This window comes from Mastigoproctus giganteus, chromosome 10 (genome assembly GCF_048544385.1).
Source record: "Mastigoproctus giganteus isolate SK-2022 chromosome 10, ASM4854438v1, whole genome shotgun sequence".
NCBI classification, from domain to species: domain Eukaryota; kingdom Metazoa; phylum Arthropoda; class Arachnida; order Uropygi; family Thelyphonidae; genus Mastigoproctus; species Mastigoproctus giganteus.
In genome coordinates, this window is record NC_143584.1 from 185,346,468 (window position 1) to 185,407,415 (window position 60,948).

The window sequence follows — 60,948 nt, forward strand, 5'->3', positions numbered from 1 at the left end:
TCTTCTTAAAGAGGATTGCATTTCCAATGGTGGTGGCCATTTAATGGACATCATTTTCAAATACGTACTAAAAAATTCGTACTAAGAACACTGTAACATAAATACTCTAATGTATATTATTAAACTGTAATAATAAATGTAATTAATTTGCACAGTACAGTACTATATTTCAGAATATTCTGATAATCTCGATAGCAGACACCTTTGGCATACGAGAGATAATTCGAAGTCTATTATACGAACATTATAAGTTTAGGGAAGTATTACAAAAAAAAAGTTAAGTTTTATGCCTTTATATTAAATAAATATATTTCTCTCATTATAAATACTATATAGCAAAAAATGGGTGGAAAAAACGAGAGCTAAGCTTACTTTATCAATAAAACTGTTTAAGAAATATTAAATGTGACGTCACTGCACGCGTTGTGGCATCGCGTGTCAGGTGAAATTGAACAGTGTGAATGATGTCGTCTGCTTGAATATACCAAAAAGATTTTAGTACTAATTTTCTGATAAATCTTAATCTACATAGATTTTAAAATTTTTCCTTAGTTTAGTAAGCATTAACGCAAATATGCAATTACTTTTTTACTTTTTTTTTTTGGGTTAAGAAGATGAAATTATCTCGTTAGAAGTGAAGCGTCTTTTTGAACCTAAAGTTTAATTAGTATGCGTGAAGTAGGTGTGAGGGGAAAAATGTTATAGAAAAAGTTTTAAATTGTTGTAGATTAATGATTGGTGTTTGACATCCAGATGGCGCTGATTGTACAGCAATTTCAAAAGTTTGCAGCTAAAAAGATTAAATTTCCGCAAATTATAGTATTATTTTTGAACCATTTTTGATTAATCTGCTTATAGTAGATAAAGAATTCTTCGGTGGTATTCACAAAGGATTGTACACAACGGGGTAAGTTTTCAGTAAAGAGCAAATGCAATATGTTCGGCAATATTTTACACTGGTTCTTGATATAAAAAAAAAAAACAAAATGTGGTTTCATGAATGTTTTTCTTATCTCTGTAAGAGGGAAGACGTTCGTGGAAAATGGGATCATAGTCACGCCGACAGCAAAGAAATACAATGTAGACCGAATGAAAAGATAGCTAGTGTGAGCTGGAAATGATATGACAAACACGACAGGCTAATAATAATACAAGAGAAGTGCTGGCACCCAAAATTCCAATTCTTTTGATGTAATATGAAACGTCCACACTTTACAGAAAATATCGAATTTTGATAAATGCAGTTACAACTCCATATTTTTTTTATTTATATTTTCTTCGGAAGTGTTCGTACGGGTCCCCCCCCCCCACCGCCCGCCTTCAGGAATAATTTAAAATAAGTACCCTTCCCTACTACAGAAATAGTAGATTACTTGAGCAACAATTCGCCTTAAAAATTGGACCCCTAGCGGAATTCTGGTGAACTACTATTTTACGATCGCAACTTGGGCTTGAAATTATAGACAAGCAAAGTAGTGTGGTCGTCTAAGCGTCATTTTCTTCGACAGGGTCTTTGAAAAAAAAAAAAAAAAACAGCAAAATGTATTCCTCCCCCCACTTTCATTTTTGTTCCCCATCTACCCCAATCGATTTTTGCTTCAACCCTATGTCTTATCTCAGCTCATCAGTAGCTGCGTCAGATGGGATGGGCCTACAGACATCACTACCTTCGTAATTGGCAAAGGACAAGTGTAGCGCATAATTGAAGGGAAAAACTGGAGTGAAGGTTGGATGCTCTTTACTGGAGCAGATAGCTGGAGGTCGTTAAGCAACAGCATTCTTCCGGTTTCTGTACCAGGAAAGACTGGTTAATCTGCTTATATCTGTAGAGCTTGTGCTTGAAAAATACATTTTAATTAATTGAATAACATTGTTGCAATTTTTTTTTATAAATAGCCAATTTCTTTTAACGCGATGAGTCTAAAGAGTCTCGACAAGGCGTTCACAGCAATTTCCATAAAGCGAATTTTTATGTATTTTTTTTAAAGTTTACGTCAATTTAAGTTTTTCCTTTACCTTTTCATTTTTAATAATGAAAACTGCCTTGTAATTGAATAAAAATATAATAGGAGGTTTTTAGGTTGGTTTGGCATACAGTTTTTACTTACCGATGTACGCATTTTTGAAGTATTTTTAAATGCACATTTATTTCGTGCATTTATTCTACCCAGATCTATTTTGAAATATACAATTTGTAGCTTCTTTTTTTACAACAACAATTTGTAACTTTTAAGTTTATTGTTGTATATTTTAAATTTACTTAGTGTATTGTTCAAATGCACAATTACTTTCATTCTGACCGATTGTTGGAAAGAGAACATTATATAGTAATTTTACTTAGATCCTGCATTGTTGAAATACACATTTATTTGTACTTTTATTCTACCCAGATCCATCTTGAAATTTACAATCGTTTGTAATTGTTAATTTTTACTAGTGTATTGTTGAGGTGTACAATACACTAGTATATTGTTGAAATGTACACTAGTATATTGTAGAAACGTACAATTTTCATTTTTTTGATCGATTTTTGGAAAAATGCCATTATTTCATAATTTCACTCAGATATTGCATTATTGAAATGCACATGTTTCTTTTATTGTCATTCGAGACTAACAATATTTAAATTTATTTAAAAGAAACTTACTTCACTATTAGAATAACAACCGTGTGAAATAACATGGCCATCTTTATGTTAAATTTCATGCTCGACTGTATGTAGATAGTAAATTCACCAATAAGAAAACCGAATCAACAAACACACATAAACGGTGTCTGGATATGACAAGAACTCAGCCAACGGCTTTTGTTCCTCCATCGATGTGCACTGATTTTAATTCTCAATATTTCATTTTTGAGAGAGCGCGTTGCGTTTATCTTTCTTTCTACAGAATTCATGGGTTTCAGCACAAGATTTAATTTACAGCAAAGTCACATGCCTCGAGATTTCGCGCTGGGTCAGCACATCAGAAAATCATTGAAATGAAAGTAGCAGAAGATAAAAGCGAAGTGGACGACAGTAGACGGGTCTGAAGATGGTCTTCTATTCGATTAAGCGCTGCTTGTTCTGATGTTTGATTCCGTACTGAATGAATACAAAGACCTCTTCCGCTATTTAACTTCCAGTCGCGTATGGCGTATTTTTAAGAAAAACCTGGTTACTATGGCAACTCCACAACCAAAGGTCATTTATCGTAAACATAATTAACAGAATAACGTTACTTTTACATCAGTGCTCAACATACTTGTGCTGTCCTCTGGCGTGAAAACAATAAACTACGTTAAATAATACCGTTTTTTTGTCGTCCGATAAATAACCAAACTTAAAAAATAAAGCAAGGTTCTGTTTTCTGATAAATCTTGTCCTGGTTACGCACGTATAATAGCATCAACAGGTTCCTCCACGTAAACAAATCATCCCCCTTGAGTTATGTTATGTGGGTTGAATTCCAGTCACTGCTCTTTTCTTATAAAAATTATTTTTAAAAAAAATTTCAAACTTTTTAAAATTAATTTAAAAATTTTGAAATCAAATAACATATGACGCTTTAATTTCTAATAACTATTCAGTTTGATGTTTTAAATTAAACTTAAGTAAAAAAAAAAAAAAAACTGAGCAACACCCAAAAGATTCAATCACTATCGGGAAGCGCTTCAACTATTATTATTATTATTAGCATATGGTCTAAGAAAGCCTAAGGCTTATGCTGCACCAGCTAAAAAAAAAATTCTGAATTACCCTGAGTAAGTGAATGGGGAGAGAGAGAGAAAAGAAGAAGAATCAAAAGGGAATAACCAAGAAAGAGGCGCCTCCGTAGCCAGGTGGGAAGGAGCAGCAGTGCGTAGCGCATGCTTCTTGATTAGACCGGGGTCCGAGCCCGTCACCATCAAATACGGGGGATGCGGAAAGGTCAAGGGAATGACCACCGCACATTCCAGGCGCAATATGGCCTTAGTTGCTAATGCTCCTAAAATCCAAATAACAAACAACCAAGAAAGAAGAATGATGATATCCAGCTCACTACCCTGGGTGTGTCAAGCCCATAGTCACCAGATGTGATCCAGACAGCAAAAAAATGTCCATTGCAACTAATAAATAAATAAATAATGAAAACAAAGGAATACTGAAATGTACATTTCTAAGACCATTGTTACGTAATGCAGATTTCGAAGTTGGGGCATGTTAATGTATGAGACAAAAATAATGCTTTTCATTTTATTTAAAGTTTCTAAATCGGATAGTTATGAATATATTGAAAAATAACTGCGCATTTATATAAGTTTATACTGCTTCTTCAACTCATTCTTATATAGAAATACAATCACTGTAGAACTCGTCCTAAATATACTAGTGGTGTCCGTCTGTCATATGGCAGAGTTAAACGGAACCCAATTGACACACTTGGCGATATTTCTATTCATAATCCCTCCCCCGAATCAGAAAATAATTACCAAACTAGTTTTTAATCACTTCAGAGTGATGTATCCAATTAGTATCTGTCACAAGTACCGCTTCGCTGCTCATGTCCTGTGATATTAATGATTTCCCTAAGCACAGAACTGCAACCGTAATTAATTAAGAGAAATTTGAATGCAGGGAAGTGAGGCGATCCTTTTCAAGGCAAGGATGTACGCTAAGCAGTTATGTGTGTCTGTTGCAGACGTCGAGTGTGGGTGTAATTGGAGCCCTCTCTTCAATTCGCACATCAAATGCAATACTTTTTACATACTTCTATGAATAGCAAAGAAAATTCCCCCTGGTACTTGCAACAAAAGTGGAAATGAAAAGTCCTTAACGAGTTAGGTACCTGGTAAATTCGACAATCCATCATCTTAGATGCTCTCTCTCACATACACAGACAGATAGACAGACAAATTTCTTTTGATATCAAATTCTTCCATCAGATGGCGATCAGATTCCACCATACTAATATCCGTTATTTTTGATTTCTTTAAACAGCTTTAAATGCCTTTCCCAATAAACATTGTCTGCCACTATCATTTGAGATATATATATATATATATTTTTTTTTTTTTATGATATACAAATTGTAAATTTTACCAAATAAAACAAATCCTTTCTATGCTATAAAAACTGTTTTATACAACCCCAGGGGCTCACATCTGGCGAGTATGGGCTTGACACACCCGGCGTCCTGAGCTCGATATCAGCATCCTTCTCTTTCATGGTGATTCCCTTCTACTTTTGACTCTCTCTCAGGGTAACTCGGGATTTTTTTTTTTTTTTTTGCTGGTGCAACATAAACCTCAGGCTTCATTGCACTATGTAGCTAATAATAATACAGTAAAATATTTAATCTTTTTTTTATGATACAGACTTTTCATTTTTTTATTCTGAAATTTAAAAAAAAAACTCAATGTGACGTAACTATAAGCGCTTGAAATCAAAAAAAGGTGGAATTTTTTCTAAAACGTACTGAATATGTTGCCTTACATATTGTTATAATGTTGCCATGGCAATTAACGTAGTTAATATTCATTAACTCATTCTGTTACTAAGATTGTAATAACGTAGATTAATTACTATTATTAGGATACAGCGTAATTTTATGGCATAATGATACAATAGTATGCACAATCAGAAAGAATGAATAAAAAAATAACTATGGAATTACAATAGCAAGTCTACCCTAAAGGTATTTAAGCCTAACTGCGAAGCTATGGGAAACATAAGTTAAAGGACAAAACAGACTAGTTTTTATTCATTCGAATATGGAGTAAGAAGAACAAAGGGTCCGGGAGGGAATCGATCGTTGATTGTAGGTTAGGTTACCATAAATCATCGTCGCATCAGGATGCTAGCTGTGAAATGACCCAGTCGACACTGCAGGAAGACCATACTAAGTGACAAATGACTTCTGTGTGTGTGTGTGTGACTCATTCTTGGCCGCAATTGAGAAACACGTATTTCTACTACGATAACAGTTACATAAGGAATCATCAACAGAGGGCGCTTCTGACTGAAATATAATTTGTCGGCAAGTAGCAATTGAAGGGAGAAGTTTTGGATAAGATTTGGTGCATTTCTCGTGCCGTCTTATTTATTTTAGGAATATATGAAGTAACGACTATCAGCATGGTGAACAGGTAAGGAGCAGTTATCTTTTGCATTACATGGATGCTCACCAGGGGGCATAATGACGATGCTTCTACAAAAATAAGTACACATATTTTTTTATGGTAAACACAAACACGAAAATTTATTGAAACCTATAATGCTGCAATTCTGTAGACGAGTTGAGGGATGGGAAAATAGAATCGTATTGATATCAATCATAAATTTCTATTGACGATAATTTTCATGAAATGCACATGGAAGAGGACTGTCCAAAGTATGGAACACAGGGATGGATGGGGGCGGGGAAGAAATAACGACAAGGAGAAACGTTGGTTCAGTGAATATTAAACTGAACACTGAATTTTTAAATCCTAAACAGGAAACATTACTGGAACCTCTTTAGTACTTTTTTTAAAGTGTATGGATTGAGAAGGTACTCTGTATATTTCATGCATACTATTAGTTGATTTTTTCTTGTTTTTCCCGAATGAAAAATCTACGTTTCCGGGGGAACCATGCAACCCTACAAGGTTTTAACTCGGAAACCTGGATTTTTTTTCTAGATGGTGTGGGACGATGGCGATTGTAATCACTTTGCTTCCAGTGAGGGTGAATGTAGTGAGCTATAATCATCAAAAAAAGATGGGCAAGGCTTGCAGTCAGCGACAGAGGTTCAATAACGTACAACAGGAAAAGAGTGGTAGACAGAGAAATCATAAAATGGAGCACTATCTATCATTACACGCAGGGAGTGATCAGAGAAGAAAAAACTGATACCCAAATACAACAAATTAGTTAATATATGCAAGGAATTACATTTCAGGCGCGTTAAGAAATAGTAATAATTCATGATTTATAATTAAAAAAAAAAAAAAACATGTGTAAACTGAGAACATTTCATTTCTGCGCATCCACCATACTGCCTATTCATTTCTCCAATCAGTATACAGTAACAAACAATGATATCCAGTGCTTTCTCTGCAATATACAGTATATGGACATGTATTATTATAACCACTAGATTAACAGCCTGATGGACCCGGATTCGAGTCCCGCTTTGGTGGAAAGGAGCGAAGGTGGCTCCTTTACACTAGGAGACCGGTATAATAATAAAAGTAATAAATTAGAGAATAATAATGATAATAAAATAAATAAAAAATAATTGATAATAATAAAACATCGTGAAAGTTGCTCCAGCCGACCAACCCCTCCCCCCCACAAGGACAGTGAAGGCTAGGGCAGATAGTGGCGCCGTCTGGTGTCCCCCAAAGAACTAACTACCACTGGACGTAAGCCAAAGCTAAACAGATCCACCTCCATAGATGGATGATGTCAAAGAGAAAAAATATATTCATACTGAATCGAGTGTGGCGCAGAATAAAGTCACTTTGTATACTGTACCGTCATAGCACAGTATTAATGGAACAGAAACGAGAGACCAGCAGCAGAAGAACCGAAAAAAGAAGGAAACACCGGCATGGGAAAGAAGACTTCAGCAGAAGACAGAAGAATTGAGTCAAAATAGGGCAATTGACCCGGAGAGTAGAAACTAATTGAAAAAGTGAAGAGCATACTCAAGAGAGACAGCGTCCACGAGACCAAAAATCAGAAAATAGGAGAATACTTGGATACACTGAAGCACAACCACATCGCACTCAGCAAGAGACTACGCCGATATAAAGAGAGCTCCCAGAGGAAAATAAACAACCGAATCTTCGATGAGAACCAAAGAGCCTTTTATAGGAGTCTCGGAGAAGATGGGAAAGATGGAAACGGACCACCCGAGCAGAAGATGATCGAGTTCTGGGGCAACATATGGAGCAGTGAAGTAAGACATAACAACCGAGCCCCCTGGATAGAACCAGAAGGGAAGAAAACCAAGAACGTACAAGATATGAGAGGGTGGAAGGTTCGGGAAGAAGTAAAACAGTCGATTAGAAATTCTCACAACTGGCGAACCCCAGGAATAGATAACGCCTACAATTACTGGTACAAGAAACTCACTTGCACACAGAAGCACCTAGCAGAGCAGTTCACCCGAATGATAAGCCACTCAGAGACAATCTTGAAGTTTCTCACTCAAGAAATCACATATCTGAAGCCTAAAGATCAAGATACAAGAAATCCAGCGAAACACAGGCCAGTCATCTGTCTCCCAACGATGTATATGATCCTCACTAGCTGCATAGCAAAGAAGATGTCAAACCACTTGGAAAGCGAGAACATAATGGTCGAACAGCAGAAAGGATGCAAGCGGATGAGCAAAGGATGCAAATTCAAAAAAATATTATAATTTCTTACATATACCTTTGTATGTATTATGTCTGCAAAGGATGCAAATTCAAAAAAATATTATAATTTCTTACATATACCCGTGTATGTATTACGTCTGTAAATTGCGTGTGTTCTATAGTCGATTTTCCTGTTTTGCTGGACGAAAAAATCAGAGTTTCTGGGGGAAAAAAAACCCTTGCTATATACGCCTGAGACCGAATAACTCAGTCACGGAGTGAAAAAATCCATTACAGTTCCTCGCGTCATCGATAGGATTCGAACCCGAGCCTTTTCCTGTCCGGTGTGAGAGGACGGTGACGATACCACTGTGCTACCCGCGCAGACAGCAAAGGATGCGAGGAGCAATTAACCATAGATGCCGCATTTATAGAGCAAACTTACAACAAGCGCCGCAACCTGTACACGGCCTACATCGGTTACCGCAAGGCCTAGAGTCCGTGCCTCATAACTAGCTAATAGCGACGCTGAAGATCTACAGTCAATCCGACAGTGACAAACTTCCTAGAAGCAACGAGGGCGAAATGGAGTACCACCATTAAGGTCAACAAAATCACAACCAGACCGATCCCTATCAGGAGAGGAATATTTCAGGGAGATGCCCTGAACCCACTGTGGTCCTGTCTAGCACTCACCCCGTTATCCACCATGCTCAACAGCAGCAAGTATGGAAAAAGAAGGAAAAACCTGTACACCCTTACCCATCTGATGTACATGGATGACACCAAGCTCTACGCGGCAACCAAGAAGCAACTCCAACAACTACGTTGGATCACGGAAGAATTCAGCAATGATATCAGGATGGAATTTGGTCTAGACAAATGCAAGACCCAGGGATTGCATCATGGAAAATTAGTCAGCCAAAACTACTAGCTGCAGACTGGTAAAGATATCAAAGCCATGACAAAGGGAAAGACCTACAAATACCTGGGGATGATGCAGACACATCAGTTACAGCACAAGGAACTCAAGGCCTGACTGACCGAAAAATATCACCAGAGACACAGAAGCCTGCAGAAAGCAAAGCTGAACGGAGGGAACACAATTAAGGCCATAAATACCTATGCAGTCCAATCGCGAACCTTCGGAATCATAGATGGGACTAACATGGAGCTGGAGAATATCATGAGAAAGACAAGGATGACCAAGAGCCGCCAACAGCAACCAAAGTCAGCTGTGGAGAGTGACAATAGCTCAGAAAGAGGAAGGAAGGGGCCTGACAGACCTCATCGAACAACAGAAAACAGCGATAGCTAACCTGAAGGATTACTTCCAGAAAAACGGAGCAACACTCTACCAGGCCATAAGGAAGATAAACAAACAGCATACCCCACTCAACCTAAGCGAGGAGTCCCCTCCCGCCCAGATGGCACAAACGAAGCTAGAAAGATGGGCAAAGAAGACACTCAATAATCAATAACCGAGCGGGACGCGCTTCCTCAAGACTGAAGGATTTATGCTCGCCATCCAAGACCAGGTAATCAACACCAGAAACTATAGAAAATACATCGCCAAGGAGCCAGGAGTGTCAGATGACACATGTAGACGATGCCACCTGGCCTCAGAAACGATCCAGCATATCACCGCTGATGCAAGGTGATCACCCAGACTTGAGTAAACTCATAGACACGATCAGGTAGCTAGCCTAATACATCAGAAGCTAGCAACGAAATACCAGTTTATCAAAGAAAGTGTACCGTATTACAAGCACGGATTCGAGGCAGTACTGGACCCCAACCCACAAGCTGTACTGGGACTGCGCCATAATAACGGACAAGACAATCCCACACAACAGACCGGATAACCCTTGTCGACAAGAAGGAAAAGCTCCTATCTGATTGACATAGCGGTGCCCAACACTTGCAACCTCCAGAAAACCCACGAGGAGAAAATCATGAAGTATAGGAACCTAAGACTGGAGATCAAAGAGATGTGGTATATGCAACAAGTAACGATCATCCCGATCATCGTGTCAACCACCGGTGTGGTGCTAAAGACCCTACACAACAGCCTAGCTGCAATAGGTCTCCCAGAGTACACCTACAAGGAACTCCAGAAAGTTGCAATCCTGAACACTTGTAGAGCGAGAGAGTTCCTCGACCAACAGTAACACCAGACATAACAACAACCACCCTGTGTACTTGGTAGCAATACTCGTCACGGGATGAAACCCCTAATCAGGGAGAAATAATATAAAAGAAACAACAATAATAATGATGATTGCCGGATTTCTATTGGTCCGATTTTAATGAAATTTTGAATGGCTCGAAAAATCCTGTCAAATACAAAACTTTATGAAATGCCGTCCACTATGTTTCGAATTCTTACGTGCGGGTGGACGGTCATGATGAAGAAAATAAATACTCTACGTATATATACTAATACGCCTAAAAATCGGAATCCCTTTATGCCAACCACAATCTTTAATTAATTGATTAAATTAATTAATTGTTATTGCAACATAAATAATAAATTTGTTGTAATAATAAACAATAAATTTGAATACGTGATGTAAAGAAATTTGGTGAAATTTGGACAATAGCTCGGAAAGGGAAGGAAGGGGCCTGACAGACTTCATCGAGCAACAGAAAACAGCGATAGCTAACCTGAAGGATTACTTCCAGAAAAACGCAGCAACACTCTACCGGGCCATAAGGTTCGAACCCTATTTTTTAACTTTTCACTCTTTTTAATTGCACATCCTACCAATAAATTATACCACCAATGCATCACAAACCAATAGTTCCCAGTGCTGTAACAAGCGTGGGGCCATCAAAATACTCTGCATAGAACTAAAAATGCACATCGTGAGGACGCTAGCGTGCATTGCATGCCAAAGTTTCGATAGATGACATTCAGGATCATTAAGGAAATAAAAGTGGGATCTCCTGTGAAATTAAAAAAAAAAAAAAAAAAAAAAATTCAATAAATAAATTTCACCGCTATAAGTATAACGAAAATACACCATCGAATGGAGCACTTAACTATAATGACCTAAGCGATTCAATGACTGAACCTACAATAAAAATTCACCACAACAATCGTAATATTATTCTTTCTGTGATTTGTAGAAGAATTAATCGCTTCATCGTATCGTTTAGTACACTTGGAGTTAAAAAAACTGAGCAAAAGAATGCTGTACATCATGGTACACAGCAACCACAGTAACATAATCAGGGACATAATTGGACTGTAAATTGACTAAAACACGTTAGTAACTCAGGCGTGTTCCATTTTTCCCCCCTTAAATTACTTGAATTTTTTTTGCACCGAATATCTAAAGCTAACAATCCTGTATTAAAACTGCATTTAATCTATGAATTTTTTTCCATACAAATTGTATGGAAAAAAAGAAATATAAATTGACGGATTTCTATTGGTCCGATTTTTATAAAATTTGAAATGACTATGCAGATATTTTTAAAAAGCTCATATATACAATTTCACGAAAATACGTCCACTGGAAGCACCTTTACATGTGGAGTTTACAAGATAATAAGCGCATATGCATGTACGAGAGGGTATCAAAAAGTTCGTAGCGTTACCTAGAAATAATAGCCCTAGAAAGGTGAACCTTCACAGGAACTCGAATCTTCTTTTGTGTACTCTCCATGTACAGTAACATATTTCTCCCATCTATGGATCAGTTGTTTAATGCCTTGATCATAGAAGTCCGCACTTTTTGCCTGAAACCACGATTCCACTTCATTGATGACTTCCTGAGACGAATCAAAGCAGCATCCACACAATGGTTTCTTCATTTTTCGAAACAATAAGTCTGACGGTGCTAGGTCAGGAGAACGTTGAGAAAAGTTCTCAACATCCGCATTACACAAATCCAAAAGTTGGCTAGAACATTTCATCCAACATTGCTTCTGCAAAGGCGTCAGCAACCTTGGAACCCATCGTGCGGGGACCTTAGACATGTGTAAATGATCATGTAAAATGGTCTGTGCGATACTACAGTGGTATCGTCACCGACCCCCCACACCGGGTGGAAAAGAAAAGGCCCGGGTTCGAATCCTGTCGATGACGCGGGGAACTTTAATGGGCTTTTTTCACTCCGTGGCTGAGTTAGTCGGTCTCAGGCATAGATAGAAAGGTTCCCCCCAGAAACTAGGGTTTTTCGTCCAGCAAAAGAGACAAATCGACCGTAGAACACGCAATTAACAGACATGACACACACAGCACGGCAGATGAATTTAATTATTCGGGTGGCCTAAAAATAATAGTTTTTTTTTTTTTTTTTTTTTTTTTGGTCATGTAAAATGATGTGGGCAGACCCATAACTAATTCGCACTGAATTTGCGATGAAATGAATTGTGAAATGTTTGCCACTCAACACCTTTGTGCTCAACCTTTGCAACCGCCTCACTGTCTGTGGATGGTGATGGCCTTCCTTCTCTTGGCTCGTCAAAGACACTTGTACGACCGCACTGGCACTCCCGTTTCCACTTTTTTACAGTGTCCTAGGATGGACAATTCTGCCCACAAACGGCTTTCATTTCTTCCTCGATTTCCTGAGCTTTCTTGCCCTGCAAATGCAGGACCTTGATCACTGCTCGATACTCCACTTTGTAAATCATAGCGTCCTTCCTTAGATTTCGGGTTCCACCTCTGGTGTACGATCACCTACGGCAATGAAATTTCACATGTTGGTTATTGAATATGTAGACAACTTATATTAAAAACGGCATCTTCCTACTGATGTTTTATCTAGGTCAGTTTACGAACGTTTTGATACCCCTCGTATACAGTCAAACCTCGATACTGCGTCATCACCGTAAAGCGCCAATACATGTAAACTGATCTTCTCCATAAATATTAATGGGGGATCCCTCAGTAAAGCGCCACCCTGGAAAGCTGACATACGCCATATATGTGAATTACTAAATGTACGATTTTCCATTGCAAACGAATCCGGTTTAACGACAGACCTGCATACTATTCTGCCTCGTCTTTTTATTTATGAGATAAAGTCGGAAAGTGATATTTTTCAAACCATCGTAAAAATAATTTTTGGTCGTCTAAAAAAAGAAAGTGGATTCAGGGAATTCCCCACCACTCATTTACCCATAATTTTCACGTTTATAAGCATTCCTCGCGCTTGTCTCATGCCGTGACACCAGGGGAGTTCTAATACGGGAGGAACAATGTTTTACTTTCATCTTCAAGTGCCTTTCTGCATTCGTTACGGCTTTAAACAGGTATTTTGTAACAGATGATTGCGGATCATTTTTCTGCTGTATGGGATAAACCAATAAGTCGGAGCTGTGTTGGAAACATTCTTAGTCAAGAAAAGAAGTGGCTGAATCAAAAAAGTGAATATGTGAAATAAAAAGAAATATGTGAAGGAAAAGAAATATGTGAATGAAAAGCTGGAAGATGCGTTAGTTATTTGGTTTGGACAGATTAATGCAAGAAATGGAACGGTAACTGATGACGTAATTAAGGAACAGTCAAAATTAATGGGAAAACAGATGGGAAGAATACGTGGTGTTCTCATTTCAAGTATTTAGATAAAGATAATCCATGGACCATGCAGCTCAAACATTATCTTAGTTTTAAGAAACAGTTTTTTCAATATTCAAAATTTATGATGCGACATTTTGTTAATTTATTCTCTTAAAAATTAATAAAAATTTTAACTCTATTTGCATATTATTCTCAAAGCTCATATAAAGCTTATCTGCATAATAATGTTTAAATATATCTAGAATTTCATGCAAAAATACTCTACTAAACCATGGGCTTAAAACATTTTCAAGGATATTCTAAATTTTTGAGATAAAGTTGTACCTTCCAACATATACTGAGAACTAAATAAAAAAATAAATACTTTTTTTTAATATCGTTTATGACCCCCACCCCATACTTTCAGAAACATTAATAACCCTTTGGAGTACACTTTTTACAAGTTTTTGATAAGTAGATACCGAAATCTTGCTCTACTCTCACCCGCAAAGTTGCTGCTGGTTCTATGCTAGAACTAAAGGGTTCTCAGGCTCGTTCCAGGTTAACATATGAGAGAGAGAGAGAGAGAGAGAGAGAGAGAGAGAGTACAAATACAAAAAGTAAAAAGGAACCCACAAGACCAGTATCTAATCAACAATAGGAAACTCAACTATTTCCATAGTTCAACATATAAATCATTTTATGTGGAAGGAACCCGAGCAAGGAAATGAAGGGCTACACACCACCTGCTCCACTTCCTGACATCGTAGACAAAATTTTCGTGTACATCTTATAGCTGCGGTCAGGTAGTTCATTACGTGCGCTACGATGAGTACTGCGGTAATTACATTCGCCAGCTAAAGATTTTCACTAACACTTAAGCACATGTTATTTAATTATCGCATGGATTTCCTATACCGCCTGACTAATACCGAGTGGACAAGCAAACATTGCACCTGTGCAATTGCAGCCTCAAAGTTTGTCTGTAAATGAACAAACAGAAACTCATAAATAAGATATTTTACGAAAATCCTATGTTTTAATTTTTTCCCCTGACTTCAGAAAATAACTTTTTAGGTCGACCAACTTATGAAGGTATTGCAAGAATTACAGCGAGGGAGCATGAAATGTTAAATCAGAATTATTTGACTAATACAGTTCTAACGTGATTCGCGAAGTATCCAATAGTAGTTGGCATTGTTCTCTTGGGTAGCACAGTTGGTAGGATCGCCGTTCTCCCCACACCGGGTGGAAAAGACCCGAGTTCGAGTCTCGTTGGTGATGGGAGGAATTTTTATGATCCCTTTTCACAACGTGGCCGAGTTAGTCGGTCTCAGATGAGAGTAGCATGTTTTTTCTTCTGGAAACTCGGGTTTTTCGTCCAGCAAACAGAAAATCGACCACACAGAGCAATATGGCCTTAGTTGCTGATGCTCCTAAAAAAACTGCAACAAATAATGTCATAATTCCTCACAGCAACAGTCCTACCATTAATATCCGGTTACCCGCATATCTGCCTTCGAGGGTAGTACAGTTGGCTTACTCACCGTCCTCAACATACTCGATGGAAAAGCCCTGAGTTCAAATCCCGTCATTGCATCGAGGAATTTTTATGGGCCTTTTTCAAAACGTGGCTTTCATCCAGCAAACAGAAAATCGACCATAGAACACACACAATTCAAACATAATATATAGGCGCAAATATGGCCTAAGTTGCTGATGTGCCTAAAATTCCACAAAAACCAACCAACCTGCATATCCACAAATAACAGTAAAACTAATAGCGTGTGACTATTTGTGACCAGACTCGATTCCTTATGCACCTCCCACCTGGCTGCTGCCATTGTGGAAGGCTGCTTCGGCCGCATCTCAGTCCTTACATCCTACTTTCAGTTCAGCACTGACGCCCACCCCCATATTGCCACCCTGGAACGGGCTCTTGACCTGCTTGAAGATTCATATGTTATCATCGCAGCCGACTCAAATGCACACTCTACTAGTTGGTACAATGCCACCACTGACGCTGGAGGTGATTTACTTGATGAATTTATTGCTGCCCGCAGATTGGAGATCGCTAATCTACCGGGTCAATCTACCACCTACTCCTCAGGAACCGGGGAATCCAACTTGGATGTTACCCTTATAACGACTTTCCTCAGCAATTGTCTCCAACAATGGCAGGTGCACGAGTATGCGACCACCAGTGATCACCGCCTTATCACATACTGTATTGCTGATCAAGTTATCCCTCGCCGAATCTACATGAAAGATACTTTCAGGTTCTCTATAAGATCGCCTAAATGGGACATTTTTGATGAGATCATCCGGGAAGCCACCTGCAGCCCCTCTGCCCTCAATAGGTATCACTCCATGAATAGTGCCCAGAAAACAGATTTTGTTCAATCATTGCTCCTGAAAGCCTCACGAGCATCGATGAAGAAATGTTCTAAAAGTCCAAGGTCCGTCCCCCGGTGGTGGCAGGATCTTACTAACCTACGGAATGATCTCAAGCATTCACGTAGAGCATACCAGCGTAAACGCAGAACTCGGCCTTACCGCATTGCTGATCAATACAAAGAAAGATTCAGAGCCCTTCGCAGAGAATATTACAATAGGATTTACCATGCCAAACAAAACTCATGGCGCACAACGGTAGAGGCTGGAGGGAAGAGGACCCCTTGAGGCCTGGTGCATAAACTTGTCAGGAACAAAATCAGCTCTACAGACATCATCAATTCCATACGCAATAATGGCTCTCCATCAATTCCATACGCAATAATGGCTCTCCATCAATTCCATACGCAATAATGGCTCTCCCCTCTTTGATTTACCAAAATGATGCTGCCCTAAACACAGACTTACATAATCAAGTCACTATCGACAACCAAAACTTCCAATCTACAGCTATTGAAGATCCTTTTACTGAAGAGGTAATGGCCATGGCCATCAACAAGATCAAGAATGGCAAGGCTCCTGGTCTGGATCTCATCGATGGAGAATCTGTTAAACATCTTTTGACTGTCCCTCCTGCTATCCTCATTCAGCTTTTCAACACCTGCCTGAAAGATGGCATATTTCCATCACGCTGAAAACTTGCAAACCTGAGACTTCTACCAAAGGATCCCAATAGCAGGACATCAGCAGCCTATCGTCCAATAGCACTTTTACCAATACTGGGTAAAGTGTTTGAGAGACTACTGCTATTTCGCCTCCAGCCTGCATACGAAGCTAAAGGTCTTGCAGCTCCCCTCCAGTTCGGGTTCAGGCCGAGTTGTTCCACAATTGATGCTCTGACCACAATTCTGAAATTTGCAAAAGATTCTGAGGTCACCTATGTTTTATAGATTTTAAGGGCGCCTTTGACACCGTTTGGTGGCCGGCCATCTTACAGAGGGTCAGGGCCACTGATTGCTCTTAGAATCTGTTCAATTGCCTCAAGAGCTACTTCTCTAACCGACGTCTCACCATCAAAACACAGTTCCATTCCATCACCCGGCAAATTACCAGAGGCTGTCCTTGGTCCAGGTAATTACCTGGTCTTCTGGTTTCCGTCAAAAGGATGTTAGAATTCTGAACAATCACGATGCCAAGAAAGCTCCAGGTCCAGATGATATTTCTCAACTTGTTCTCAAAAAACTCTGCTCCTCAGATTACTCCTGTATTGTTTCGCCTTATTACACTTTCTTATCTACCTCCCACCATTCCTTTTGATTGGAAATTTTCTGATATCCAGCCAGTTCTTAGAAAGGGTGAAAAATCCATCCCATCCAATTATCGGCCCATTGCACTCATCTCGTCTCTTTCTAAAATTATGGAGAAATCCATTGACCGCCAACTCCTAAACTATCTTGAAACCTTCCTCAATGATCATTAGAGTGGATTCCGTCAGTGTCGGACCACTGGTGATATACCGGCATATGTTAGCCATCTATGTACAAATTCAATGGAAAGGTTTGGTGAAATTCTAGCAGTTTCGTTTGACATTACAAAGACTTTTGATCGTGTTTGGCATAAAGGTTTTCTAAATTAGCTTCCATCTTAAGGATTACCGAGTTTTTCCTGTAATTAGGTGTCCAGTTTTCTCTCTGACCGCTCGCCGTGGGTGATGGTAGATGGCTCTGCCTTCTAACTTCTCCACTAATGCTGGTGTTCCCAAAGTTCAGTTCTTTCTCCCACTCTTTCTTGTATATTAATGACCTTCTTCCATTAACTGAAAATCCTATCCATAGTTTTGCTGATGATAGCACATTGCATTCCACCTTCCAGTTTGAGAAACTTTGCCCTGCACAAACAGCTTCAACTTCTTGAATATCTACTTCCAATTCCTTAAATGATCTCCAGGTTATTCTCCAGTGGGGAAAATATAACTTAGTTAATTTCAACCCTTTTAAAACTTAGTTCTGTTGTTGTAGTAGGGTTTTAGAAGCATTCGCGACTAAGGCCATATTGCTCATATGTATATAATTGCATATTGGCCATATGTATATAATTTCTGTAAATTGCGTGTGGTTTGTGGTTGATTTTCTGTTTACTGGACGAAAAACTCAAGTTTCCGGGAGAAAATCCATGCTACCCTAGCGAGACCGACTGACTCAATCACATTATGAAAAAGGCCCATAAAAATTCCTCAAGTCATCGACGGGACTCGAACTTAGGTCTTTTCTACTCGGTGTGGAGAGACGGTGATTCGACCAACTGTGCTACCTACGAGGGCCTAAGTCCTGTCTTATAGCTCTCGGAAAGAAGTCTACTACTCCTATTGCTTATCTTTGATGGCACTCAGATCTGCCCTACAGTGGAACATTGTTCCCACACCTTGAATGGTGTTCCCCATAACTACTCTCAGGTTTCTAAACTCCATTCAAAAGAGGGCATTTAGGTTAATTAATGATCCATCTTTTATAAAGTCTCATAGCCGTTCTGTTTTTCTGCATGACTTTTCTATATATACCTCCATGGGAGATGTTCTTCTGAACTGGCTTCTATAATCCACCCCTCCTCTCTCACTCTTCCAAACCAGTCCGAACACGCGCCACAACCAGTCAGCATCCTTTTACTGTCCAACTTCAAACTAACAGAACCAACTTTTCTTCTTCCTGATTTATCCCTCCAACTTCCGGAAAAACTTTCCTTCACACGTACGTTCCTGAAAATTACATTCTACATAAATTAAAATCTAGTGTCAACAAGCAACTTCTGTCAACTTTTCAACCTTCAACTCACCAAGTACTATAGGTTCTAATACCTTTCGTGTTTAGGGTTTTCATTAAAATATCTATTTTTCATATATAGGGTGATTCACTACCAGTGCGACAAACTTGCAGGAGGTGTAGGGGGCACAAAGACGAATCGAAATCACATAGCATTGCAGGGTCCGAAATGCCTTCGTCATGTGGTAGGACGTTGAACGGGAGGTCGCGTGAACAGCGATCCCGCTGGAAGTCAGCATTTGCGAACCGGTTCCCGAGGCAGTAGGATGGACGAGTATTCAAACGTTGAACTGGCCGACATGTACCTCGCGTATGGAGCTGCGGACTGTAACGGGCGCGCCGCTCTGCGCTTGTAACAGGAACGTTTCCCGCACAGGCGCGCTCCTCATCATACGATTTTCGCACATGTGCACAGAAGGTTACGTGAGACTGGTTGTTTCACGAGAGGTACCATGAATCGAGAGCGTACGACGAGGACGCCAGACAATGAGGAGAATGTCCTACGTCTTGCAGAAGGCAATCCGAGTACGAGTACTCGAGAGATAAGCCAACGATTGGGTATTTCCCAATCCACTGTATGGAGGATACTGTCAACAAACCAAATGAGTTCATACCATCTGCAACGCGTCCAATCATTGGAACCTGCAGATTATCCACTCCGGAGGACTTTTGCTACTTGGTTTCTTCAACAGAAACGGTTCGCAAATGCTGACTTCCAGCGGGATCGCTGTTCACGTGACCTTCCGTTCAACAACCTCTACCGCATGACGAAGGCATTTCGGACCCTGCAATGCTATGTGATTCCGATTCGTCTTTGTGCCCCCTACACCTCCTGCAAGTTTGTCGCACTGGTAGTGAATAACCCTGTATATTGTATAATAAATGTGTATTCATAGTTCTAATTCTTAACATTTATGACTTAACATAGTTCTAATTCTTAACATTTATGACTTAACATAGTTCTAATTCTTAACATTTATGACACATTCTCAAATACGTTTGAACACAATTGACTTTTCAAAAACATTTAATATAAAATTAAAGCACCCCGAGGCAGTACTTAATCGGGAGTACGGCGGGTTAGGTCAACTTGTATGATATAATTTCATTTGTGATCTTTTTTTAAACGTAGAAATTTAGGCCGATTATAGCACGCACTTCATCAATCTATAACTTCAAGAACAATAAATAAAGGTCAATGGTTTTACGTTCTTTAACTTAGCAGTTCAATTTAATTACAAATGTATATTTTTTATTACTCTCCTCCCACATACTTTTAAGTTTCTTTTCTCTCTCTATATATATGCATCCCTTCACAAGCGACACCAGGTTCAAAAGTCTTACATAAAAATACGCCCTGGTAGGTAACGCAGTTGGTAGGATCACCGTCCTCCCCACACTGGGTAGAAAAGATACGAGTTCGAGTCCCATCGATGACGTGAGAAATTTTTATGGGCCTTTTTTTCACAATGTGGCTGAGTTAGTCGGTGTTAGGCGAGGATAGCATAGTTTTTTTCTCCCGGAAACTCGGGTTTTTCGTCCAGCAAAAAGAAAATGACCTCAGAACACACGCAATTTACAGACAATATACACGAGATACTTGGTTTCTGGGCAACGCGAAGTGTCACCCCTCTCGCTAGTCGACGAACCCACCGCTTGGCAGGTATATAGGTACACTGCATTCACGTAGACGGTAATTAGATGTCAGTATGGATAAAAGTCGTGAGGATGATAGTGGTTCCTGGGCAACGCCCTTCTCTATACTTATTTCAGCATATCTATATCCTTCTTAAAATGAGGCCTCCAGACGTCTGTGCGGTACTCAAGGTATGGCCTGACCATTGCCTTATACAATGAAAGGATAGAATTCATGGGATACCTGGTTCCTGGGCAACGCGACGCTGTCACCCCTTTCGCTAGTGGACGAACCCACTGCTTGGCGGGTATATAGGTACACTGCATCACTTCATTCACGTGAATCGATGGATAAACGTCGTGAGTTAACCCACTTTGAAAGACGGATGATAGTGGGTGCCCGACGCATGGGTCACTCTATCTCGGAGGTGGTACAGAAATTGCGTTATCTCCGTTCGACAGTATCAAAAGTGTATCGGGAATACGCTATTTCCGGAATAACATCTCATTGTGAACAACGCTGTGGGCGGAGAAAGGTGGTGGATGAATGTGGCCGTCAACGTCTGTCTCGCATTGTTTCAGCCAACCGGAGAGCGACAGTGGTACAAACCACCGCCGACTTCAACGAGGGAGGTACCAGAAATGTCTCCCCCAAGACCATCGGGCGACCATTAGCCGTAATAGGTTATGGGAGCCGCCGACCCACCAGAGTCCCATTGTTAACACCACGACACAGCACTTTTTATTATTATTATTATCTGTTTATTTCTCTTACGAGACACCCATAGACAGCACGTGGCTAGAGGGTGTGGTTACATTATATCAGTATTTACAAGCATATTTACATGAACTTATTTACAATATTTGGAGATGACAAAACACAGAATATGTGTTAATGGATTAATTGCGAATGGTTGTTAAATGCTAAATATTATTATATAAATTATTAAATTAGTCTTCTTATTATATTTGTACCTGCCGGTACACATTAACCAAATATTTCTGGCCTTTACATTTTGTCTGTACATAGTTTCTCTGCATCTATATTTAAATTATTGAAATAATTCACAGTATTTGCTGGGAAAAATCTCCCCAGAGAGTCCAATTGAGTCAGTTGGCACTTGAGACTTGGTTCTTCTCTGTTTATTCTCGGTCGTGTCATCCGAGGGCGAGTGATCACGTTTCCCACTTTCGGCGCATCTGTTCTCTCCGTTAGTAGCTTTGCCAGAGTTAAGATGTTTCTGGTTGTGATGATATACTTCGAGGGTGTGATGTCCAGATTGGCAGACAAGACCGCTCTTGAGATGGTAAACGGTTTCCCGGCGATCTTGTTTAGCCATCTCAGGAGCCAGTATTCTACTCCTAAGAAGGCCTTGATGTTGTTCTCGGGGGCAGATGACCAGATAGTCGATGCATACAACGGAATCGGTGTAACGCATTTAAGGATGTATTGAATCATGAGATGAGGGCTTCGGAGACCGGTGAGTTGTTGTCTAGTGCTCCAGAGTGCTGCGTATGTCTTTTTACAAATGTATTCGAAGTGAGGTATGAAGTTTAATCCTTCATCCCACTTAAGGCCAAGGTCATGTGCGGGAGATTTTTGGACTCTGGTATTGTTCACGAAAATCGTAATTTCATTTTTCTTCTTTTTATTGGTGAAGGTCATTTGGGCAGTTTTCTTTTCATTAACTTTCAGGCCAATGTAGTGCAGATATTCTTCTAGTTTCCTCATTGCCTTGTTTGCTTCCTCTGATAGATGGGGTACAGTTTCTTGTTCTTTAGAGATTACAAAAAATTTCAAATCGTCAGCATATGTAATAAATTGCTCACAGTTTTGAGCTAAAAATGGGGCTAGTGCTATTGCGAAGAAGGTGGCGGACAATACGGCCCCTTGAGGTACTCCCCTAGAGATACAGTAAGTTGCTGTTTGTTTCCCGTTTATTGCGATAATTTGTCTTTCTTGAAGGGTGTTAGTGAGAATGCTTAAAGTGCTTCCTGAAATGAGGAAATACTCCTTGAGGATTACTGTTATAGCTGGAACTGAGACGTTGTCGAAGGCTGCTGCTACATCCAGGAAAACGATGTCCAACTGTTGTTTATTGTTTAAAGCTAGCTGTATTCGGAGTAGAGTCTCCATTAAATTTGTTATAGTCGACCTTCGTCCTCGAAGGTCGACTATAACAAATTTAATGACGCCTCAATTGGGTGAAAGAACATCAGTACTGAATCTTGGATGATTGCAGACGGGTTTCTTGGTCCGATGAGTCCCGTTTTCCAGTTATTTCGAGCGGAATGGAGAGTGCGTATCTGGCGGAAACCGCACGAAGCTATGCACTCATCATGTCAACTAGGAATTGTTCAGGCATGTGGACGGTCGGTAATCGTCTGGAGCGTGTTCCACTGGCACACGTTGGGACCTCTGGTGTGTATAGATGCATCTCTGAACGGTCCAAATTACGTGTGCTTCCTTGCATGCAAGGAAGCATAGAAAGGACAAAGGAACCTCATTCTTGGGAGACCAAGAATTAGGTGGTAGGACATGATAAAGACTGATGTCATTAAGAGAGGAGGAAACTGGAGTGAAATCAACAACGGAGAGAAGTACATGGACAGGACATGGTGGCGAGGCTTCTTACGTCGATCCGTGGAACAGCGGAACGATGAACAACAGTGCACTAATGTGCCTTCAGTTAAGTGCCATTTCATTGTTCTGTGATTAAATGTATTTGGTTTTCACTAAAAGGTCTGTTATTTTATTTTTCAAAAAGTCCTCATTATGTACATGGAAATGTGTTTTTGTATGTACGTTTAAATTCTCAAGTGTTCTCCCCCCCCCTTTTGGCTGCTCCAAAAAGGGGGGGGGAAGCTTGCTCAACTCTGATGAGATCGTTCCTCTTGCTCAGATTACACATGGAGGGAGAGGCATAAATTTAAACTGAGGATAGATGGTGGCAAAATAGATGTGAGGAAGTTTGCTTTCAGCCAGGTGGTTGATTGTTTGAACAAAGTTTCATCTGTTGTTGTGAAGGTTGATGGCTTAAATAAATCAAGGTAGAACTACACCAGCTACTGGAAGGGATGGAGAGGTGATTTCTGTGGGTTTCGTCCCTTTGCTATGCAAAAATTGAATAACTGAATACAGTTCTTCATTTGTTCCCATTTTAAGTGGAGCAGCCACTTTGGTTTAGCTACCTAATATCAAAAAATTACTATCATGTAACAAGAAAAAAACATGCGACGTCTGCCTATTTGGGGAAAGATAGGAAAAGTTCCTCTTCCCGAGACAAAGATTTGTTACCTTACTTTTCTAACTGCACTTGTGTCTCTCATTTTTTTTATGCACTAAGTTACTGGATACAGCTCTTTTCAACTTAAAAATTCTCTTATTTCATTCAAAAGGTTAGCTTTAAAGTGATTTCAATAAAATATCGCTTCTTACTTATTAACTTTCTGCCAAGGGCAGGTGTGCGTATGCACCTTCCAAATATCCGTTCGTTCAAGCTTTTATAGAAATCGCTGCTAATACATAGTAGATGAGCTGTTTTTCTATGATTTCGCAAAACCAGAAATGAATTCACCGGACATAGTTCCGATTTAAATATTGACAAAGACTGCCTACCAGTCTAAACTGTATGGTTCAAGGACACCGTCCCTCGCGGATAGATTTTGGTTGCTGCAGAGTAAAAGGTAAAATCTTATTAGACGATTAATGTTTTATGAGTTTAAGAAAACTTGAAAACTTCAAACAGATCCTCTTCTGATGCTGTGTACAGGGACTATTGCACAAATAGATTTCATTTTTGCTTAAGACTTAAGGTGAGTAGTCATGGTAACGGGAAAACACTTGTCTGTCTAGGATCTGATAGGTTGCTACGGGGACGACACCGAGTTGATTTATTTTATTGTAACTCCCCAGAGCTGGAGGATGTAAGTGTTGTGTGTCTGTGCTATCTACTCACCTGTCGGATTGTGATCAAAGAAAAATATTTTTAATTTTGTCAGTGGCTTACATTAGGTACGTAGTTTTCTCAGATTTGTTTTTCCTATAAATCTGCTAAAAAAAGTTCGCGATAACTGTAAAAGATTCTGCTTTTTTTTTTCTTTCTGTTCGTTCTGCAGTAATAAAATTTATCATAAATTTTTCTCTGCTGAAGGTCATTTCTATATTCCGCTGATTTTAATAAATTTTTAGAATTTTACTGTTTGTATTTAAAAGTAATTGATCGTGTTCTACAATAATTTACTTCGAAAATCAATGCAATCCTTGTATGTGGGTAATTCAAATACGAATGAGAATTTATTTTATTACAGAATTATTCAGAAACGTAGGGATGAGAAGTAGGTATGATAAAATTACAGTATGGAGGAGTACCCATTAACTACAGCGAGCATGGCAAGTCCTGTTGCGCAGTGTACTGTTGTAGTTTTTTTTTTTTTTATGAAAACAGGAGCTCCCAGGAAAATTTTTAACAGACTTAGGGGATGTGTGAGTGGCTATCGCAATAACAGGTATACAAATGGTGCAAAGCTTTTAATAAAAGCTCTGAGCAATTCTATGGACAAGTTAATGGTTAAAGTTTTGTAGGATGCAAAACATGTCATCTTCATTGATTTTCATACGGATCGGAAGATTACTGATGAGGATTACTAACACAAGTTATTAACCACATGGTTGCAAGGAAGCTCCAGGGTTTTGCTACACTAGCCAAAAATAAATTAAATAAATACCTAAAATAAAATATATCAACCTACCTATATGTTTTTCTCCTTAAGTAGGCACCTATCCAACTGACTTCTGGATTTTCCCACTCTATCAACCACAACTACTTAAGAAGCTAACTTATAACTTCCTACAATCTAGTTTAAAACCTTTTCCCCGTAAAAAAAAAAAATGATTTCTCTTAGTAATCATTTATAATTGCTATCCTTCTCAGAGCCTTTTAATCCCCAATAAGAACCCGTCTAAGGGGCCCACATATTTGAAGCCTTTTTTTTTTTAATATGGGCGTCCTTTCACCGATCTTATCAGCCATTGCCCGTCTTTGGAGCCTTTCAAAAACTCAATGTATTTTTGGTGTGGTCTCCATTCTTAGCCACAGTATTCCAAGTGCAATCTTATACACAGTGTCTTACACAGTAAGATTATTTGGAAAATTTAAGTGCACTAGGCATAATCCTTATGGGTTTTGATAATTAACTATATAATATCGGTGTAAATACACCATAGTTAACCCATATATTTGAGCTACGATTGTAGCGTAGAAGGCATCGTTTTAATTGTATCTCATAATGTGGTTGCCTTCACAACAAGATAGCTACTATTGAATTACTTCAAATAAATAACGCTTCTCTAGTAGAGAAGGCTACTGTTATTTATTTTCAGCGGTACCACCACCCAGACGATCGTTTCGAAGCTGTTTGGCTTCGTCATCAGTGGGCGGGCAGGTACCCAGGTAATACAACAAGCCATCTCAGTTGCGAAGTTATATCCACATTATGAGAGATGCCAAAAGGGTGTGGTGGTAAGGGTGTGGTGGTAACATTACCACCACACCCTTTTGGCATCTCTCATAATGTGGATATAACTTCGCAACTGAGATGGCTTGTTGTATTACCTGGGTACCTGCCCGCCCACTGATGACGAAGCCAAACAGCTTCGAAACGATCGTCTGGGTGGTGGTACCGCTGAAAATAAATAACAGTAGCCTTCTCTACTAGAGAAGCGTTATTTATTTGAAGTAATTCAATAGTAGCTATCTTGTTGTGAAGGCAACCACATTATGAGATACAATTAAAACGATGCCTTCTACGCTACAATCGTAGCTCAAATATATGGGTTAACTATGGTGTATTTACACCGATATTATACAGTAAGATTATTACACAGTATGATTTCCCTATCTATACAAGCAAATTTCCGATAAATATCGATACGAAATCATGGGACCTCGTTGGTTCCTATCTACACTGCACAGAGAACTTCATCTCCGCAAATATCGTAATCCCCAACCCCTGTCTTCATCTACCGCTTGGTGCTGTTCATTAACCACTTTTACAATCTTAATATCATCTGCAAATTTTGACATTACGCCCTCTATCCCTTCGTCGATGTCATTTAAGGAAATCAGAAAGAACAGTTATCCCAGTACAAATTCATGGTTTTGATTTTATTGGCGCATTAGCAACTAAGGCTATAATGCACCAATTCATGGGAGACTCCACTTACGACTTTAGCCCAATGTGAAGAGTAACCATAAATTACAATTCTCTGCAGCCACCCTGCACACCATCTATAAGGGTCGTAACCGGCTTTACCGATTACGATCCTTATGATGTCAAAATATAGAGTCAAAAACGGTGGCAAAACATAGTCAAAAGTCCAAAGGTCTGTTTCCGACAAGATATTACCAGGTCACGCACACTAGCAGTAAAATTAAATATACAAGATCCATTTGAGATCCCTCAGTATGAGGGATTTCAAATGAAAGGTGGTTCCTCATCCCATACTCATTGCTTATTCTGATTATCGCCCAAGACCATTTCGAGAATTAAGTGTTTATATTATTATTTAATGCCAATAAAACTTCAGAAAAATTTTCGTTCATACTTGTACCACTCCTCGTATACAAAGCACTCGATGTCGCGATTTTCTGGAATTCGTCGGGAAGGTTTCAAAACAAAAGAAATCGAAGTCAATTAAACTTATTACATGAATCGGAACCAACCTGGATTTTGTTGAACAGAGAGTCGAATAGGACACTAAGCTTAAACTTGCGTGGAGTTAAGACTTAAACAGTCTACATCATATCATGTTCTTCAAGACGCTCAAGTACATTTAACATTTTTGATGACTCTTTCACTTCAGGATCCTGAGGGGATAAGAAACGTTCTCAAAAATGGTGAATTTTAGTACAGCTTCAAAACGATTTATTCCCAAACCATAGGAATACACTAATTTTCAGTTTATAGACTAATTTTATAGATTTCTTGCATATACACATCTGTAATAAGCTTTTTGATTCTACCAGAAAAGGAAGTGCTCGATAAAGAATGCAGAAAATGATACAGTTCATTTTAAAGATCAAATCGGACTTCTTCAATTATTCCACTAATGTTCTTGATTGATTATTGTAGGGTTTTAGGCGCATCAGCAACTTGGAGCATATCGCATCGTATATGATCTGGTGCTCCAATTTGTCCAACAGGTACAAAATATTGTGTACTGAGGTTCTTCATTCTGAAGCACCTTCTGCCACTATTTTAGAGTCCGAGAACGTCGGGAATGACACTTCCAATCGCCTTTTCTCAATGGTGACCAGGATGTTGGACTTATGCCCAATTATACTTTACCACTTAACTCAAGGCTGTGAAACTTGCTACGGGTTATTTGACGTACTGACGTACTCAGGTTAGGTTACTGATGTGTAATCCAACCATCATCCCACGCTGAAATTCTGTAGGGTTCTAAAGTAATACTTGCTTCTAAAGTATTACTGCTTCGCAGAAAACTCCCACAGGAATTATATTGGTATGTCTGAGACGATACACATGGGACTTCTGGCACAACACAAAATATTCGCAGGAATGTGTCCTAATATTTTTGGTCATATAGTATATTGTGTGTTGTGTTATTGTTGCAGTAGGGTTTTAGGAGCATCAGCGATTAAGGCCATATTGCTCAGTATAGTATATACGGTCTGCAATTACATGTGTTCTGTAGTTGGTTTTCTGTTTCATAGACGAAAAACCCAAGTTTCCGGGAGAAAAACCATGCTGCCCTCGCCTGAGACCGACTAACTCAACCACATTATGAAAACCCATAAACATTGCTCGTCATTGACGAGACTCCAACTGAGGTCTTTTCAATCCGGTGTGGGGAGGACAGCGATTCTAGCAACTGTGCTATCCACGAGGGTTCTATTTGTGTGTATATACACATATATTTCAATTAAGGTTACCCGAGAGAACAAACCATCCAATTTTTTTATTTATTATTATTATTTTTTTAAATTTATTTATTTATTATTTTTTTTAGGTCCTAGCCACTGAAATCTCAGGAAATTAGGTGGCAGGACCTTACAACAGGGCATCGTAAGTCTACTGGGTTCCTGGTCTGCCTCCACGGGGCGACGTTGGGCCTCAGCACGGGTCCAGCGGCTAAACGACCAGATGAACAACGGTATCCGACACTACACACATACAATATCTATACACTTTTAAATCTCTGGCATTTCCAGCGAACTGGTACACCCACAATGAAAACTACGCGGAGATGGGGAAAACCCCTGGTGCCGTCTGACACTAAATATACCTTACACCATCCAACTACACTGCTCAACAAAATTAATAGAAAACGTAGAAAATTTGGTATAACTCGTGCAGCTTGCAATGAAGTAGAAAAAAATTTGGTATGGCGGTGTACCACAGAATAACGATGAAACGAGAAAGCACCGAGAAACTTCGGACAGATATAAGGGACTTTTATAGGGGTCGTATAAGAATTACCAACAGAGTCACATTACAGAAGTCGATTAAAGCTGCTCGAAAATACGGCCACATGATATTAGTACGGCGTATGATCCCTTCCAACGGCTAAATAGGCCTGACAGCGGTGAACCATGCCCCATAAAAGGATGTCTGTAAGATTCTGCGGCGACAAATCCCATTCTTCTTCGTCTGCACGGGTAGCACAGTGGTATCTTCACCGCCCTCAGCACACCGGATGGTAAAGGCCCGGGTTGGAATCCTATCGATGACGGGAGGAACTTTAATGGGCTTTTTTCACTGCGTGGCTGAGTTAGTCGGTCTCAGGCGTAGACAACAAAATTTTCCCTCCAGAAACTTGGGTTTTTCGTCCAACAAAACAGGCAAATCGACCAGAGAACACACGCAATTTACAGACACAAATACAGGTTGATGTCTTAAATTATGGGAACCCTAATATAATAATATAATAATTTGATATAATAATAATTTAAAATCCTATTCTTCCATCAGCTCAGACCTTAGCTCTGAGGAGTTGGCTTTCAGCTTGCAATGCTACGCCCAAAGGAGTTCCACACAAGTTCGATTGGATTTAAGTCTGTTTATTGTGCTGGCCACGGCAGTCTTTGAATATCTTCAATTTCAAAATATTCTTCCACCACATGAACTCTATGTGCAGTGGCACTGTGCATGAAAAGAAAAACTGGGCCAATCGCACCCCTAAAAAATCGCACACGGGTTCGAGGATCTGTTCTCGGTACCTCTGCGCAGTTACGATACCCCTATCAATCAAGAACATGAAGAGTGGTGCTGTTGTTATTGTCGTATTTTAGGAGTATCGGCAACTAAGGCCATGTTGCTCCACGTATATCGTCTGTAAACTGCATATGTTCTGAGGTCGATTTTCTGTTTGCTGGACGAAAAACCCAACTCTCCGGGAGAAAAATCCATGCTACCCTCGCCTAAGATCGACTAGCTAGCCACGTTGTGAAAAAGACTCATTAAATTCCTCCCGTCATGGACGGGATTCGAACTCAGGTCTCTTCCTGCGGCCTTGGATAATTATTTCGCCCCACACGAGAACACCGCCTACACCGTCAGTGTCCCTTTCTCTGATGTTGGAGGGATGGTACCTCATTCCTCGTTGTCTCCAGATGAAATAAAGCCTAGAATCTCTTTGTAGACTAAAATGGGACTCATCAGAGAACAGAACTATGTCCCATTTGTCAGGGCTCCAAGTCACATGTTCCTGACACCAGTTTCGACGAGCTGTGCGGTGGTTCGGAGTTAATGGGATACAAACCGCTGGCTTCCTTGAGTAGAGTCCACTTGATCCAGCCTTCTTAACACAGTCCGGTTGGAAATGTTTACAACTGAAACTGTGGCCGCAGCAACCTCAAGAGACAGTTGATGACAAGACATCGTAAGTATTTGTCTGTCTTTCTGTTAAAGACAGATAGCGGTCTGTTCTGGTTGATAGCCCTCAGGCGACCTTGGGCAGCTGTTCTTGTAATGGTTTCTGTCTCCTAAACCTGCTCACAAAAAAAAAAAAAAAAAAAAAACCTATTATATTAGGCCACCCGAATATTTAAATTCATATGCCGTGCTGTGTGTCTTATGTCTGTTAATTGCGTCTGTCCTATGGTCGATTTGTCTGTTTTGCTGGACGAAAAACCCCAGTTTATGGGGGAAAACCTTGCTATTTACGTTTGAGACCGACTAACTCAGCCACAGAGTGAAAAAAGCCCATTAAAATTCCTCGCGTCATCGACGCGATTGGAACCTGGGTCTTTTCCACCCGGTGTGGGGAGGACGGTGACGATACCACTGTGCTGCCACGCAGACTAAAAATGCTTCCATAGTGCAGAGACGACACTGCGTGGTACATTAAGCCAAAGTGTCGCCTCGCCTGCGACTGCCAGGCTTCAAGTCATCCAACGGCTCGCCATCTCAAAGATTATCTACACGACGATGACTTGCCATCCTGAGTACTGGAGATGTGGCTATCCCACTGAGCAAGTCAAAAAACGGAAATGACGTGTTGTGGTCGCAACCCGTGTTTTAATAGGCATGAATAATTTGCATAATGTGCGGTTCTGTAAAGTTGTAGATCGATTTATATTGGATACTCGGAATTTTCATGCTAGGTTGCCTATTACATCAAATATTCGCTTTCGGCGACACTGTTCATAATAAAATATTCATGAAAAACATTTTGTCAAGCAGTGTATGTGTATTATGTCTGTAAACTGTGTGTGTTTTCCAGAAAAAACACATGTCCACACAGGTGTGTGTTTTCCGGGCGATTTGCCTGTATTGCTGAAAGAAAAAATCCGAGATTCGGGGAAAATAAACATTGATAATCTCGCGTGAGACCGAATAATTCAGCCACGGTGTGAAAAGCCCATAAAAATTCCTCACGTCAATGAAGGGATTCGAATACAGATCTTTACCACACGCTGTAGGGTGGACGGTGATTATAACCACTGTGATAACGAGAGGACGGTCGTATAATGCAGAAGAAAGCCTGGAACCTATAAAATAAAGAATCACAGTAGAATCAGTATCAACTCGGAATATGTGCAATAGTATACCACTAGGAATACAGGGAAGCACGGGAGAGGGCATATCCATTGACAAACCAATGTCGAGATGCCCCCAAACTTGTGATTTCGCTAAATATGGGTCAGTGAACCAAGAAAGGAGTTGCCAGTGACTTTTCAGTATTAGTACCAGCAAAATGATGCAAGGAATCAAACTTATAACCACTGCGTCTAACTCCTCCTAATAATTTTGTAATCCTTAAAATTTATTCACACTTCCTATACCTAATTTTCAGACTCTCAAATTTAGATAAGAAATCAATGGTCGGTTTATCTTTATTCTTAATGTTTATGTTTATTCTTGATAAGAACTAACAATTCTTATCAAGATAGTCTTTCTTTGTAAGAATATCCTTTTGTGTCACCGTCTAATCTTGTTGCTCGTCTCTACATCAATCCCAACAGATATACATCAATCTTAAAATGAGTCTTTGCAATTCTTGATATACTGTTTCCAATGGTTATAGTAATCCACAAAAGAATTTTGTTCTTTGAAAAGTGGCTCGACACACTGCATCAAGCAGTGTGGTAAACCGAAGGATTTCCCTGAACTCCTTCAAGAGTCCAAACAGGTAATAACCGATCGGTACGGTATGGAACGTGTAGCCAATTCAGTGTTTATGTGGAGCGTGGGATGACATCCACAGAGAGATCCTAGTTCGTAAATATTATAGTTGAAGCATAAAATAACGAATTTCATTTTAAATAAAACTGAACTTTATTTTTTCAGTTTTTAAACTTGAGCAGGTTTCGAATTATACGTTTGTATACTTTTTGGTACCGGTAATTATTAACTTAAATTAACTTAATTTTTCTTATAGGACCTGTGCGCAGGGAGAAAAGCCTTAAGTATCACAATGACCATAGACACCACGCTCTGTTCCACAGGCATTCTGCCTTGGCACGTGTGGCCAAGATAGTACACCCCACTTCGAACTTCCCCTAACGTGATGGCAGCGGCTGAACCTCCTAACAAAGTAGCTAATGGGCATCCGACAAATGGTAAGCAGAGCCAAGTGGAAAATTTGTCTCAGTCGGCAGAAAAAAGCCTTGCAGAGAACACTCTCTTACATCCTCCGACAGATGGCAGCGCCACAGAACCTTCGAAATCCGAAACAACGACTCTACAAATTAGGGAGGACTTGGAGATGATAGAGAATGGTGTGTCCACGCCTAATGGTGCCTCCATAAGAAATAGTATCTCCTCCCAGGCCTTACGTATAGAGCAAATGGTTGCGGAAGAAGAACGCCGTAAGGAACCTTCCCTGTTCCGTCGGGTTGCGCACAGCATACAGGTATGCCATTTGGGACCGATTGATGACGTCTCTACGCGGTTGCTTAATCTAAATGTTTGCAATTGGCGTATGTACATTACTGAATTTTATTTCTGCAACTGAGGATTTATTTCAATATATACTTTTTAATAATTTTAATAATTTAGTATGCGAACTGCATGATGAGAACAAGCATCAGCCCGTAAAGAAGCTCACTTCTCTACGACTTGATTCTAATATGTGTGTGTTTTATTAATTGATTATGTCTAATATTTATTAAATTTTCAATAAAGACGAGTCAATGTTAAATTTACTTGATACGTTCCAGGCAAAACTCACCTTGGGTTTTGCCTGGAACGTACCCAAATTTATAACATTAAATGTATGGAAAACTACGTTCATCACTACTCTGAATTTTTGATCAACCATCCATCCTACTCTCGCCCTCCTGGATAGCACAGTTGGTAGAATCGCCGTCCTCCCTACACCGGTTAGAAAAGACTTGAGTTCGAGTCCCGTCGATAAGGTGAGGAATTTTTATGGGACTTTTTCACAACGTGGATTAGTTGATCACAGACGAGAGTAGCTTGGTTTTTCTCCCGAAAACTCAGGGTTTTCATCCAGCAAACAGGCAACTCGACTACAGGACACACGCAATTTACTAACAATTTATATGCGGGGCAATATGTTTTTAGTCGCTGATACTCCTAAACACTACAACACTCTACTCTCCCGACCTAGCAACAGCGGACTTCTTCCTCTTTCCCAAGGTAAAAACTACCCTCATCGGAAACACAGAGAGATTTCATGTTAAGGAGACATAAAGAAAAATGTAACAGCCGAACTGTATATCATATCTTTAGACGCCTTCGCTGACTCTTTTCAAATACATTTAGAACGGCGTAATAAGTCAGTTGGTGAGTACTTTGAATAAATGAAACCATTTTTGAGCTCTTTCACTTTGTGTTCTTTTTATTGTACCAGTCCGGGAACTTTATTTTCGCACCTCATATACAGACACCGGAAAAAATTAGTTGTCTGTGCAAATTTTTCATTTAATAATGCGTTATCCCTCCTTTAGTACGAATCACCTCATGAATTCTCGTTGGGAGGAATTCAACTAGTCCATTTATATAGTTCATATCAATATTAGGCCGTTCTGAAAACAATTAAGCCCGTAATTCATTCAGGTTTAATGAATGGTGTTGCTGCGTTTTCACTTTCCGTACAAGATACGTTCTCTATAGGATGTAAATCTAGTGACTCTGCTGGCCATTTTAAATGTCCTACCATTCCACTGTTCCTCGTGCAAGTTAAAAACAGTAGGGGCTCTGTGAACCGGACAGCTGTCATCTGGAACACTGAAGCATCGGAATCATGAGTGTCCTTCAAATGCCCAGAAAAAGGTACAACCAGTCTGCCAGCCTGATTCGTCGTGATTGGTATTTCAAGCAGAGGACCCACTTCATCATAATTAAAACATCCCCAAAGCATCACTGATCCACCACTATCTTGTACGACACTTTGCACACAATCCACATGAAATGCATCATTACTTCTTCTATGAACTTGGTCCCTCCCATCATTAGAGAAAAAATGGATTTGTCAGATCACATCACATCTTTCCAATAATCAACAGTCCAGTTTTTATGTCATTTAGTCCATCTCCGCGGGGGCTTTTTTTGTGTAGCTGTTAACATTGGTCTTTTTCGGGAGATTCTGCTCCAGACTTCGACGTTGTGCAATGCTCTTTGCGTGTTCTCTGAGAAATCGGCTGATGTAGTCCTTTGTTGACTATCTGCAGCAAATCTTGTCATGTTTTAAATTGTTTTTTATTTATTAGACACGATCACTTAGGAGGGACTTGCGACTAGAATTCTGCCACTGATTTCTGGCTCATTTCGACTCACGCCTTCCCATAAAAACTCATATTCCTGCTCTTTTGGAAACACCAGAAAATTCAGCTACTTCTTTAAAATGCTATTGCTCCTTTTGCTACTCACCAGCATTTTTTCTGTACCTTATATTTCGTGGTGGAACTACTTGCTTTTTCCATCATATCACGTATACCTATAAATGGAGAAAACGAGTTAACCTTATACTCTAATTTCAAACAAGCATAGAAGATACACATGTTTAATGTATGATATGCTATAAATACCACAAGTGGCTGTCTTTTTGTCCTGTCTATATGACGGAAACACCTGTGTTTCTTTTGTTTGTTGTAGGGTTTTGGCGCATCAGCGATTACTGCCATATTGCACCATATACAAATTGCGTGTATTCTGTTGCCGATTTTCTGTTTTCTGGACGAAAAATCCAAGTTTTCGGGGAAAAAACCATACTACCCTAGCTTCAGACCGATTAAACTTAGCTACGTTGTGAAAGAGACCCATAAAAATTCCTCACATTACCGACAACATTCAAACTCAAGTCTTTTCCACCGGTGTGGGAAGACGCCGATTCAATCAACTGTGCTACTCACGAGGGCGAAAACACGTGTGATAAGAATTACAGGTATGCACTAATAAGGTGCTAGGTGCTAATAAAACAGCTTATATTGTACGTGGAACAGATTAAAATAAATCTCGAACTTCTTAAAAGGAACATTGGACGATTCTTCATGGAGGAACGTTTCAAGTTCCGTGATTGAGAAAGTGGAGAAAATCTGCTTCTCGCTCTACCCTTTAATTATGCCCACAGTAGCTCCATAACGTTTAAATCTGCTAATTTTACAGGCCATGTTCAGCCTCACTTTCATGCTCCTCAAAGCAAGAGTGAATACATCTGGCTTTGTGTATTGTAACATTATCATCTTGAAATATGGCATCATTTGTGGGAAACCATGTTTGCACCGTGGGATGAACCCAGTCACTTAGAATTTCAAGGCAATCAGTGGCAGTAATTAACCGTTCAGGGTGATAATAGGACTTAAAGAATACCAAGCCATTGCTGCCCAAGCCATTGTTACTCCTCCCCCATTTTTGGCAGTTGGCACAAGGCAATCAGAATGATGCGCTTCCTTTGGCATTAGCCAGACGTCACCTCTCCTTGATGTTGGTAAAAGTATGACGAATCTGTCTGAAAATATGACGTTTCCATTCATCAAGTGTCCAGTTTTTGTGCTCCTTACACCACTACATCCTCTTTCTATCATTACCATTCGTGACGAGTGGCTGGGCAATAGCATTCTGCCATAAATTTCAGCTTTATGAAGTTCTCGCCAAATTTTTGTGCTAAAAACTGGATTGTTGAGACTTACATAAAGTTCTGCAATTATTTTAGAAGCAGTAGTTTTAAGTTTTCAGATTACAATCTTTTCAGAGTTCGGCAGTCTCTTTCAGTCAGCCTCGATTTTCTGCCACAGTTTCGTCCTATTAGATTTTATTTTGCCATAGTTGGTGAATGTAGACATCACTTTCGACACAATTGCTCTGGATATATTAAACAATACCTCTGTTAAACGTACACCGATGATTTGACCTCTTTGGAATTCAGACAGATCGGTAATTTTTTCACTTTTTTTTTATATCACCTCTAAATAAACATCAGCTTTTATCGTCTTTCTTCTTTACAATACTACCTGCAAGAAAAAAAAACAAAAAAACACGTCACTGTATGTTCTTAAATACGTCATACAGCCATTACAAAACTATAACTTTCATTGCAGGTGTTTCCATTATTTTGTCCATTCATTGTATATTATATATATAATGCACTAACATGAATTTAATTAACCCATATATTAATATTAATTTATAGTAACAATAAATTAATATTACTCATTTGGATTCAGCTTGTTTTGTAATATGAGTAAATGTTTTTATTAAAGCAGTATTTTGTTTTTGTGTCTAAACTGTGTGTATTCTGCAGTCGATTTCCGTGTTTGCTGGACGATAAACCCGAACTCCTTGGAGATAAAATTGTGCAACTCTCATCTGAGAACGACTAACTCGGTTACGCTGAGAAAAAAGCCCATAAAAATTCCGGGTGTCATTAATTGGACTCGAACCCACTGTACGAAGGATGGTATTATTATATATACTGTCGGCGCCTCCGTAGCCAGGTGGGAAGGAGCAGCAGTGCATAGCACAGGCTTCTTGATTAGACCGGGGTTCGAGCCCGTCGCCACCAAATACGGAGGATGTGGAAAGGTCAGGGAATGACCACCGCATATCCCGGAGCAATATGGCCTTAGTTGCTAATGCTCCTAAAAACCAAATAACTAACTAACTAATATATACTGTGCTACCCGTGAGGGGAGTTGGTGGCGGTATAATGGTGCAGGGAATGTTTTTTTGGTGCACATTAAACCCCTTGAGAAAGATTTGGATGGCACATGCTATTTCTAAATTATTTCCCAACAGGTATATCTCTTCATGGCTGCAGTTAGGTTATGTTATGTGAGTGTTAAGCGTCAAAGTAACTAGGGATATGAATCGTCAGGATATATTTTGTCTGTAGCAGTACATATTCTTCCACCTGCTGTTTGTTGGTTGAAAAATTCGAGTTTCCAGGATTTAAATTCAAGCAACCCTTGCCTGAGCCCGACTAATTTAGCGATATTCTGAAAAAAAAAAAAAAAAAAAAACTCATAAAAATTCCACAAATCACTGACAAGATTCAAACCCATGCCTTTTTCACGTAATGTCGGGGGCGTTAAAGTGTAAAGTGTGTTTGGGGTCAAACGGCACCAGGGGTTTCCCCCATCTCCGCGTAGTTTACATTGTCGTGTGATACAGTACGCTGTAAAGGCCAGAGATTTAAAAGTGTATGGATATTGTACATGATTAGTGTTGTGTACCGTTGTTCTTCTGGCCATTTAGCCGCCAGGCCTCTGCTGAGGCCAGACGTTGCCCACACTTTGCCCCGTGGAGGCAGACCAGGTACACCAATATTTTAAATAAGTACTCTGGCAGGTCCTGCCACCTAGTTTCCTGAGATTTCAGTGGCTAGGATCTAAAAAAAAAATAAATAAATAAAATAAAATAAAATTTAAAAAAATAATAAATAAATAAATAAAAAATAAAAATAACTAAGTAAAAAAAAAAAAAATTTGAGAGGTTATCGCGTGGTGGTTGTGCTAGAATTGTGAGGCCGAAAATTGTGGGCGAATCAAATTTGGCTGTAATTAAGTTTGGATGTGTGGGGCTTTCGCTTGCGTGCAGGTAGAGTGGGAGAGAGACTGAAGGCTGGGGGGGGGGGGCGACAGACAGAAGAATGGAGTCGATAGGGAGGGTGACTCCAAGATTTGGTGGGGCATGCCCATGCCCCACCAGAAGGGAAAGTGTGGGTGGCAAGGAGGGAAGGAGACAGAGGGACCATCACCTCCCCCCCCCGGCCAGGGAAAGGGAAGAAAAGTGGACCAGGCAAGGGCGCCAGGTCAGATCGCCAATAAGGCTAGTGTGGAGAGAGGCTCTGCAGTTTCTTCAGTCGGTGGAATGTCATTTTTGGGACATTGTCCCATCCGAGGTTTACAAAGTCCAGTTTATTTTGTAGCCATTCATTGGTTAAGATCCCATCCGAGGTTATTTAGTCCAGTCAGCTTGGATGTGCATTTGCGATTTCATTTTGTTCCTTCTGTTATGAAGTCGGATCCCTGCGGGTTTGATTTGTTCTTGTGGTCCTTAGTGGTGTCGAATTGTTTTTCAGATTATGGGCAGCTTTGATGGGTACTTGCATTCTCTTCATTGCAGTGGTTGCGGCTGGGGGAAGGTCCGTCTTCTGCTGAAGAGGCCCTGAGCGAATTTTGTTAGCACTTTGTAGCTGTCTTCTTCTTCTAGGATGAGGTGTTCCTGGTTTTGCAGTGTGAATCGAATTTCAGTGATGAGGCGGCAGCGTAGATCTTGATACAGGTGACAGTGATACATGAGGTGTTCCCATGTTTCTGTTTGGCCACAGTGGCAGAGAGGAGTGTCACTGAGTCGGAAGCCTGACAACTAGTGTCTGAATGCACCGTGTCCGGTGAGTAGGTATGTGACCAGGAGTCCTGGAGACAGCCAGTGGGGATATTTTGGATATACCGTCTGAATTGTCGGCACGAATTTCCGGGTGATTTCACCTTTGATTGAATTTTCCCAGCGGGTTTGCCAGGTCTGTTGGAGATGCAGTGTGAGTCGCTTCTTTTCCATTTTAGGGTCATTGGCTAAGTCAGTCGTGTAGTTCAGGCAGGTGGACGTTTTTCCTTTGCTGAGGTGGTGTAGGATTCCGCGACGAACGATCTCCAGGTCCAGGGGAGGGCACCCATAAGGACCTGCAGCGCGTGAGTACTGCAGGCTCCAGAGCCTGGGTATATCGTTAGCAGGGTATATCTTTGTATCGTCTCGAGTTTTCTCCTGTTGACCGCGGTGGTCGCTTTGTGGTACCAGACTCCGGAGGCATATGAAATGGCTGGCAGGAATACTGTCGTATAGAAGAGGGCGAGGGTCCTTTTCCTCAAGCCCCAGTCCTTACGGGTGACTCTTGCAAAGAGTGCAGAATAGTTTCTGATTTTATTCCTGATGTATGTCAGATGTGGTGTGAAGGATAGATTCCTATCGAGCATGACTCCCAAATGTTTTAATTCCGTTGCGAGTTTGACGGTTTTCCCCTGGACTTTGATTTGGGGAGGCCTCCTAATATCTAGGTTCCCCCTGAGTAGGACTGAACATGTCTTGGTTGGAGAAATTGTGAGTTTGTTGTTGTCAGCCCAGTCTTGCAGGATAGTGACTGCTCTATTTGCGGAGTTCTCTAATTGTGCTCTGGAGTCCTCAGCAAGCATCAGAATAAGATCGTCTGCATAAGCCTGGGATGTGACGTTTCCAAGGTTGAGATTTAGGAAGCCGTCTAGGACGACATTCCAAAGAAGAGGGCAAAGAACGGAACCCTGTGGGCATCCTCTGTGTATCAACCGTGATACGGAGCAATACGGAGTAGTGACTGTGACTGATCTGTCTGAGAGGTATGTACTGATGCATTTGTATAGATTTGCTGGCAGGTTAGCCTCCCGGAGCCTGCCGAGGACACTTGGCCACCAGAGAGTGTCAAACGGCCCAGCAAAATCTATTGCGATGACGAGGAAGTACTTTCGGTTGGTTGTGGTTGCGGCGTTAACAATATTTTCCAATGCATCTACGGTGGAGTGTCCTTTTCTGAACCCGAACTGATTTCGGGATTGAAGGCCTGCGTTTGAGTAGTGAGTTTCTATCCGATTTCGTAGAAGGTGTTCCATCAGTTTGCTCAGTACAGACAGTAAGGCTATGGGTCTGTAGGACCCTGGGAGATCCTGCTGCTTTGTTGGATTTTTGAGGATGAGCCGAAGCGTTGCCGTTTTCCAGGTGTGTGGGAAATAGCCTTCTTTTAGGCACTGGTTAAATAAATTTAGTATTTTTTCTGGGATAGTCTCAACTGCCTTTTTTACGATTTCTGGCTCTAATAAGTCTGCGCCTGGTGATTTCCTGTTTCTTAGTTTGGTGGCTGCAATGTCCAGTTCGATCCTAGTAAAGGGCTCCTCCTCTTCGATTGTTGTGTAGGTACTATTTCTTAGGCAGAGCGATGTTTGTTCTGGGGTGGTTGGATCCAGGTGTTTCTGGAACATGGCATCTAGGATATTATTGATGGATTCCTGTCACGTTTTGGTGTACTCCCCTTGTGGCTTCTTGGTTGTGGGGATGACTTCGCCTCTGGGGAGTTTATTTGTGGTCACTCTGTAGACCACTCCCCAGGGGTTGTCGTTTCCAACTGTGGATACTAGGTGCTCCCAGGAGCGTTGTTTTCGTTCACGGATCTTTGCTATATATTGATTCCTGGCCGTTCGGTACTGTTGTCGTGGTGCTTCCACCTCTACTGCAGGCCAGCTACGCCTGGCACGTTGAAAATTTTTTCGGCAGGTGTTTACCACACGTCTGAGTTGTTGTAATTCTGGGGACCACCAGGGAACAGCTCCCGGAGTAGGTTTTTTCCGCTTTATGGAATTGTTTGCTGCATCTGTGATAAGCTTGACAATTTTAGCTTGGTGTCTATCTGGGTCTAGTCCTTCTGTGTCAAGTGCTTGAGCAGCTGTACGTAATGACTCCTGGAAGAGAGGCCAGTCTGCCTTCTCAACAGCATATCTGTGTTGCATTTGTCTATGTACCATTTGTCTATTTAGTTTCCGGTTTAGTTGAAAGGTAATTGTTCGGTGATCAGATGAGGTCCAGTCTTCTCTGACAGTCCAGAATGCAATGTGGTCCGCTAGAGATCTGGTAGCCAAAGTAACATCAATCGTGGCCTCCCACATCGTGTTTGAAAATGTTGGTAGGTTGTTTGGTTTGTTAAGGATCATATAGCAACTGTTTGCCAGATACTCCTCCAGGTGTTGTCCATTTACCGCGCCACGTCGCTCCGGGGTTTCCCTAAACCACGCCGGCGAACGGCAGTTTGCATCAGCGGCCACTACGATTTTAGCGTTCGGGAATTCCTCCAGAACATTTTGCAGGTAAGTTATAGCTGGGAGGATATCTTCTCCTGGCCGACAGTAAAGCGATACTGCATAAAATTCGCCCAGTGCAGTGATGACGTGGGCACATACAGCCCATGAGAGACAGTAATTTGTGATTTTGGTGACTGTGTAGTCTGGATTTCTGATTAGAATGGCGACCCATGGCGTTTCATCATCAGTTTGCACGATTTTATACTTCAGGGGATATCCCTTGACCTTCTTACTGTGCGTATATGGTTCCTGGATGAGCAAGATATCCAGGTTTTCCTAGTTTGCTGTCCTGGTCAGCTGCGCGGCAACTGCCTTGGACCTCTGGGCGTTTAATTGGGCAAATAGTACCCTGTTGTTATTATATGGTCTAAGATGTGTACCCATAATCGAGTCTCAATTGGTATGTACTCCTTGCTTTTTGGTATATAGGGCACTTATTGTCCCTGATAGAGTGATCCGCCTGCAGCTTTTGTGACTTGCAGTTTGCACACATAGGTGGTTTGTCCTTTTTTGGGCATGATTTAAATTCGTGGCCTCGTTCAGCGCAATGGCCACATGTAGGCTGGGTTTGGGCACAGGTATGTGTTGTGTGCCCAAAGCGGCCACATCTAAAGCATTTGGGTACAGACACATGCTCCCTGTAGCGGTGGCTGCCCCAGTTTATAAATACTCTGTTTTGCTGGCTGATGGTTTTCCACGCAGCTGGCGATAGTTCCACGACCCAATTTGTAACCATGCCTGATCTGGATCTCGTTTGATGTTTTGGTGTTATTAGGCTTGTGGGTTCCATGTCTGGGTGATCTCGCTAGAGGTTTCTTGTATAGAGTTCATCCTGCAACATTTCTGGGGTCAGATCCTTGTCGGTGTCGTAGATTACAATACTCGGTCCTCTTCTTTTTGGTGGCGCTGCTTCCAGGCCAAGGGTTTGAATCTTTGGATTTGTAATTATCTTTTTAGCATCCTCTGCTGTCTGTGTCTCAATTATCACACCTATGTTACGCGTTTTGCGGACTGACTTTATTTTAGTCGTTTTTAGATCGCCTGCGAGGTTTGTAATGACAGTGTTTTTTATCTCTTCGCTTGTGGGATGTTCCTCTGTGGAGGTTGGTCGGAGGATGACCAAATGTGGTGTTGGCAGGAGAGTCTTTCGTTTGGGTATGTTTTCTGCGGTTAACACTTACGGTTCTTGTGTTTTGATCCTCAGCACGTCGGAGTAGGACGGGGCGCGCTGTGGAATTTCTTTAGCCCTTCCTTCCTGATAGACTTCCAGTTTGGCGTTTGCGATTTCATACTTTGATTGAGTGTCAAGAAGTATGGTCTCTAGTTTGCTCCATATGGTGGCTATGTCGGCCCGAAGCACTGTTGTTATTCTATTTGTTTGTTCTTTAAAGAGTGTTTCGAGTGCCGTTCGGAGCACAAGTATTTGTTGGAGAACAGGGCCCTCAGGGATGTTAGGGTCCAGGACATGTTTGTCCTGTTTTTTACTATCACCTGCCAGGTCTATCTGTGGTATTGCAGGATCTTGTTGCTCTTTTTGCTCTGTCTGGCTACGCGTTTCCCTCTTGTTCTTGCGTTTTGGTGCTGGGGTGGCCCTCACCTTGTCTGGGCTTTCCTGCAAGTCCACACTGGCTGGGTCGATTCCCGGTCCCATTTGGGCATCTGCAGGCGTTTTTTTCCATTTTTCCTTCTATAGTTCTCGGGTTTTACGGATAATCGGAAAAACTTCGAATAGCGGGTACTGGGTCAGCAGTTAGAAAGGACTGCCAAGTTGATGATGAATGGAAGTTGCCACAAGTCCGTAGCTATAATTGTAGCTGAGTTACAGCTGGCAGCAGATTTGGGCTATCCCCCACTGATACAGATGTGGGGGGGGACAGTCAAATTAAGAGATGTTCCCAGAGCGGAGCAGATTTCTGTGGGGGTATTTCAGGGAGCTGGAGGCGTTAGTGACACTTATATTTGCATAACTTAAATACTTTACAATTTGAAAACAAAAACCATGTAGAGTCTATGGTAGAGTCTATGGGGGGGGGAGTCACTAAATACATGTTTTTAAGTTCAATTTACACAATTGAGGGCACAGTTTGTTGGAACGGTCTTCCAGCTCGGGTTTACACTGGTGGGGCACCCTTCCCAGTCAATTGCAGCGTACTAGCGTGGCCACCGCGTTATATCGGCGCCTTTCTATAGCCTTGCTGCCAGCCACATGGTGACCAATGTCGGGGGCGGTAAAGTGTGTGTGTGTGTTTGGGGTCAAACGGCACCAGGGGTTTCCCCCATCTCCGCGTAGTTTACATTGTCGTGTGATACAGTACACTGTAAAGGCCAGAGATTTAAAAGTGTATGGATATTGTAGATGAGTAGTGTTGTGTACCGTTGTTCTTCTGGCCATTTAGCCGCCAAGCTTCTGCTGAGGCCAGACGTTGCATATAACCAATGTCTACCCGCCGGAGCAAAGCTGCAGTGTATCTGTGTGCGAATGGGTTCTCTTCCAACAGGATAATGTTATACGCCACCGTGTGGTGGAGTCTGTTCGTAGATTTCAATACACTTGAGCACTTACGGGACGAATGGAATGAACTCTGCGGAGCTGCGAGTCGCAACCATTCAATTTGCAACAACTGTAGGAAGCAACTGAGTCAACACTGATCAGCATCCCTGTGGCACATTTTCCACACCTTGTTCAGTGTGGAAAATGTGTTTACGGATGTGCTATCGCTACGCCATTTGAATCGCTCATAAACTTAATTGCATAACTCTGTAATTTCATATCGAAATTTGTTCAATCTCTGTGTATTACTGACACATTACGAATGTCTCCCTGATGCTTTATGATAATCTAAAAAAGGTTTTGATTTATTTACATTTTCGAGTTTTTACTTTAACTTTTAAGCACCAGCATATTTTTATTTAAAAGTAAATTAGCCTTCGACTTATGAATAATAACTCTAAACATAATTTAATTATTTATAGATCACAATCATTTTAAACGTCACATTTCAAAACAAGTTGTTCCTGTCAAAAGCAACAAACATATCGAAACCAAAGGGTGTCTTTGGTATAACTTCGTGAAAAGAAACTGCACCATCTTCTATCGATTTTGCTTATAAGAGCATTAAAAAATTCAAATGACGACCATAGCTATGTTTGTGGTGAATACTAAATCTAGTAATACGTAAAAGCAATATTAAATTTCTCCGGGGATTTTTTGGTGCATTGATTGCTTTGGCCATAATGTGGTAGCTCACGTGGTTTTCGCACGGTGCATGTCAATATTAGTGTGTATTAAAAATCTAATTTGCACACTGTGCAAAAGGACCAAAAACCTATAAACTAACATTAACATTTAAATTGTTAAAGTAATATTAACAGGCACATCAAATTAAAGGTAACATGAAATGCTAACTATATCTATTAATTATCTACAGTATGCCTTATTTAGGTGCTAACACACAGATTTTTTTTTTTTTTTAAATTCATGCAGTATCTACGCTGGCCGAGAGGAAGGTCAAGGTCACGTGATCTGGAAAGAGCGGACTCGTTCCTACAGAAGTTTTCTAGCGGCCCAGTTGGGGATGGCGGTCAGCCCGAACCTGAATACAGATGCTGTGAATGGTATGATTTTACACTTATCATCGTTAGTGAACGGAATTAGGCACAGATTTTATCCTAATCTTTCGACTTTTTTGCTTCTAACAGAGCCTCTAAAAATAGATACTACCAAAGGCTTGACATCAATTTTGGGTTATAAGAATTGATAACCCAAAATAATACACGTACATATGCTTATCTCAGGCAATAGGAAAATCAATGCATAATTTGTACATACGAGAACTCGCTTTAAAACTTCTACTCTACCTGTTTATGTGCAGTTACTGAGATGTTTCATTTAATTTGAAGTTTTAGTTTGTAAATGTCGTTCATAAATTTTCTTCTCTATTTTTTTTTCCCAATCTCACGATTTATTAAATTTTATCCCAGGTATCACTCCACATTCGTTGTAAATCCCGCAAAGGATTTCTATTATAGATGGTTATCTGTGATCAGTGCTGCGCTGGTGTACAACTTCGTGATGATAATTGGGCGCAGTGTATTTTGGGAACTGCAAAACCTCAGCCCAATGACGTGGTACTGCCTGGATTATATCTGTGATGTTATCTACATAATTGATATGATCATCCATGCCAGAACTGGTAAGAGAAATTATTTCTGTTACATACTGACATTATTATTTTAATTATTTCAAAATATGATCATTTTTATACATAACTTCATTCGGTATTTTAACAGGGAGCAGTAAAATGCCATCTCTAATATTTTAAATATTTCAGATACTGTATTAAATATTGAAGAATACAATAAACAATAAAATGAAGAATATTAAATATTTTAAATTTAATATTCTTCTGATTTTCCGATAGAGGGCACCACTATAAAATTAAATATATAGTACTTTTTAATATATGCTTTTGATACGTAGTAGCAACTTCACTATCCACCAGATGACAATAATGGCAGTACTAGTACATAAAAAAACATATTTTTAACTTTAATACAAAAGTACAATAGGCCTATATATAGGATAAGTCAAAGTAACTTCATAAGTTTGTAAATGTGTTCACCACAGTGAGCAAGTATATGACAACATACACCGATGCACAAACAAAAAGAGTACAATGCATTTTTGAAATGAATTCCACGATGCAAGTTATGCGTAAATTTTGTACAAAGTTAAGCAAAACTTCACTACGCAGGCATTCAATCTACGATTGGCATAAGGACATTCGGTGCACTACAGTAAGAAGTCCAGTAGGCCAATTGCAAGTGAGGAAACCGTTGAGAAGGTGAAAGGTTTCATCCCACACTACATAAAAAAAAATCAAAGTATCGGGCCAGCCAGCATAGAACTTGGTGTATCCCAAAAATCAGTGTGGAGACTCCGGAAATGTCTTGAAACGTTTGTGTTTAGCGAAGAGTGCACGTTCCACATCACAGGCAAGGCAAGGCAAGGCAAGACACACACACACACACACACACACACTGTGAGAGCTTTTTGGAACACATACGAGGCGGTCCCAAAGTTAACATTTCTACTACAGTTTACAGAAACGGCCCTGTTCTTCTTCCCAGAAATAACAATCACTGGTCCCGCGTGTTGAAACATACGTGTATGTAAAGTGCCAAAGCAACGAAGGCTATGAGGCGTCAATATATTATGTCTGTAATTTTTATTATTATTATCAGTTTATCTAACACCCCTGTACAGACATTATCTAGGAGGGTGGCTAATACAAACAAATTAGACGGAATTTCATTATCTAGGAGGGTGGCATCCTACAACAAATTAGATGGAAACATTGAAAATCAGAAAATACATAAGAATAAATAAATCAATGAATACATAAGAATAAATAAACCAACAGTCACTTGACACAAAAATCGTTCAACACAGATGATTAAGAGTCCATAGGCACAAATTCCACAGAAATGTACACTTCTCTTCATTAAATTTGCAGTGTAGTCCACTGCTATAAGCTTCCTGTAGGCTTTGTCATAGCAGTATCTGTTCAGGTCGATTTTGAAGTCTCTAAAGAGCTCCAGAGTATTGGCAGGAAACATCCGCCTTAATCCCTCTGTGTGATGTAGAGCGCTTCGGAGACTATGAGGGTAGTAAAGCTGGGTCCCAGGGCGTGGCCTGACCACAGGATTATCAATTTGTGGGGCATCTAAACTCCCAGTCAGAAGTTGTGCAAGAGTGCTGATGTTACGCATGGTGACCATCTGTATCCATGGAGCTACGTTTAAGTTTGTATACAGTATGGATTTTTAAATTGTAAAGGGCTTCCCGGAAATCCTATTCAGCCACCGGAGCACCTAGTATTCCACGCTGAGAAACTTCCTAGTATATGTACTTGGGGCAGAGGACCAAATAATTGAGGCATAGAGGGAAACAGGAACAATATATCTTTGGATGTATTGGGTCACTAGTTGTTGATTCCGAATCCCAGGTATCTCCTGTCTTACAGCCCAAATGGCAGCGAGAGTTTTTGTTCTGGTGTTTTGAAAGTGCCTTTTGAAGGTAAGGCCCTCATCCCACGTCAATCCAGGGTCAGTGTAGGCGCTGACTTCCTTAATCTGTGATCCATTCATAGATAACTCAATTCTATTCTTATTTGTTATTGTCAGTTGTGCTGACTTGTCAGAGTTTAGCCATAAACTTATTTTACCTAAGTATAAATGCAGTTTATGAAGCTGAATTTTGTGTATTCAGAGCCGAACCTACACCTTTGGAGGCACCAGTCGCAAAATCACTTTGGGACCCTTGAAGTTAAGGTATTTTAGATTCAAAATAAAATCAAGTATAAGAAAAACTTTTTAATATCAGAATTGATAACCCAAATTAATACATGTACACATGCTTATCTCAGATAATACGAGAATATAACATCTGGTATATTCACAAAAGTAAAAAACCACAGATAAAAAAAATAATCAATAATTTAACACAATAATAAATAACATTCGAATATAAAATATGGTAAATTTGCACATAAGAATCGATTATATAAACAATAAGTAATATAATTAGACCAGAAAGAAAATCTGGTATTAATCACACGTAATAAATAATAATCACAAATAAGGTATTATTGCTTATCAATACTATAAATATAACTAAAAACATTTTTTTCTGGCCTTTGTCTTTGCGAATACGTCAATTATTGTATATCATAATTTATCAAGTTCGTTGATTCTATTTCCATAAAAAACAAGGACAAATCGGCCATTTTATTTTGTATTAAATTATTCCTTAAATAATTCTTAATCTTTTTCAATACCAAATATAACTGTTCTCCATTTGTTACGAGGCATGGTTAAAAACGTTTTAAGAATAGTTTCAACGTTAAGGAAAGTAGCTCTCATACCATCATTTATATTATACATATCTTTCATATTTAAAATATTTTCTTCATTGGAATATTTTAAAAGTCGTATAACTTCATCTTTAAATTTATCGGCATCAATATTATTTTTGTAAACTTTTATTAATTTTTCAATATGCAAATATTAATTCATTTTCATTCATTTCATTTAAAAATATATACATATTTAGTATTTCACAAGTATACTTCTGTACCATGAATAATTTCAGTAATAAATTTAACACAAATAATACTTGCAGTATTTAGGCCATAAACATTTCTTTTCCACCTAATGTAACTCCATGATATGTTGCATCATCATACATAATTTTACGTTTTTTATTCTCTTTTTTTTCATCTTTGTATTATATCTCCTCCGTTAAAAATTTAGCTTCTACAGTTTCACAACCATTTCTTAAAAATAAATCCATTCAATGATTTTAAAAGATTAATGCCTTCTAATACATCTATTTTAGAGTCCTGAAGAGATTTGCATGTTGTGCTTAATACTGTAATATTCTGTCCTACATTATTGTCAATAATGCAGTTTTGTATTTGTCAAAATTTTTTGCCAATTCGAAATTTCTATTCAGGAAATACACTGCCGACAAAATTAACAGAACACATAGAAAACGTGGTGTAACGGGTGCAGCTTGCAATGAAGCGGGGGAAAATTTGGTACGGTGGTATACCAAAGAATAACGATGAAGTGAGACGACAGCGAGAAACTTCGGACGGATATCAGGGACAGTTTAGGGATTATATAAGAATTACTAAACAGGTCACATTATAGAAGTCGAGTCGATACATGATACACGAAAATATGATCGCATAACATCAGTACAGCGCATGATCCCCCTCCAACGGCTAAACAGGCCTAACAGCGGTGAACTATGTTCGATACAAGGGTGTCTACAAGATCGTGTGGCAATAAATCCCATTCTTCCACCAGCGCAGACCTTTGCTCACCAAGTGATCAAGGAGTTGGCTGTCGGCGTGCAATGCGATTCCCAAGGGCGTTCGATCGGATTTAAGCCAAGTGATCGTGCTGGCTTCGGTAATCGTTGGATATCTTCAGTTGCGTACAAAGGTTTTGTGTACTATATTCGTAAAGAATATCCTCTAACCTTTTCCGATTTGACCTATGATCCCACTGCCGATCCAAAGAATGAAAGAGCGAAATATTGGACTGAGCTGCATAAAAGATGGCAAATGAGATGGAATTCCTCGACCAAAGGAGCAGTGACCAGATGTTTTATACCTGATGTTAAATTCACTACTTCCAAAAGTAATTAGTTTTGGTTCTACCCAAGCCTTGTTACATCTTACATTCTAACCGGTCACGGTTCTTTGAACGCTCGTCTTCTTCAATTCAATCTATCCACGACAGATACCTGTTTCTGCGGCGCCTCTGAAGACTGGAGTCATGTCTTATTCTTCTGCCCAGTTTACCAAGATTTAAGACAAACATTATCTAGTACAGTGCATAATTTCTCTTCTGGAAATGAAAGATATCTTATTTCAAATCAAAATGCCTTCTCAGCTCTTCTACAGGAATTTGCCACACAGGTTTTCAACAGACGATGTGCAGTGCTGAGCTGACTTACTCAAAAAGCTACTTTTTTTTTAATAATAATTATTATTTTAACATTTTATCTAATTAATTTATTATTATTATCTTTTATTTATTATTTTTTCTTTATTTTATTTTATTACATTTTATTTTTTTATTTTATTTTTTTAAACGTAATAACATTTTGTCCATTAATTTTTTTTTTTTTTTTGCTAGCCCCTTAGGGGGAAGGAAATGCTGGTCTTCAGTTTATTAGAGACGGAATTTTAAACTGCCTTCCTGGTAGCAAAGCGGCCAGAAACAGCTAAACAACACAACAACAACAACACACACACACTACGCAAACAACACTACACTCATTTCTGGTCATTGTATAGAGTCTTGTATATCATCACAGAGAACCATGGCGGAGATAAACTACCGTTTAGGGGCCGCCTTGCGTAAGACACAACACATGTCCATGTCCACATCTTCAGTTTCAAGATATTCCTCCACCACATGAGCTCTACGTGCAGTGGAGTTGTCGTGCACGAAAAAGAAAATCTGGGTCAACCATACCTCTAAAAAGTCGCACATAGGGTTCGAGGATCTGTTCTCGGTACCCCTATCAAAAAAAAAAAAAAAAAAAAAAAAAAAAAAGCAGCGCGTGTTCCCTGTACGCACGAAAGATGCTTTATTTTATGTGAAAACATCTATGGCGGCACTAAAGTAAAACCGTTTAAATTTTTGAACGGTTTGATCGAAACTTACTTACTTACGCTACTTACTTTTTATGTTGATCAAAATCTTGAGAAGCAGATTTTATTAAAGTCTGCATTTTATTCTTGCATAATATTACTACCCGCTGCTTATTCTACCGAATCAACGTTAGTGACTGGGTTGACGTCATTTAGGAAGTGACGCCATTTCCATATGTTAGTATGAACTTACTCTGCCGAATCAACATTAATGAGTGAGTTAGCATCATTTAGGAAGTCATGTCGTTTGCGCATTTTAAAATCTAACAATCATCTAATAGGAAGTGACGTCAATTGCGTCATTTCCGTTACCGTAAGAAAATTTCGTTAACAATCGATTTTACTCTAGTGCCGCCATAGATATTTTCACATCAAAACATGAAGAGAGGTGCAGCCGTTGATTATCGTTCCGCCCCACACAAGAACACCGCCTCCACCGTAAGTGTCCCTTTCTCTGTTTCAGGGATGGTACCGCATTCCTCGTTGTCTTCAGACGAAATAACGTCTAGAATCTCTTTGTAGGCTAAAACGGTCATCGAGAATAGAACTGTACCCCATTTGTCAGGGCTCCAAGTCACATGTTCATGGTACCAGTTTCGACGAACTCTGCGGTGGTTTGGGGTTAATGGGATAGAGACCACTGGCCTGGCTTCCTTGCGTAGAGTTCACTTGAATTGAACCTTCTTAACACAGTCCGCTTCACATGAAACTGTGGCCGCAGCAATCTCAAGACAGTTGATGACAGGGCATCGTAAGGTTCCGTCTTGCTGTTAGAGCCAGACAGCGGTCCGTTCTGGTTGACGTAGCCTTCGGGCAACCTTGGCCAGTTGTTCTTGTAATGGTTCCCCTCTCATGAAACTCTCTACAGTGCCGAAACGACACTGCGTAACATATTAAGCCAACGTGTCATCTCCGCTTGCGACTGTCCGGCTTCAAGTTGTCCAACGGCCCGCCATCTCAAAGAATTATCTAAAACCATTCTCCCCAGGCAATGAGTCCTCTCTCTTGGACTCCAAAGAAAAATTTCATCTTCTGCAAGATATTGCACATAAAGCCTTTGCCAGACGTGGACAAATCATCAGTAGTGCCCCAATTTCAGGAACTACTCCTATTCCAGCTCTACCTCCAGTCCAGACCAGCATCTCTATCATCGCCATCTCGTAATACCACCGCCATCGTCACTACCACCATTTTTTTTCTTAGCTAATGTATCATCTTCGACTTGGACAGTTGGTTAACAAACGTGTATGACGCCGAGTACATCACTGTCTTCTTGACTTCTATTTCCTGCTAACCTCAGGCTGGTCCTGAGGCGGGGTCTGCATCCTTACACTGGTGCAGGATGATTTTTTATTATTTTATTATTATTTATTTTTCCCCCATTTTATTAACTTATTTTTATCTTTATTTTTGCTGAATTTTATTTTTATTTATTTATTTTTTTACTTATTTTTATCTTTAATTTTTTTGATTATTTTATTAATATTATTTATTTTTTTTTAATTTATTGTTAAAATTAAATTTATTTGCTCATACTTTGAATGATTTCGACATTCAGTACGTGACACTCGAGGTTTGCTGCGGTTCGCGCCGATTTGTGGCCCGCCTCCTAGCGGCATAGACAGGTATCAGGACTCACCACCCTGGTGCTTGTTGCTTCCTGATAGCAAAGCGGTCAGAAACAACATAACAAACACATACATGACACAAGCATAGCATTACACACATTTCTGGCCTTTCTGCAGAGTTTTTGTAATATCACAGTGTACCAGGGCGGAGTTGAACTAGCGTTTGGGAGCCACCTTACATAAGACACTATACATGTCTAAACGACGATGCCTTGCCATCCTGAGTACTGGAGATGTGGCCGTCCCACTGAGCAAGCCAAAAAACGGGAATGAAGTGATGTTGTCGCAATCCGTATTTTTATAGGCATGAATAATTTGGGGCCCTGTAAGGTAGCAGCTCGATTTCTATTGGAGACTCGGAATTTGCATTTTAGGATGCCTAATATATAAAACATTTGCCTTCGGCGACACTATTCACAATAAAATATTCACGAAAAACATTTTTCTCTGTTATTTTGTCAAGCAGTGTAGGTTTTTGACTTTCGCAGACAGAAAATTTTTAATTATAGCTTGCTGAATATATTTTATATCCTCTTTTTAATGCCAGCATAGTCTGCATGCAATAGTTATTCATGTTATTCCGTTTAATTTTAAAATGTAACTGAATTTTCTCCTAAATAGTGATCTAATATACTCCATCGTCGTGTAGAAGCAGAAAAAAAAAAAAAAAAAAAAAAAAAAAAAGGGAAAACTATATAAAAGAAAATAATGCACTGCTTCAGGACTAACACATGGTACGTAATTTGCTGTAGAACTGTGTTGTTTCAATCTGGCGTATAATCCTGAATACTTCCATACCATGTTGGAAGCATTGTGGAAGCTTTACTCTAATTTAATTTGTTTAAATTACGTATTCTTTTAATTGTTCTGCATTGTGCTGTTATACTGGTAGGAAACCATAAAATCTTTAATTAATTCTTTTAAAAATTTTAAATTTCCTAATTTTAAAAATTAATTGATATTTTCGTGACTAATATCGCGAATTGAGTCAACTACTAGTGAATAATAAATTGCTTCTTTTACTTCTGATTTCTTTTGTTTTATTCGCTATTAAATTTATAAATTCATCACAAGTTTAAGAAATATAATACCAGTTCCACAATTAGCATACATTTCTAAACGATTCATTAATTCGTCAAACTGACTAAGATATTCCAAGCAGGTTAATTGCAACTATGTTTAGAATGTATATTTACCATTGCTACCTCTAAATGCTAAATAAAGCAGTTTATCAGTAGCATTAATTCTTTTCAAAACATCTCACCAGTAATTTTCTTCGCATTGAATTTGTTTCATTAATTCCGTATCACGTCTTAAATTGAAAACAATTTCCTATATATATATACATAGGTTTGTTATCATTTTAAGTTTGTTAATTAAATTTCGATTAAATCCAGTTTTCATTATCCAGTTTTCCCGAGTTTTAATAAATTTTACAACCACTGTTGCTCTTTTAGGTAGAACTACGAGTATACCGCGTTTATTCTCTAATCGTTTATTATTTTCGCACATAGAATAATAAAGTTTCGAATGATTCATTACAATTTAAGTTTCTATGGGGATAAACTGAGTTTCTGCGTTGAATATGTGTGAAATAACTAACAGAACTGATAAAAGTTGCACAATCAAATTTAAGTTGTAGCTTTGTCTGCTAATTTTATGAAAACCATCCAGCAAGCCAATCCACTCTGAATTAATTGAATGAATACGGGAAACCGGAAGTTGCAATTATGAGAAACCAGTAGTTGTCTGGTTTTTCGACAAAGGTTATCTGGCAATATTACTTTTTTGGGGGGGGGGGATTTCTAAAGTTCGGAAAAACAGTAAATCGAACACAGAATAATACATAATTTAAAGCCACGATTTACTGTCGCTTTATGGCTTTAGCTGTTTCTGTGCAAATTCAAAACAAACCAACCATTTATTATAATACTGTATTTCAGGTAGTTTTGGTCAAAATTTGATTTGAAAAGCACATCTAGAGGGCTTTTCTGTAGGGACGATAGTTTCTTCCACTGTGAAAACAGCTTTTCTTTTGCAGCAAGCACGAAATATATTCACCCAAACTTTGAGGATTATTCGTTGGTGGGAAAGAATGACTGGAGTGACTGAATATTTCATTCGTATTAGTTATACGACGGAAGGCAGCACTAATCAAGTATCTTGGATTGAAATGTAGCTTCCTCTTTTAGGTGAAATGGCATAAATTTCAACACTTTTCCGTTTAACAGTTACCTTCACTTAACTGCAGTGCTATTAATCCTTTTTTAAGCTAAATCGAGAGAGAGAGAGAGAGAGAGAGAGAGAGAGAGAGAGAGAGAGAGAATGTGCTAATTTTATCCAAACAAATTTAAACTTAGCAAAATTAAAAATTTGATAATGTAGTTAAATTTTGGTAGTAGTGCGCATGTCTTTAACCAACATTAATTAAGCTTTAAAAATGCACCACCGCATTGTACAACTCGAAAATCGCAAATTAACAGTCTCTATTCAACCAATCTACGCTTTCAATGTCATTATTTTGTCGCGGACACAAGCCATTCAATCAAGAAACGAATAAACTTACCTCAATAGTATTGTATCGAGTAATGTAAGAACGAGCAGCTACTGACAAGCAATTTTACGATTGAAAATACAATATTGACAGCTTTAAACAAATAACTTGAAGGGGGAAAATTATCTATGCCTTTATCTGAAATTACAATGTTAACTAAGTAATCTTTTCGAAATTAATTGAATGACACCTTACCTTTTCTCATTGACACGAAAATACCTTTCATTACATTTATATTCGATGTTGACTCGTATTTTAACCCTAAATAGTTCTTGGCACGTAATTTAGTACTTCTTATACACAACGATTACAAACAAGTATCAGTAACTAATAACTGGTTTTTAACTGATTATAATTCATTCTGTTCACAATAATAACCCTACGGGAATAACAGCAACAGATCTAAAGCTTTTTAGTCCAAACAAGTAACACTCAACATAAATCTGCCATTCGACATGTTCTGATTTCCGCTAGCTGGCGTTAATAAACTGAGTGAAATTTTTATTTTACAATCACAAATTATTAAAATTTTATTTGTTTATATTTAATTCTGAAGTACTGTGTTTAAATTAAATGTATACGTTTAAGATAAATTCAGTAGATAACTTTAATTATACTAGTACTGATTTATTCTTATTTCTAATTGCAGGTTTTTTAGAACATGGACTTCTAGTGAAGGATACTAATAAACTCCTTTTGAACTACGTGAAATCGTATCAGTTCAAGCTGGATATTCTTAGCCTATTACCAACAGATTGTCTCTACTTCGTGCTAGGGACATCCTGTCACCTTCAAGTGCCGTGTTTTGTCATAGTCCGGTTGAATCGCCTGATGCATTTCCACAGATTGCTGGAATTCTTTGATAGGACGGAAACGAGGACAAATTTTCCGTATGCCTTTCGAATAGCGAAACTGATCTTTATTATATTGGTGATAATCCACTGGGATGCCTGCTTCTATTTCTATGCCAGTTATGCCATCGGTTTTGGTTCGGACACTTGGGTTTATAACATGAGCACGCCTCGTTTTGCCTCCCTCACTCACCAATACATCTATTGTTTCTACTGGTCCACATTAACTTTAACAACCATTGGTGAGATGCCTTCTCCAGTGAGGGACGTTGAGTATATATTTGTTGTGGTGAACTTTCTCATTGGGGTGCTTATCTTTGCTACCATCGTGGGTAACGTGGGCAGTATGATTACTAATATGAACGCCAGAAGATCGGAATTTCAGAGAAGGATGGATGGTGTGAAACAATATCTGGAGTTCCGTAAAGTTACGAATGAACTGGAAGATAAAGTCATTAAGTGGTTCGACTACCTCTGGATGAATCGACAGTCTCTAGACGAAGATGATGTGACATCTGTGCTTCCAGATAAGCTTAAAGCTGAAATCGCCATCCATGTGCATTTAGACACTTTGAAAAGGGTTAAAATATTTCAGGATTGTGAACCAGGCTTACTTGTACAACTAGTGCTTAATCTTAAACTGCAAGTTTTTAGTCCTGGTGACTACGTGTGTAGAAAAGGTGATGTAGGAAAGGAAATGTACATAGTGAAGAGGGGTCGTCTTCAAGTGGTAGGGGAAGATGGCCATTTAGTCTTAGCAACCCTAAGTGAGGGGTGTGTGTTTGGAGAACTGAGCATCCTCAACATATCCGGGGTGAAGACAGGCAATAGGCGAACGGCAAACGTACGCAGTGTTGGATTTTCTGACCTCTTCTGTCTCTCCAAAGAAGACTTATGGAAAGTGCTTGCCGAATATCCAGAGGCGCAAACAATGCTGATTGAAAGAGGTCGGCAGTTTTTAATTAAAGATGGCCTTTTAGACGAAGAAGCTGCAAAGGCAGAAAAAAAGAAAGAAGAAACATTAAAAGATCAATGTGACCGTTTGTCCACATCCGTAGAAAACCTTCAGATGCGATTCTCACACCTCCTAGCGGAGTATGCAGTGGCTCAGAAAAAACTGAAACAACGCATCTCTAGGCTAGAAAAGCTTAGTGGTGAGGTGGTAGAAGAGGATGATGATGCAGATGAAGAGACTGGGTTATCCCCGTCCGCAATTTGTGATGAAAGCAGCGATGAAAGCCAATCAGAAGGCAGTTAGTACACTAAAGGGCTACATCATATATTCGAATTTTGTGGTGTTATTTTTGAAAGCGACATCTGTGATTCAGTTACAGAGCCAGAAACAGTTTACTGACCAATAACAAAATTCTTCCTCTATGTATGTGACAGATAAAACATACACACACAACAAATCTGTATTAATGCAGTAAAGAATGTTTATAGGAACAATTTTGTACGAATGTAACAAGTTCTATTTTATCTACAATTCCTCTATAACAATATGTCCAAACTAGCTCCTTAAGCATGCCTTGTCCTCGTCTCAACTTATGACCAATTTCCATAGCAACAGTGAGTTCTTTTGCTTAGCACAGCAATAGGCCAATTTTTGGAATATTTCTATCTCTTAGTTCCAAGATGCATTATAATATTAGTCCATAAAGTTATAGGGAGGGTTTTTTTTCGACTATTTACCATTTCCTATACTGGAGCGTTAATACGGATGCATGCAATGTGATGTGGGAGTTAAAAAAAAAAAAAAAAAAAAAACACTGTTGGCTTGTTTATTTATACTATGGTGACTTTATAAGTTTCCATCTTACTAATAATGTAGCTTATTCATACAATAAAGAAGTAATTTTATATAAATAGATTGATGTAGATAGTAATTTTCTGTTTAAATTCGCTACAGGTTAGTCCAAGTTCATTTAAGTGTTACAATTAGACTAAAAATATTTTCTGCTCTGAGTTCTTCACCTCACTAAAGTGCTGGGGAAGGAGAGGTCATTCCACCTGATAATATTTGATTACCACACTTAAATAATAAAAAAATAATAATAAATATATCAACAAACAGTATCTGTTGTAGTATCAGTCATGCCACTGGCGTTTTCAATGTGATTAAGTACAGTTAAGCAGCAGAGTTTGGAATGGCAAATCATTAAATACTGTGAATAGGTTAAAACAAAATTTTCTAGAAAAAAAAAACAGAAATTGGCTCAACAACTGCAAGGCCTTGTTTTAACATTTCTTATGCCATTCGACTGAAAACATGTAGGAAACGTCTGATACCCACACCAATCTAGCCTGATTTGTTGAAGACTGTGGACGACGGAGCAATTTATTGCTTGCAGTTTTGTGTTCGAAAGCGTTTACCTCTGAGTGATTTCATCTTGTACAATAAATGAAAGTCACAGGAGTCGTGTCCGAAAAATAGGTGAAGATACTCAGGAATTTCGCATTAAAACTGTTGAAGTAACACTATCACAATAGTTGCAAGACAGTTGGTGCGATTGCCAAAGAGTGGCAGCTGTTTTAATGTATTGCTAGGCGCAGATGCACACCAAGAAGAAGTTTCAGTTACATAATACAATATCTTTCACAACCCATTTGAGGAAGAGCATGAAACAGAATGATGGCATCGCAATCATACGAAATAATAAGCATCACTTTCACTTCCCTAGTTCTTTTGTTGGCCATGGTAAAGCGACTTCCCTCATCTAACCACACTATAAAAGGGCAATGCATCAGGACTGTAAGCTTGCTGCAAACCACAGAAACATTCCTTTATGCCTTATCTCCATCCGACTTCAGTCATCTACGAGTACTGATCCTCAATTTTAAGCTATCTCAGAGCATCTGCAACGCACTACATTTCTCTAGCAAGCGAAACAACTTTTCATTCTAGTCACAAGCGTCTGTGCATGGCGAGCTTACTACCAATTTTCGAACAGCCCAAAAACGGAAATATTAATGTTTTATGACATATATTTTACAAGTAAACATATTCCTCACATAAAACTGGAATGTGTAATATTACACACATTCCCGTGTGTGGGACGCAGATTGATTGATTTGATTTTGTACGGTTTTAGGAGCATCAACGACTAAGGTCATATTGATCCGTATGTATTGTCTGTAAATCGCGTGTGTTCTGTTGTTGATTTTCTGATTGTTGTATAAAAAATCCTAGTTTCCGGGAGAAAAACCATGCTGCCCTCGCGCGACTAACTCAGCCACGTTGTGATGAAAAAGGCCCCTAAAAATTCCTCACCTCATCGACGGGACTCGAACTGATGTTTTCCATCGTGTGTGGAGGATGGCGATTCTATCAACTGTGCTACCATGCGGGCGTGTGACAGAGAGAGAGAAAATAAAAAAACAAGTAATGTAACTGGATAATAGGAAAGAGTTTTGTCAGTCCGAGCAGTAGTGGCCACTAATGATCCAACTGGTAGTGCCAATATTATTAGTATTATTATTATTAGTCATATGGTGCAAGGAAGCCTGAGGCTTATGCCGCACCAGCAAAAAAAAAAAAAAAAAAAAAAAATTCCGAGTTACCCAGAGAGAGAGAAGCAAAAGAGAATCACCAAGAAAGAGAAGAATGATGATATCCAGCTCAGGATCCTGGGTGTGCGAAGCCTATACTCATCAGATGTGAGCCCCTGGGGTATAAGTATATAAACTGGTGTTCAAAGAAAGTGCATCACTCCTTAAAATTGTAATTGCCGTCCGAAAAACGTAAGTATATGGCAATATTTCTGACAGATTGCATCAGATAAGATTGACACGTAGGTGATGACGTAATATTGCATCAGCTGTTACTTTCAGCTCTATAAGCACGTTCTGCATTCCTTGCTTGTGTCAGAATGGCGAGTTATGTGCAGTTGACGCCACGAAGAAAGAGTGCTATTGTTGCTTTACATGAGAAGGATGTTCTTATCATCATATTATTAGTAGTAGTAGTACTATTAGCTATATGGTGCAAGGAAGCATGAGGCTTATGCGAGTTATGTGCAGTTGACGCCACGAAGAAAGAGTGCTATTGTTGCTTTACATGAGAAGGATGTTCTTATCGTCATATTATTATTAGTAGTAGTACTATTAGCTATATGGTGCAAGGAAGCATGAGGCTTATGCTGCATTGCTTCTAGAGTGTCTTGTAATCAGTCGACAGTGAGTAGATTTCTTTCCAAACTCAAGAATACTGGTTCTGCTGATAGGAAAAAAAAAAAAAAAAGGAACCGGACGCAAACCAGCCTCTACGCCAAAACAGGACCATGTTTTGAAGAGCTTATGCCTTAAAAACCGTAAAGCTTCTTCGTCTGAGCTGAAAAGAGAATGGGAAGAACATACAGGAGTGGTAGCAAGTGCAGTAACAGTCAGAAGATGCCTCTTCAAAAATGGGTTTGTAGCCCATCGTCCTAAGAAGAAGCCCCTCCTCACACAACAAATGAAAAAAGCCCGATTAATTTGGTGTAAGGTTCATGTCAAATGGACCCCCGAGCAGTGGATGTCAGTTATTTTCTCGGATGAGAGGAAATTCAACCTACATGGCTCTGATAGGAGACAAACGATTTGTGGTGAAGAATACCATCCGGTCTCTATGGTGTCTACAGTGAAATTCCCTACCAGCCAAATGATATGGGGGTGCGTTTCGTATCACGGAGTAGGTCACCTGCAGTTTATAAAAGGTTCCGTAAATGCCAGTGGATATCTGGCTATATTGGAAGGCAAATTGCTGCCAACCATTAGAGACTATTTCAACTTGCCAAGTAACTGCATCTTTCAGGACGACTCTGCTCCTTGTCATCGGGCGAAAAGTGTAAGTAGGCACTTCTGTAGTTACTTTAGCTTCATTTCAACATTAGAGTTCCGGACCTGAATCCTATAGAGAACTGTTAGCATTGTGTAGAATCTGCAGTTGCCAGAAATAAACCAAAGACCCTTCGTCAATTTCATAATTCGTGTTTGGAACCACGAACTATCAGTTGATTATCTTCAGAAACTGATCTGGTCAATGCCTCGACGGTGTGCTGCTGTCATCAGGGCCAGAGGCAATTCAACTAGATGTTAGTTTGCACATGGTGAATTTTTCATTTTGTTTTCCATTTAAAATGATAAACTGAAGCAAAGTGAGGGCTTCTGATAACATTTCAGCCATAATTGTCGTGTTTGCCAAAACTGTTGTATAAAGGTTGC

The 60,948-nt window shown here is 39.5% G+C and overlaps 1 protein-coding gene across 1 annotated transcript; it reads left to right on the forward strand.

The window, feature by feature from the left end:
* Window positions 1-32,905: 32,905 nt before the first annotated feature.
* Window positions 32,906-57,004, forward strand: LOC150079626 (cyclic nucleotide-gated cation channel subunit A-like). The gene is made up of 4 exons (XM_090383144.1): window positions 32,906-33,052; window positions 44,965-45,095; window positions 45,462-45,673; window positions 55,545-57,004. The coding sequence occupies exons 1-4, from the start codon at window positions 32,906-32,908 to the stop codon at window positions 57,002-57,004; spliced, it is 1,950 nt and encodes a 649-aa protein (XP_090239270.1).
* Window positions 57,005-60,948: the final 3,944 nt, after the last annotated feature.

Excerpts from the sequence above, each read along its gene's own strand:
- LOC150079626 (XM_090383144.1), top strand. The coding sequence starts at position 32,906 with ATGATAGAGAATGGTGTGTCCACGCCTAATGGTGCCTCCATAAGAAAT. Across the intron at positions 45,096-45,461 it reads GAATACAGATGCTGTGAATG|GTATCACTCCACATTCGTTG; the intron begins GTATGATTTTAC and ends ATTTTATCCCAG. Across the intron at positions 45,674-55,544 it reads GATCATCCATGCCAGAACTG|GTTTTTTAGAACATGGACTT; the intron begins GTAAGAGAAATT and ends TTCTAATTGCAG.